This window comes from Dysidea avara, chromosome 6 (genome assembly GCF_963678975.1).
Source record: "Dysidea avara chromosome 6, odDysAvar1.4, whole genome shotgun sequence".
In the NCBI taxonomy this organism is placed as follows: Eukaryota; Metazoa; Porifera; class Demospongiae; order Dictyoceratida; family Dysideidae; genus Dysidea; species Dysidea avara.
Window position 1 is genome coordinate 10463957 of NC_089277.1, and position 72089 is coordinate 10536045.

Consider the following 72089-nt stretch of genomic DNA (forward strand, 5'->3'; position numbering starts at 1 on the left):
GCTCTCCTAGCAGAAACTCTGGGCAAGGTAATGCATAAGAACGTGTTAAACATAGTAAATTTTACAAAAAGCTCCTTTGAAAATGATAACTATATGCACCTTATGACCAGACTGGTATCTACAATTTTCATATGGAAAAATCCATAATGTGTGCATTCAGAGGAGGTTGGATACGCATTAAGCGCTACTTAAATATATTGCTCTTAATTGCATTCTTTGCACTAGTATTTCACGTGGTCCTCAATAGTCGCAATACTAAACTGAAAAACGATGGGGTTCATTAGATAATCAGATCATCCTTCAATTAGGCTTCAAGGCTATGTACGTTGTTTTCATAATACACTCGAGATTTTGGGTGAAATTAATAAATTGCAATTTAATTCATACAATTTTCACCAGACTTGTCACATACGTTTTTCTACAATGAAACAACGACCCTTTGCTGCATTACACTGAGGTCGCTGTATTACCCTGCTCATAAAAACAGATTTTGCATAATTCTTTATATTGGCACTTCAAACTTTGGCTTTGTTACCGGCCAAATTAGCAGGGTTCACTGGGGTTCACCATGCTGTTAGATTTAGGAATACATAAACTTTCAATTGCACTATAGTTTTAATACAAATTGTCTTGAAACGAAGGTTTTCCAATGAAAATGTACAGCTCACATGAACATGTCCAACCTCCTCTGGTGTGCATTCATTGTATACTGAGAACTGAGGGTGTGCTACACTAACTGACTTACATTAGTACTTTGGTATGTATTAGCACTGCTATGGTTGTTGCATGTAGGATGAGGGCTTGGTTCATTCCTATAAGGGACAATTTATAATTATCAAGTTCTGTTAACATTACCATACCTAGGTCCATTAGCTGTACTAACACATTCCAGCGTAGTGGTGTCACCACTAAATGCAGGACGAGAGCTTGGTTCATTCCTGTAAGGGACAATTTATAATGATCAAGTTCTGTTATATAACATTACCATACCTAGGTCCATTAGCTATATTAACACATTCCAGTGTAGTGATGTCACCACTAAATGCAGGACGAGAGCTTGGTTCATTCCTATAAGGGATAATTTATAATGATGAAGTTCTGTTAACATTACGATACCTAAGTCCATTAGCTGTACTAACACATTCCAGTGTAGTGATGTCACCACTAAATGCAGGACGAGAGCCTTGGTCATAGCCAGGTCCATTAGACACATCCATTATTTGTCTGGTAACTGTATAGTCTCCATTTTGTTCCCAATGCTGCACAATGTTTTCTATGTCTTCATATTTTTTTCTAAAGTCTGGCATACCACAAAGCGAAGCAGCTGTAGCTAATTTCTGGCACAAACTCATCATTTTCTTATACTTCTGGCTACGAGACAACGTACATGTAGCTAGTGCTTTTCTTGTAAACAAGGAAATCTTCACATCAGGTGCCTGGCTATTACTTTGCACATGGCTTTCTTCTTCAATAGACAATTGATACTGCTTTATCCAATGCTGTGGTACCATACTGAGTTGAAATAGTGGTAATTGTAGAAGACGCCTTGCAGCAAAGATATGACGGCATGGCATGAACATTGTTTTGTAGAAAGTACAAGTGCATGTGATATCATCACTAGGTTTGACAAAGTACACTGATTTGTTGGACTAGTGACTTCTACTATCCCTTCTCTTTGGGAAAAAACATATTTGACTGATGTAGCAAGCTTCATTTGCTCAGAGATTTTATTTGAAGCATACTGAGTGTATATCACTTCAACTTCTGAACAGCCTTCGATACTCTGGTGAGAAGACGATTTCATTATTTTAAATTCTTCATTGAATGTAGAGTGCTTGTATTCAGACTCACACATTTGAGCAAACAGGACAACGTTATTAAACATTTCAGAAAGAGTGGAGGTACGCGAGGTGACATCTTTAAGTTTTTGATTGTGAGACTCAAGCCGGTTGTTGGTTGTGTTCCCAAAATGCATGTACTGGTCTCTTTTAAACGTTGCCCACATTTCAACACAACTTTCCCAGTTCTCTAGGAAGTACTTCCTAAACTCAGCATTTGTGGCATCAAATAGTTGTTGCTTCTTGATGTTGTAATCCTCCTCATCTGTTGCATACATTACATTTCTAATAGCATTCCTAGCTACTTCACGTTGCGCTTTCTCTACGCCTGCATCGCTTAAATAAAACCTTCAGGACATACCACTGACAAAATAGCACAACAGCATTCGGGAACTCCTGTGTAAGCATTTTCCACTCAGCAAAATCTTTATCTATCACAACAACCTGTGTTGAAGAAAATTTTGGATTCCTTTCTTTGAAACAATCTTCCTGAGGTGCAAGGTGTCTTCTTCTGTAGTGGCAGCGTAGTACACAACTCGCCCATGCCCATACCCATCTTCCACCATGACGCAGTACAATGGCATTCCATGACCATTTACATTGTAGGTGCCATCGATGAACATGATTTCCGGGAACCTATCAAACAGTTTAGTCATGTGATTTGTCTGCAAATAACAAATTTCAAGGATATTTTCTCATCTACCACAATTCCTGCTTGGGCATCCTGGGTAGTGGTAATATTTTGGAGTGTACTGAGTAGCAGTTGTGGTTCCTCAAGACCTTTTCGGGTTTGCTCTTTTACCTTTGTCTTTAGGTTACTGATGTCTTTGAGGGTCACACATTTTCCAAACTTCTTCTTGGTATTGGGTTTCACAGTCAGCATCTCAGAAATTGTGGTTTCTTCTGCTGCAGTCAACCTTCTATTGACTAGATAATGTGCAAATATTGCAGGACCCACTCGATGAGTATGCTCAAGGTGACAATGACGTACGCACAACTTTTTTATAAAGACTGCAGTAATGATTACATAAATGACAGCATTGTGTGCAAATTAATGTAGTGCTTACCTGTCATAAGATAGTTATCTTTGTCTTGCAGTTCATAGCAAAAGTGTGCTGGTTAGGTCTAATGTTCTTTCCACGACTTCTTGGGTCTCCATAGTGTACACACACAACACTATATGTGTATTTTATTTTCTCAACATCTACAAGGTCAGTAATTATCTTCTTCTTTTTCCTCTGCTTGTTGTAATCTTCAGCACTCTGACTGTTATACACACGTAGCGGATGGTAGCCATTTTGCTTTAAATCGTCCAATGCCGTATGAAACTGTTCAAAAGTGTCGAATTGGGTGCCAACCTCCATTACAAGTTCTCAGTACAGCTCTGAAAAGTGTCCGATTGGGCGCCAAACACCATGACACGTGCGGAGCACTGCTGAAAAGTGTCAAATTGGGCGCCAATTGCCATGATGCGTGCAAATCGACACGTGGTGAGTCTGCGACACACATGGTTTAATCACGTGATCAAGTGACAGGCACAGGCCCATCAGCAGATGATCCTATGAGGCACCGGTGGAAATAGGATGTACGTGGCTCTAAGAATAACCGGTACACCGGTGGACATAGACACTCCTTAATATTATTATTCTTTCACAGGCATAGCGAAGTTTACAAGGAGAATCCTGGGATAAAAAGTAGCAAGGCTTGCTGAATGGATCATTGTGCGTGTCCATGACCTATTTTTGATTTCGTTTTCGGATGGAAACAGCCCAAACCGGGCCGTGCGAATTTTTTTTTTGGGCACACTTTCGACTTAGAAAATTTTCACGCATTATTTTTTCCGGATAATGTTGCGCATGTAACACCGGATACTAACTTCGTCAAGACTCAGAGTCCATCTCGGAGTCCAGAGACAGAGACTTAGTTCACAGGGCCTCAATGTCTTGTTCTCCGCCAGGTTTACAGCAGAAAAGAAGGGCGAAATGGTTTTAGGGAAAAGGTGGTTTTTCACAGCCTGATTTGCAATGACGTCTCGCATTTTAAGGCACAGTACAGAGCTACCCGGCAGTATCTGATTCAGCGAAACTGAATCTATAACTGAACAAGGGATAGTCACTACCTAACAGCATGGACCTGTAAAACCTTTTGTCACCGGGATCAAGATGTTTGATTAAGGCCAGGCAAACTTGATTAATTGTTTCTCATCCCTGCTTGCATCTCTTTTTATCCCACTGCATCTAATTTCATTATTGCTGTTATCAATCATGTGCATATTGGAATGAACATTCTAAATATGTTTCAGCTAAGGCTTCTAGATCATTAAACTTCCTTTGTCACCATCTCTACAACTCTTCAATATCAATTAAGTCCATTACTTACAAGTGTATTGTCCGGGCTGTCCTGGAATATGCCTGTCCAGTGTGGCATCTTTACTCCAATACCAATGTAAATCTTGGAATCCATACAATGTAGGGCTGCCCATTGGGCTTCCAATAGTAGGTGGAATCCATTATCATATTGCTGGAATAAATCTTCTGATGACTGTATGGAAGAGTTACACTGGCCTACCATCAAGCAGCATCACAAGTATTTCTCCATTTGCCATGTACATGATAGTCTGCACCACAGAAGCTCTTTACCTTTTCACAATCATTTTCAGTTACCCGAAACCACAACTAGATCTCATCCTTTATCGATCCGGCCAATCATATCTACTATTAATTCATACCGCTTCTCTTTTTTTGTAAACAGCCCTTTTCTTTGGAACACCATACCGCATTCCATCCTACAGATTAAGAAGTCAAATCTATTCCATGCGGCCCTTCGCCGATTTCTGTTCTAATAACTTTCTCTTTTTTGTCCTGTTGTGTATTGCTCTGTTATTAGCTATCTGCCTTGTCTTAGTTATTGTATTCGTGTGCATTTAATGTTACTGTATGTATGTTTAATTGTGGGGAGTACGTTTGCAGGCTTGTCCTTCTGTACAACCCTGTCATTTTGACAAAATTGATACTAATACTAATGCATACGTATTTTGATGCTAAGAAGGCTGGCTATCATTTTACAGCACAACAAATGTTACTTGCACCTCAGATACGGTGGTAAAATGTAGGTACTAGTTTTTAAAAGGCTTTAGCTAACCTTAAGCTTTACAGTAACAAACAGCTTGATTTGGAGTATTTTCTTTAATAATGAATAATGAAAAATGACCTCCCGCTCGCCCAAATTTTTGTGGATGATAAACAAATAATCAAGTTTGCCTGGCCTAATTGTAATATCATTTGAATATGGGCCTCGATCGCTTGACTTAGTAGTGTGAAAGCATATTGTTTTGGTGCTCTTTTGAGGACTTCTCCATTGCTTACAAACTAACCTCTTGATTGTTTGATTAAATTTTAATATTGTTTGCAGGTGGTTTTACAGCAGTTATTGGTGTAGTGACTATACCTGAACAAGCAGTTGTATTTGTGACTGTCTCTGGGAAAACCGTTTTTATCGCCCATTTAAAAGTATCAAGAAATGTCGGTTTTAAATATTCAGAGTGTTGTAGCTGGTCAGTGGTGGTAGCTACGCATACTTCACACGTTTTACAGAAATTTCTTACCTTCCAGATCATCCACTGAAGAAGTAGCCAACAGCTAAGTTTCCTGCCATTTTAGATGGTTTAAAGTTGTCTGTACCAGGCGGGTGGTAGGTGGGGGGCCTGGAAGGCAGGAAAGATGGTGTTCAAAAATTGAAAAGGAATGTGTTGGGATGAAGTAGGCCAAGTTATGGGCCATTCAGGGCTCAGAACTGGCTAAAATGAAAGGAAATTTAAAGCACAGGTAATTGTCCAACACCACAGAGCTGTATAGCCACACACAGCCATCTCCTGGTTGGCCAGGGCCCCATCAAGACTCCAGACCACTCGTATTGCTCGCCACTGTACTTTAAAAAAGCAGCCAGCAAATGCAGACCACTTTACTCTGATCGACTGTGACAGTGAAATTTGATAGTGTATTCATTAAGTTCTGTGTTTGTGTGAAAAAATCAAACTTCCTGTCTTGGGTGATAACGATTTTTGCAGATCCAGTCACATTTTTGATTGTGTGTTATCTTATTACTTGTTCAGAAAGAAATACAAAGGCATGATATGTGTTTGTTATTCTATTGTCATAAAAATTAACTTTAACTTCTTACAGACTGATACCTACTATATGGCAAGAAATTGTTGTGGTATTAAATTTTCATGGATTGCTAAAATGTGGTAAAATCAGTAATTTTCGTGGTTTAGACATCAAACGCCATACAATTTGTATAGGAACTACTTAATATTTAATTTTCGTGGATAAGACGCCCACGAAATCCACGAAATTTGTATTCCATGAAAATTTCTTGCCCTACAGTATTTCAATCATATCAGGGGTTAATTAAGGGGGCCTAGCCCTCCCTCCCCCGGGTTAGTTATTGTCTCCCTAGGTTTATACCTAAAGCCTTGAGAAATGGAAAGGTTTAGTTGATCCACAAATTTGTATAATCGAATGGTCAATAATATTCAATGGCATCACCAAAATTGAACATAATATTATGCACACCTAATTTTCAAAATTTTCCTTGGGGAGCATGCCCCCAGACCCCCCTAGAATCTGAAGTCCCCTCCCCCCCCCAGCTTAATATTCTGGGTTGAGCCCTGCATATGTAAATAGGAAGTAAAGTTCCCAGCATTTGCCGCATAGCCCTACAGAGATGGCAGCTGATTTTATGTTATAGGTATTACATTATTATTACTACATGTATGTAATGATGTGGTAATCACTTTGTGTGATGATCTGTGATCACATGTGTATTGAGTGTGGTGTTCTTAATTTGTAGGTGGATTCACTTCAAGATCTCAAAGCATTTTCACACAACCAAGATCTAAATAAGAGCGAGTCCATATAGCTGTATTCTCATAGTGATCACGTGCAGCTGAGATGACTTCAATAATTTTGAGACAGGAACAAAGATGATATTTATTCAGTAGTTTGACTTTACTAGGCTGTGAGTTAAGATGGCAACAATTGGTCTATTATGCAATTTTCTGTTTTCATCAAAAAATTCTAATTGTGGAGTGCAAGTGGGCAGATCACTACTACTATCCATTATCACACTACATGTCACAACAGCTAGGCTATGCCTAATTTTGAAAAGGATTCTGGTGTATTTCCAATGTGTAGTCTCAACTGATGGCATTTCCATCGTCTATTTGACACCTAGTTAGTTCAACTTCTTGCTTGTAAAATTCTGCAAGCATTACAACTATAGAGGGCTCACTGCACAAATCTAAGCAGTTTTTGACACTGTAGTGCATTGTGTACCTTTGTACAAACATGGCCATTTGAAAAACTGACCTGTGCATGTTCAATTTTTTATTCAGATAAAACAATGGTTAAATCTGCAATAACAGGTAATTTGTGGTAAAGTGAAAATTACCCACTAGTACAGCAAGTCATGTAGTGTGCAGGAATCATGTATGCATGTCTACAGAGGCACAGATGTAATTACACAAATTATTGACCTTTTAAACGGGTGACTAGGGGTTACTTTACAGGCTATCATAACAGCAAAAGTGAATAATAATAGAAAAATAATTCTACGTATATGACTCGATCATGGTGAAACTCCTCTAGATTATAGGCACCCTGTTTTTGGAGGACATTTGTCTAGGTCCTATATATATCAACAGCTGTAGTACAGTGAAACCTCACTTAGCAACTACCTCGTTACAGTGGGCCACATCCATGAAACCCAGATCTATTTCCTATAATATCTCATTGATTTATTTTTGTTAACATGGCCAGCAGCTACTTTCTATAGGACCAAACTGATGAAACTAATGTAAAATTCAAAGTGGCCAGTAATTGAGCAGGCATTATGTGAAAATGACTAAAATTTTACTTTCGCACATACTACACTTGATCAATAAAGGAAGCTTTCTTTATATTTGCTTGGCATGATACATAGTTGATCATGAGTGACTGTTCTTCTATTAGTTCTCAAACTTTTATGCAAAACCTGCTTACGAGTCAAGGTAAAATCTAGCTATCAAAGCTACACTTATTATTCGGGAATTGTACTTAACGCTTAATTTAGTGTATATATTCCACTTGTATCTCTGGTTTATGCCTAAACTGTATGTTTCATCTAGAGGTGGGTGATAGCAAATTTTCACAAGACAATCGATAGTAATGAATATATCACGATAACAATATGTATCACAATAGTATCTAAATGACAGATCAGTAGTTAGCTGCTTGTACAATTGAGAATTGTGTGAACAAACTTGCTAATTTATACATTGTTTACACCTAATCATTGCTCCTTTCTTGTGAAAAGGCAAGAATATGGTTCATGAATAGAACTACTTAGTAGTCGTTTAGAAGTGTTACATCCATCACAATAGTGTAGAGACTAAATATCACGATACAATTTGAAAATTAAAATCATGATACTTGATATTTTTTTTACTATTGCCCAGCTCTAGTTTCATCTCTACCCAGTAGCAGTGTATAACCATTATGATAGTATAAATCACAGTACTAAAGGCCACCTCATCAATAGGGTCACTTATTTACTTAGTACATCTTATACAAACAACAAAACAAATTCCTGATCTTAATGGGATTTCACTATAGACAAATATTTTTGCCTTTGTGCTGTTTCTTGCACAGGAGCAGTAATATTATACATGAGTCAAGCACGCTTGGAACTTTTAATGACTTAGTGCATGACTAGTATATGTATACCTTAACAAGTTGAACCTCTATGTAATGGACAATTTGAGACCACCTTTACTGATAGCTACAAGGAGGCTGTCCTTTAAATAGGAACAACAGAAATGTTTCATTGTAAGGTTAAATTTATAGTGGAGAGTGCAGGTTCTAAAGTACTTATGTTATATTCCATTTAGCACTTCTTTAGACGTATAATGTAATGTAAATGACAGTTGTAAATGGTTCAGTACTGCTGATCCAGTTGACCCACCAACCCAAATAGAATGGGCATCAAGAGCTATATAAGTCTTTTTGGCACAATGTCCACACTTCCAAGCTTTGTTAGTTAGTTCTACATTCATAGCATCATTATATTATAGGATATAACCTACAGAATTATCTGCAAGAGAAATAAATGAGTAGCTATAAATTCCTAATAATATTTTAACACTCATAGTCAATGATTGATAAGTGGGTGTGGCTCCACGAAAGTCTAACCCAGGCAGCTGCAAATCCCATTAGTGGCCATTGCATCCTTGCTTGACGTCATACAGACTAGTTGCCTACAATCCCCATAAGTGCGCAGCATGCAATGTGGGTGTAGCACCACACACATATCACTAAAGACCCCAAAACACATTCTTTAATGTGGGTGTGGTTCCACATTACAGTAAGTTTCTTGACAAGGTGACCTCCAAGGACAATACCAATAGATAACACCAGTAGCTCTACAAGTTCATACGTGCCTATAATGAAAAGGTGTACTTTGAAATTTCAAATGCCAAAATTAATGCTCGTAGACTATGGTATCTGAGAACTGATACCAATTGTGCATAGCCGTGATAGAGTAAACCTCATAACTTTCTTTTCTATCTCCCACATTGTTTTTGGGTACAATTAGTTGGACAACAAGAGATATATACGGTGACACCATAAAGCATCCACTATAACTGTCACAACAATGGACTATAATTAATAGAATTGAATGTGAATAACTTCCTTTATAGCCATCAAACACACAAAAGGACAAGACATTGTCAAAAAAAATACAATCATTTAAGTAACTAAAATACTGCTTATACAATTGCAAGTTCATTAAACAAGTTTACCACATTAATTAAATACTTGTAGCAAATAACTTGCTCTACACTTATATACTACACAGCCTTTAGGTGTGGATTTTTATATTCAGTCCAGGCACTAGCTATATGTCTTACCGTTGGTAGTAAGTAAAAGTTACTCAATTACATACTACTCATTCACCACTAGATAATGCAGGGATTGGAAATACTCTGTATCAACATTCTAAATTATGATTTTGTTGCATTAGATACAGACATAGACAAGGTGGGACAGAGCTAGCATAGTGTGCAATGAGGTGGGCATATGTACAACACAGCAAAAGTACAATTGGCTGCACTGGAGTAATAAGACTAAATCAACTTTTCAAACAGGGCAATACAATAAAAATTATATACAATAGACCATAGCCCATCAACAAATATTTGTGCTTTCCAATACATCACAACATACCAGTGTCATTATAGTATACATAAAATGTACTTTAATCATGTCTTATGCTGTATCTTTACACTTGAGTGTTTAGTCTAGTAAAGCCAAGCTATTGTCTTTGTTCCTGTCTCAAAGTCATCTCAGCTGCACATGATCACTGTGAGAATACAGCTATATGGACTCGCTCTCGTTTAGATGTTGGTCTTGTGAAGATGCTTTGCGATCTTGAAGTGGATCTATCTACAAATTAAGAACACCACACTCAATACACAGATCATCACACAAAGTGATTACCACATCATTACATACATGAAGTTTGTAAGCAATCAAGAAGTCCTCAAAAGAGCACCAAAACAATATGCTTCCACACTACCACCAAGTCATTAGCGATCGAGGCCCATATTGATACTACAATTAATCTCGGTGACAGAGGGTTTTACAGGTCCATACTGTTAGGTAGCGACTATCCCTTGTTCAGTTATAGATACTAAAAACCATATGGTTCAATTATCTAGTGCCAGAATTCATATTGAATGATCCCTGTTCAGTGAACCCCAGGCATCATTAATGAGACAAAATAGTACATTAATCTTCAGTCCATTTATTTAGCGAACTCACAAGCTGCTTCATACTCACATGTCAATCAGTTTCGCTGAATCAGATACTGCCGGGTAGCTCTGTACTGTGCCTTAAAATGCGAGACGCCATTGACAAATCAGTTCGAGACAGGCTGTGAAAAACCACCTTTCCCCTAAAACCATTTCGCCCTTCTTTTCTGCTGTCAACCTGGCGGAAAACAAGACATTGAGGCCCTGTGAACTAAGTCTCTGTCTATGGACTCCGAGATGGACTCTGTCTTGAAGAAGTTAGTATCCGGTGTTACATGCGCAACATTATTCGGAAAAAAATGATGCTTGAAAATTTTCTAAGTCGAAAGTTATGGAAGGTAATCCGTGCCAAAAATGAACTTAATAAATGAAAGCATATTGTAAAACCAGGAATGCGGCGCGAAGCGCCGCTTTACCGTTTCTCGACCATGTCCCAACCGGAGGCCGCTTAAATAAAATAAATCTGGATAATGCACTCCTTGTACTTTAGATGTGAAACCGGCTTACGATTCACGAATCCTAATTGAGTGGCCCAGCTAGTAGACTACTCAAGATGGCAAATTTAATGGCAGTGTTGGTTCTCAGAGCCCACTGTGAAAATCAAGAAGCCGCTGCTCGAGATGTATTCAGTTCGGCCGGTTTTAGAGTGTGAGTGATGACTGAGACATACAAGGACGCTCTTTGAAGGTCCCTAGAGTGAGCCCTACAGGGATATAGTTTATAAGTTAACTGAACTAATATCCAGTACAAAAATCGAGCCAAAAAAAATGTTGGATAGACCATTTAATATGCTCTCGGCTCTTTGGTGGAGAAAGGAGAAAAAACATTCATGACTGGACCTGGGCAGCCTCAAACCTGCAGCCACTGATCCGATTAACGCTCGAATGCTTACAGGAGTCTGCCAGGCGGTCAGCATGTTTTCTCCTTGTCAATTTCATGTATGTGTATCCAAGGAACTCTAGAGAGTGACTAGTATCCCATTTGGAACCAAATGGATATTAGTTTATTTAAGTACTGAAGGTCTGACACCTGGTCTTACAACCTAGTCTCGCATAGCCAGACCCTTTTCTTTCTTTTGTGTGGGGGCGGGAAAGGAAAGGGTCTGGTGAACCATAGATTATATAATCTATGGGTGAACATAGCATCGTCATTAGGCTATCCCCAGATTGTGGGGATTTTGCTGTACAGCTTCTGGATTGTTTGTGGGTGCAAATGACGTGATCTGCTGTATTTGCGTCCTGTTACCATAGATATTTCAGTAGTAGCTATGGTAACAGGATGCTAATGTTAGCAAATTACGTCATTCGTGCCAATCAACAATCCGGAAGCTGCGCAGTAGAATCCCTACAATCTTGGGATAGCCCAACGACACTGCTATACTATGTTCACCTGACCCTTTTCTTTCCCCACCCCCACACATAAGAAAGAAAAGGGTCTGGCTACGCGAGACTACCTACAGCCTGTTTAAAGTTTACAGAAAGTGTGTTTGAAAAGGTGGAAAAGGGAGAAAGAAAAATCCATGACTGGATTTGGGCAACTTCACACAACCACCCGATTAACGCTCTAACAGTCTGCCAGGCGGTATAGCCATCAGGGGAGTGGCACTGTGCATTTACAATCGTCTTCAGGCAGAGAGGCAAAAATAAGCTTTGACCTTTCACATCATCTAAAATCTGTAAAATACATAAGGCCAACATTTATTAATTCCTTGTCTCCTGTCCCGAAAGAACATTCAACTAGTGCTGGTGGGCGGTTATTATTAACTATAATTTTATTATTTTTGAAAACACTACAAAACAAGCATGAGATAGCCAGCTGGCTGCCTCAGTGAAGAGAAATGGACCATCCGTAGGGTCAAACCAAGAGTTCATAATGTAAGTAAGGGAGAGAGTATCCAGCTTCCAATATAACCTGTACAAAATCATTGTGTTAAGCTCAGTGAAGTTTACTTTTGATCAAATTAATACTTCTGGTAATACAGGACTGTTGATTGGTGCTTATTAGTGTTGATGGGTCAAGGCTTTATTCTGTGAACAAGCTGTGTTACTTGACTCTGGATGTAGATGCTCTCTCCCTTACTTGTATTATGAACTTTTGGTCAAACAACCTGTGAAATGATTGGCTTTGCTTGTGAAACTCCAATAAGTAATCATATTTGTGTGCTGAGGTATGCTAACTTCATAGACAAATGCTGGACGCATATATTTATTTATAAATGCCATAATAATTACCAATGCAGGTGACAGGAAACAAGGTATTAACAAATGCTGGCCTAACAATTGTGCATTTAGTGGTACCAAATTTGGTACAGATCACCTTACAAACAAATCTGGATATTGGGCCAATGCAGACCATGCCCCTTTTGATAAGGCTGTGGACGCAAAGTAATATAATATGTAATATTATTATAGTTACATTATTTTATGGGTAATATGTAACTGTAACTAAAATAGTTCAGTTGCAAGTAATATGTAACTGGTTACTTTTATAAAGTAACTTGCCCAACACTGCATATGATATACGATATAGAATTACAGTAATTTACCTATTTTGGTATAGCAGATGCAAAATGCACTCTGTGTGCAGCATTTATATTGAGAACATTCTTCCATGTATAACTTTGTATGAACGACTACAATATTAGACTCTCATCAGTTATAAACTCATTGATGTTTTATGCAATCATGTAGATACTCTCATTTACTTAATTTTAGAAGTGTTAAAGGTAGGGAAACATAGTAGGAAATATCTATTTAAACCATAATTGTTATCCCCTATATATATTATGTACATATGATCAAGGTAAACTTTACAGTAGTGTGTTAATTAGACTGTAAGAAAACAATTGCATGTATATTACATGCAGCGATAAACATAGCTATCTGGTTAATAAGGCCATTGGAAGCCCCACCCATTTTTAGATATACCACTAAAACTGTGAAAAAGCAAAACAAATAATATGATGAACCTTGTACATGAGTTCTATAGTTTACAATTACTTACATATAGATTCTGTAGTTTATATACTAATACCATGTACCATATCTGTTTCACTGCCATACAAGTCCCTGTAACAGTGACTACCCCATACGTAGCCTCCTTGACAAATAGCTCCCTCTGTTCTAAAGTAGCCTTGGTTGGTGAGATCTGCAGTTCCCATTGTAAATTGTTAATGTCTGCGCATTTACTAGTCCTGTCATACAGCAGGATGCATATGACAAACGTCTGAATAATGTGTGTACCATATTCCATTGGATCATTTGGTGTATGATACAATAGTAACAGTGCAGTTGTGAGCTCTGGCAGTGCATTTCAGGTATTCCATGCTGGCCACACCCAAAAAACCTGGAATCAGTGCCACAGTCTGAATTTGAACAGATAGGCAATGGATTGCAAGGTTGTGTCTTAACATTGGTCTTTAAGATTGAGACCTTCAAGTATCATGCTTACTAAGGCTAGCAGAAGTGGAAAAAGATTATTTCTGAAAACCCAATGGAAACTCCTTAAAAAGAGCTTTCCAAAATATATGGCCGGTTATGATCAATTTGAGATCATTGTTTTGGCTGGTAACTAGCTACATTTGATGCAAAACAGATATATCTGGCAAACATAATTTATGAAAGGAAATAAGTAAATTTATTAACATGTTGGTCCCTTATTCACTGTTTGAGTCTATGATCCTGAACTACCTACATCTTGTATCCCCTTGACTATTTGCCTTTAGAGAGACACACCCAAGATGTGAGGGAGTCTGAGGGCTTATCCAACTACACAATTTGTGTTTCACAGTTCTATAGGTTACCAAAACATGTTCCATGTTTGCAAATTTATATGCTAGCTATAAGGTGAACAAATTCAAATAAGCATTTTCCAGAGCAATAAAAAATAGCATACAAGTTTCACTGAGATTTTGATTTAGAATTTAAGAAGTTTGTCAAAAGGCCTGGTGAACACCCCTCCCTTTTTTAAAATGAAGTCCTGCTAGTATTACAGAAACCCCATTGTAGTTTAAATTGTTGATAGAACATGCAATCATGAGGTTTGTTTAGAGGAGGGCACATACGCCCATGCCACACCCCTGGATATCTCTCCACTTTTGGTTGCACATGTTATCTGCAGTACTCATGGTTAGCTACAAAATTGAATGGCAAACAAAGAATGTAGATGAAGGATGTAACTGTTTAGGTGGTTGGATTTATATAAATTTGCTGCTGGTAAAAATTACCATTGAATATGCTATGAACTTGTTGTTTCTTGGATAAAGATGTTCAATTTGGCACTTAGTTTGAACAAATTGAGTGTTGTATGGGTGATATATAGACAAAGGTCACACTATTTTGAGCATAAAATGGGTGAAACCAATATCAATTTTAAGACAACTTAACAAATGAATTAACAAATTATTCTTTAATGTGAAAAGGTCACAAAAGATCAAAGTTGGAGGTGGCTCCACTTCTAAAAATACTTGCTATATGATCCTACCAACTTTCATGTTTGTACGTAAAACCCATGATTTTTCACAAATCTGCCTAACTAAATTGAGGTAACTTGTAGTAAGAAGATCCCACACTATAATTATATATGCAAGTGTTTTGTGCAGCCGCAATGATTACCTCACCATGCCACAATTACTGGCTTTATGATGATTACTGATTGATTGATTATTAATTTAACCCCTCAACAACCAGCAAAGCCGTTCTTCCTAGTTGGAGTAACAAAAAGACATTTACAACAAAATTATACATACAGTTACAGAGACAATTAAGTGACAGCACAAAGCAAATACAAAAACAAGAACAACATTAATCATAATTATTTAAAGAATCAGTTCATTGATTGTAGTATGAATGTTTTAGCACCAATGTAGAAATTGTTTTTTTCCTTAAACTTAGATGGCAAAGAATTCCTCATTTGAATGGCTTTATATCTGAAAAATATTTGAGTGAACAACAAGTGACAACAGGTGGAATTCGCAAATACACTGGATTTCTGATGTCATAAGTGGTGTGATTTCCAAATATTATAGGGGAAGAAGTGGAATACCTCTAATAGAGGTGTACTGGCTGTACACAGATGCAGCAGAATTCAACTAGTTGGGAGAATTTCATCCACTGAAGGTAGACGTAGTACTCTGTAATATGGTCAAACTTGCAGAGATTAAAATTTAACATGATCCTGCAGCTGCTGAACATGTTGCATGTATCCGTGGCGTAATGATGTACCCCAAACTGGAAGGGCATAGTGTAAATGAGATAAAACCAGTAACTCCAAAAGGAGCTTAATAAGCTCTGCAGGAAGCACCCACCAGTTATAGTTTACCAGATGCAGATAATATGACATCTTTTTACAAACCTTAACAACATGTTCTTTCCAAGTCAAGTGGCAATCAAAAAATTTGCCTCAGATATTTTTGAGTGTCCGTATCTTTCAAAGTAATGTTGTTGATAGTTATATTGGGTAGTGAATGAGATAACTTCCCACATGCAGGGTGAACAAAACCACACAACACAAGACTTGCCTGCATTGAGCTGCATTCGGTTTAAGCCAAGTGTTTATTAGTTTTAGTTGCATGGTGTTTCTGCAGCAACCTGAGCAGAATTAGGCCCTGAGGTGGTATCATCAGTATATATATTGCAGTAAAACTCCTTCAGTAATGGTAGAAGGTAGCAAATTCATATACACCAGGAAAAGTGAAGGGCCCAGATCACTCCCTTGAGGAATTCTTCCTTTCATCAGACTCCATGATGAGAACTCACAACTATTTTTGACACAGGATGATTATTCAATGACTCAAGTTACAGAATGATTATTCTAGTGTTGAAATAGAAATCACCTGTTATGCATGGGATTAAGTGTATAGTTTTGCACCATGTATATATCCCAGCTGCCATTCAAAGGATCATACTGTATGCATGTATAGTAATTGTGCTTAACTTACACCAAATTTTTTTGTGAGTATATACATTATAATAAATAGCCTATTTTGCCACATACATGCAGTATACACTGGACCCATGCATTGTATTATAAATATAGCTATATAGGGTATATACTTGTCACATAATATAACTTCCAAGTACTAGTATTAGCTACATAATTATTATATAATGTATCTGTCTCAAAATGTCATGAGATGTGTCCCAAAGGGTCAAGTGTCCATCCAGGTCATTAGCTTGCCATGTTAAGAAGCACAGAGAGTCATGGTATGCATATATCAAGCCAAAAGATGTGCAATGTATTATTTCGATTGGATTGTGCCTGTACTTTAATACTGATTGAAATATTGGCTCCATTAGAAACGTTTAAAAACAGGTTATTTTATCACATTTTGCTGATTGCACCTGTAAATTTGAAATACAGCCATGCGATGCAAGCAAAAAATGAAGATTTTGAATGCACTTGCAGCTAGAAATAGGTTTATAACCTACGTAGTTTAAGTTTCAAAACATGCCCTAAGGCAATCATTTTGATGTGACACCATATCTCATATGATTTAGTTTACCTTACTCAACTTCCACAGAAAATTTGGTGTTTTTATCACAAAGTGAACAATTTCATCAAAATTTGTTGCTTAGCCACAAAACAAGAAAGATTAATATAATTAATTTACTGACAGAATTGCATGGCTAAAACTATTAACTAAATGTCATATTAAAATAACACTATTTACTGTACTTGTTATGGTGCCCCCTAGTGCAACATGGCTATGGTGTAATGGACTCTGTTACATGCACTATACTTAATTCTTTTGTGAGAGCACAATACAGTACAACACAGCAATATACAATGCATGCATAGTGTGTAGATAAGACATACACAGATGCAGTATATGGTATGACAATGTAATAGCAGCACAGCAGATAAAAGTATGAAATTCTCACATAGCTATATTACTTGCATGGTGAAATGTAATTTGAGATGTGAATTAAGCCATAGCATGTAACTTTAAATTGGTATCTTTTATATAAAAGTGGTATTTGTCTTTATAATATATGATAGTTTCTTAATATACATGATATATGGTTCACAGCTTGTGTAACCATGCAGTCTTGACATTCAAGCTAGCTTTCTACAAACTAACTTATTCTTTAAGTAGAATGTTTGATTGAACAATGTGAATGTTACATGGGTGATATATAGCTTCATTCCAATGTCATGACAAGCTGCGAACTCATATATGTATATTTAGAATCGTATTAATGATCAAATATAATATTGATGTTACCATCTAATATCTTAGCCACTGCATATATTAGTACTTATGAAATACCATTAATTTTTGTAAATAGATTACTGGTATTGGTAAAATGAGACTTACCTTTTATAAAGATACTGTACACACACATGTCCCTATAATATACAGGTTTATTTATACCAAACAGCATTAACTTAGCCATCCAGGCCACCTTTGGCTTGATATATGCATACCATGACTCTCTGTGCTTCTTAACATTGCAAGCTAATAACCTGGATGACACCTCCCTTGATCAGCTTTTGGATATGACCATCCCTTGTTCATCTATTCAAATGCAAAGTTTCAGTATATTTACTATTGAGCACGTTTATAGCTTCCCCAATACATTTTCTATTGATTTTACTTGTCAGATTCTTTGAGTGCAATATGATTTGTAATTTTAATGGCACTGTATCTAATATGAAATAGTATGAATTAAGCAAATGTTATACCAAGTTTGGTGCTTATATCAAAAAGTGAATGATATTTTTGCTTAGCCGCTCTACTAAGATTTAGTTATGGTTATATTCTCTTTGTTGTTTCAGTTTTAGCTATAGCTATTTTCTTTGTTTCTTTACTTAAACCTTTTAGTTTTAGTTATACTGTATAGCAATGTTTTGATTTTAGTTATGTTATAGTTTAGTCATCCTTTTTAGATTTAGCGATGGAAATTACTCTGTTTTTCTTCAGTTATATAATTTTTAGCTATAGTTTTAGGTAATTAAAACATACATACCTATATATGTTACTGAAAATACTTTTAGTTTATATTATACATGCATGGCAGCATGCACCATATGTCATACAGTGTGACATTGTGATACACAGGATACTATACCGCAGAATATAACAGGTGTCATCTGTAACACAAGTTACCATACAGCAGAATATAGTTGTGTCATATAGCTAGTGGGGCAGTGCAACACAAGCTACTATACAATGGAGTAGTACCCATCATATGCTGACACATATTACCAGGATTTCAGAATTATCCTTAAATATTGTGTAAAGAATACAAAGAATTACTTATTACAACATCACAAATAGAAGATGACATCATAAGCAATTATTTACTTATTTACATGCTTTTTAATGCAGGCAAAGGGCTGCAGTAAAGGTCTGTGGACATAATAATATCCACACAAAAACAGCCAAGCTGTGAAAAAATGGTGCAGCCTTAAAAAGCCTGGGTGAAAAGGTTGTGAAATCAAAGGTGGCAACCAAGAAATGGCTGTAACAATGTTGATACTAAAATTTATTAACAATGACTGTACATATTAAAGTTTTTTAGCATTAACATCATTGCAGCCATTTCTTGGCCGCCACCTTTGATTTCACAACTTTTTCACCCAGGCTTTTTAAGGCTGCACCATTTTTCACAACTTGACATGCTTATGGTGAAGATTGCAGTCAACAAATTGTAATAATTATGATACATAGGTTCAATGTCTATTTGTATAGCCAACCACTACACTAATTGTGCCTTGTTCGTTTGTAAAGCCTTGATAGGTGTATGACTTGACTCAATATCAGAAAACATTGTGCTTTATAAAGATTTTAAAATTGATGGTCAAAAGGGAAGCAACAAATTTCAAATTGGACAAGTGACATTCATTTCCTGTGAAGCGCATATCATGATTGATAGTTTATGAATTAGGCCACACCAAGTCATATCTTAGGTTCTGGTCACTTGCCTGCATGTATAATTTAGAGTTCCAATTTGTGTGGACTAGTATTATTATTTCAGGCATTAGCTTAAGTATATGTGACTTGGAAAAAGTTAAGGGCACTGAGTTGAAAAGATTGAAATACTTTAATAGAGCAGCCAAGAATTCTAATAGAGCAGCCACAGTACTCAATATATAATTTCCAGGTTTCTTTGTCTACTAAAAGTTTTCGTGCTGGCTTGATTACCATTTTTCCTTCTGTCACTAGTAACCAAAGTAACTCACTAGCCCTGTAGTATCAGGTTCAAATTCCCAACGTCTGACCACTTTTAAGTTTTAATGGATCTTCCTGCACCTTACAATTGCTTCCATGGCTAAACAGCTGGTATTAACAGGTTTGTATACAGTAAGTGGCAATAATTAAGTTTTAATCTTTAATTTATCAAGTATGGTATATTCACTATATATACAACATACACTGCATGGCTGCATACAACTGGCAGATACGGTTAGAGGTAGCTATAACCAACAGGTACTTTCAGGACTAATTTTCAAATAATCATACTACACATCATTCTGTAACCTATTTCACAGTGTAGCAGGCAGAACATGTGGCAATCAAGTAGTTAGATAACTTATGTATTGATTTTTGTTTGTTATGATAACCATAAATCTCTTGAAAAACCAAAGCATGAAAGAACTTTTTGCAATGTTTATAAACAGCTACAACTTTGTCACAGTGCTGTGTAAGCTATGCTTGTTTTACTGCAGTGCATAGCCATACCTATTTTTTTAATAACGCCTGTAGATTTAGACCGTTTGGATGAAGGAAATGGCATGGAAGCAGTCAAGCAGCAATAATATATAATCAGGTTATGTGGCACAAATCATGCTACAATAAATTCAGTGCAACAAAGCTAAAGAAAGCAGAAAAAATGCTCTATAGCAGATGAACCTGAGCTTGAGATTGTTCCTTGCAGAAAGTACACGCACCAAAGCATACTGATAGCAAAGGCATCTGCTTTTTTGCTTTAAAAGTAGATCTGAATCACTCCATAAAGCTACAACCTGGACTCATGTGTGCGAAAATATGCACACGATCTTCAAGATGAATGTCTTTCATCAGCTAAGTTGAGTGCTGGAGACATGATTGCATTGGAAGTTAAATATCATCCTAAATGTTTGGCGTCACTTTACAACAGGGCAGCTGCATTAGATGTTAAAGATAATTGTGATCAAAGTGATAATTTTAATCTTGGCATTGCCTTGGCAGAATTGGTGGCATACATTGATGATATAAGAGTGAGTGCTAATGTGGCTCCAGTTTTTAAGCTATCAAACTTTATTTGTCTAGATTAGAGCAACTTGGCGTTCAACTAAATAGTCACACTCACAGTGCTGACCTCAAAAATAGCATTTAGCTCAATTTCCAGAGCATGAAGCCAACAAGAAAAGACGAGATGTGTTCCTTACTTTTGATGATGACCTGGGTCCAGCTCTGCTTAAAGCATGTGAGTTGGACTTTGACAATGATGCTATATGTCTGGCAAGAGCAGCCAAGATTGTTCAAAGAAATATCTTAGAAATGCAAGCAAAGTTTACTGAATCAAGTCTATTTACTGACACTAGCACATATGATTCACAATAGCCCAACATTAAGTCCAACACAGTTGTCACATGCAATAATTATAACACTTCTGTTTGCAAAGAGTACGAGTATTTATCAGAGCAGGCTCCACTTCCAATTGAAGTGGGATTGTTTATGCATGCAAGAACACAGGAGTGTGATCTAACAGAGTCACTATTTGAACTGGGATTGTCCACTTCATTTGACCATGTAATGGGAAATATCAATAGCAATGAATGTGGGCAATATCATTCTGAAAATGTGGTGTGCTCCGTGTGCATGTACTATGAATTTACATGAAGGAGTCTCTATTACAGCAGCAATTGACAACATTGGTCACAACCCTAGTTCAAAGATTCTTTTCACTATTCCAACATGCTAACTTTGAAAATGAAACTTGTGTCCACAAACAGGGTTGTGTGATTGATTAGTCATCCAGAACAAAGACACCGTTGGAGCTCCCAGCATCATACACCAATGTTCAGCCATTGGTAGAATCGAAAATGGATGTTTCATTTCCCAAAGCTGACCACTTTTTTCAAAGTGATTTCAGTACCAAGATTCCAATCAGGCACTACAAAAGATTTGGGTGAAGTTATTACAATCAAAAGCTAACTGCATTAAAATGTTGTTTTTAATAAGAGGCTTAGTCAAGTCAAAGAAAATTTCTGAATATCAATCAAGATTCAGGATAGTAACATATCTTGGGCTGCATATCATGCAAGTCAACAATATCCATCAGGCTCTTTATACCCACTACTACAGCTATGGAATATATCAATGGTAGTGCCAGAACAATTGTGTGACAGGTTCAGAGGATCACCATATTTAAGAAAACAAAATGATTGCGCACGTAGGGTTCGTACATGTGAAGTTTACATATACACCCTATGCACAAAGTCTTCATAGTGCTTGTCTTCAAATTATGTAATGTTGCTGTAGTTGGTTATCAAGATGCACAATTAGCCATATGGCAAGCCACTACAAATAATATTAATATTGCAAACCTGTAGAAAATTGGCTGAAGTTAATGGTTTTGCAATGATGTTTAACTGAACAAGTTGCCCTCAACATTGCACAACTAACCACTATAAATTGTTAGGCAGATTTGTGCACAAATTTAGGGTTATGTACAAGCATGAAAGAATTACAGTGCTTCATTTAGTAAGTGTTTAGCAGTGAAGCCACCTCCATGCAACTTTAACTTTTGCACATTAATTAATTAATACAGTATGATGTTTAGAAATTGTAAACAATTGCAATCAGTGTGGGTATTGAATTGAAGGGCACACTACAAGGAGCAATTTAACATTTGGATTGGATCTGTATCTTGTTCTGTTCAAACGTTATGCTTACTGTTCCATGTTCAATTACCATACTAAACAAAATGGTACCATTCTACAAGTGATAACGTAGGTTATCATTGCAATCTCCACCACACTGGCACAGGGCAGCACATTGTAGAGCTGTTTTTATGCACTTGAACTGTCTTCTGCACCTTTTCTTGCATCCACAACTCAGTAGCTCCTTGGATGAACTGCTGACTACTGGAAAAGTTGTCCATAATGGCTAGATCGGTGACCATCTCGTAATGGCAAACTTTGTGAAGCATGCAACATCATGATGCAATGTCATGTACCTTTTCAATGCATATTTCAAATTCTGTAGTTATTCTTACCATCTCTGGACCAGCCGCCATCCAACATCTGAGAGCTCAGAATTTTATGTCAGACCAATAGCTCCACTGTCACACTTTGTACAGCAGCATTGTGTTGCTCGTGAGCCTGGTCAATTGCCAATGAAAATATATACTCACTTGGTTTTGTGGATTGCAATATAGCAGTTGCAGGATGCGTCATGTTGAGATTAACCATTCTTGAATATGAACATAGTTGGTAGCTATGTTTCAAACTGAAGAACCATGGTGTATGCAGCCATTATTCAATGAGGATTCCAAGTCAGTAGTGATGATAAGGCATTCCATGGATGTCATTCAACAAGCTGTACAGAGATTAAATTCTGCTCAAGTACCAGTAATTACTTTAGACCAATCATTATATGCAATTGCAAAGTTGATACAATGGAATTGGCCAGAGAAGATTATTTTGTTATAACTCTTGGTGGATTACGTAATTTATTAAGATGACTGTACTTAAGGTAATTGGAGACTGCATGGTTGGGTAGAATCTCTTGTTTAAGCCAAAGTGGCTTGTAACTGTGTTCAATACTAACAAATGTATGTATACATATAGATAATTTTATCTACACTGCGTGCCTATAAGATATTTTTAATGGCAAAACGTGACTGAAACATAAATGCTATGTATCTTGTGAAGGTATTTTTATCTTAGCACTGGTACCTGCCATAGCTGTACCTGCCATAGCTGTACGGTGCAGGACTGATATGTTGTGTAGAGTAATATATTGTGACTGGTATATGTGTCCATGCTTTATGTGAAAAACTTTCTATTGCTATATGGCTAATTACACTATTTCAGTATACTTATAACTTCGTAGAATGCTAAACTTTAAACTTGGCTCTGAAATGTCTAATACCCATTCAAAATGTATTCTATATACTGAAACAAAAGTCCATTGTACTGTCTACTGACACACTATGAGTACACGCACAGTATGTGTATTTTGAATTATACAGCACAAGTATTTTGCAACTATATTTTACAAAATTAAGTGTCCTAGTTAGATTATATCAGTAAAGCTACTGTTAGTACTTTACTTAAAGCACAGTATCTATAGACACATAGTTGCCAATAAAAATTACACTGTTAATTCATCATACTGTCGAACTCCATACATAATCAAGCATCAGTTTTTCAAAAAAAAAAGTTTCTATGTAATTTTGTGCCTGGAGGGTAACAATAATTATAGCGTTTTCCAAATATGCACATATATATAGCTGAATTCTTTTGCAGCCACAAGTAAAGAGCAGGTATCTGTTAAAGCAGCCATAAAGTGCTTTAATTGGTACAGGTTACATAGGGCTATAAGGTGATTTCAATAAACTTTATTTCTTATCTCCTACAGCAGAGAGCTACAGATTTCATTGTTACAATATAATATTATACAAATTGCTTAATAGCTACTCCAGCATGTACAAATGTATATTACGAACATCACATGCAGCAGAGAATTGGTTGACTTTATAATTAGATATTAGCACTTTAAAGTATCATGCTTGGCATGGCATAACATCAATAGTGTTTTTAACTTAATGATTTCAGAACAACCATGCAGTACACATAATACCTATAACTACACAATTTGGTACATTGTAACAAATTTTAGACTACAACAAGTTTGATACTGAAATTTGATTGGCTGAAAACGTGGTCTCTAAATCTCGTAGAGCCACGGTCATGTCCAATAGAGACCACGCTCTGAGGCGATACGAAACACGATAATTACGCGCCTGTAACATTGGCAACGCATGGGCATTTAAATGGCTAGTAACAGCCGTACTGAATTAGAAGGAGGTGTAATGGGCTTGTTTGTAGTAATCAACACTACATTACTTGCTTACAAGCAGCTGTCGAGGCACAACAACAGCAACAATGAGTTGTAGTCCACTCGCTGAGTCCAGTACTTCGATACATAGCACGCGCCTGTAACATTGGCAACGCATGGGCGTTTAAACGGGTAGCAACAGCCACGCTGAGGTCCCGCCATGTCGGGAGGTGTAGAGGGCTTGTTTCTAGTAATTAGCCATACATTTCCTATTTACAAGCAGCTGTCAACTCAAGGTACAATAACGAGTTGTAGTCTAAATAAGTTAGACGTCAAGAACCACTGGGTTCTACGGGATTTAGAAAACCCTCAGGCCCTTAGTAGCGCCCTCGCTGCGCTCAGGCGCTACAGCCCAGGGCCTTCGAGTTTTCTAAATCCCGTAGAACCCTGGTTCTTGACGTCTAACTATTATGTAGAACTCTGACATACATATCCTCAGCATACACCTCAGACTCAGCAAGTGGATTTATCAAGGAAAGTAACAGATAGTAGGCTTCATCAGATAGTGGGCAAGAAATACGGGGAACTTGTACTAAGTTTACATCATCATTGTCAAGCACATGAGGACTTTCCCAGTCTAAGACTATGCCATATTCCTCTTCATCCTGTGTAAAAATAATTGAACAATAATTATTTGGTGTACGATATACCTAATTTAGTTGTTGACTATTAAGCAAACTACATGACATACATACACACATAACACACACATGCACACAATTTTTGATCGTTATTGTAGACAGATATATTAGTAATCATGCCACAATTTGTACATGCCTAATTAGAAATTTTACTGAGGTTTAGACTACAACAAGTTTGATACTGAAATTTGATTGGCTGAAAACGTGGTCTCTAAATCTCGTAGAGCCACGGTCATGTCCAATAGAGACCACGCTCTGAGGCGATACGAAACACGATAATTACGCGCCTGTAACATTGGCAACGCATGGGCGTTTAAATGGCTAGTAACAGCCGTACTGAATTAGAGGGAGGTGTAATGGGCTTGTTTGTACTAATCAACACTACATTACTTGCTTACAAGCAGCTGTCGGGGCACAACAACAGCAACAATGAGTTGTAGTCCAGTCGCTGAGTCCAGTACTTCGATACATAGCACGCGCCTGTAACATTGGCAACGCATGGGCGTTTAAACGGGTGGCAACAGCCACGCTGAGGTCCCGCCATGTAGGGAGGTGTAGAGGGCTTGTTTCTAGTAATTAGCCATACATTTCCCATTTACAAGCAGCTGTCAACTCTGGTACAATAACGAGTTGTAGACTAAATAAGTTAGACGTCAAGAACCACTGGGTTCTACGGGATTTAGAAAACCCTCAGGCCCTTAGTAGCGCCCTCGCTGCGCTCGGGCGCTACAGCCCAGGGCCTTCGAGTTTTCTAAATCCCGTAGAACCCTGGTTCTTGACGTCTAACTATAATTTATACCAAGCGTCTTCAACATAGTGCTCTTTTGATCAGTTTGGAAATAGTGTCTGTTTACGTTTTGTAGCAGTTTGTATTCATGGAAGCCATAGTGACATACTAATACTATGTATGCATGTACATCCCTATAAGGAGGGAATTTGCTTACGCAGCTATATTTTAGTGGAAAAATTATATGTAGTAAACTCAATCAATAGACACACTCATAATGATGCAACCAAAAAGTAGCTTTATTACTGAGGTGCATGGTCTCATGAGGTTATGAAGCTCTCCTGTGACCTCTTTGACATGGTCACCATAAAAAGGTAGCCTTAATAATGAGGTCATGGAGCATCAGTGTTTAAAAGGATAGTATATACCGGTATAGGTCATGATCGAGATATGACATTTTAAAGTTTGCAGTTTTCCCATGGAAAGGGGTAACGGTTTTCCCTTTTGGGCAATCACATGGATAATGTATGAACAATTTTCAAAATGTCATATCTCATGATCTATATAGTCTAAAATTTGGAGAAGTTAATTGTGAGATTCACACCTACAAATAGCTAATGAGAAATGATATTAATTGAATTTGTTGTTTTCCCACACATTATTTATGTGATTGCCCCATCTCATAGACAATGTATGGAAAAACAACAAACTTTATAATGTTATATCTCATGACCTATATATATGCTATTCTTTTAAAATTCGGAGTTGTTACTATAGACATTTACCCCTAAACATCAGGTTGCTAGGGGCAACTTTTGTTATGAAATTCATCAATTAGTTGATTTGTTGTACAATTGTATTTATAGTTTTTGCTCTGTAATAATAAGTTACTTCTGAAAAAGAATTAGGGGTATGGTGTTATGATGTAATATATTCTATATACATATGCGTATTATAGTAGAGCATTTGACTATGTCCCACATTGTAGATTTAATAATCGTTAAACTTGGGTATTAGTGGAGACCTATCTTTATGGCTACCAAATTTTCTTACAAACTGTTTTCAAAGAGTGGTAGCCGATGGTTGTCTGTCTGATTGGATTGACATCAAGAGTGGAGTACCCCAAGCAGGGGCAGATCTAGGATTTTCCAAGGGGGGGTGCTAAGCTAGGGGCATTTATCTAAGAGGCCTTGGAGCATGCCCTAACAGGAATTTTTTTGCAAATTTAGCTTTTTGGGATTGAATTTGGCAATAATATTGACTGAACCTTATCAAATAAGCAATTGTGAGCCAAGTGACATCATTATTTTCTAGCAGTGGCAACTAGCTACCATATAAAGGGCACAACATAAATGCCGCAGTATAAGTTCAAAGTGCATGGGAGTTGGTCTTTTTGTTCTTAATGATGAATGTTCTATTAGAGTAGTTGACTGTTCTATTAGAGTATTTCAATGTTTGATTCCTAGAAGAGATTAGCTCTTCTTTTACTCTTTCCATGTTTTCATGCTTTAGATACAACTGCACCTGTATACTGTAGCTTCTACTATCTTTCTAGCTAGCACATGGTAAAATTTTGGAGGGGGCGCTTCAGCCCCCAAAGCACCCCCCCCCCCCCCCCCCTAAACGCAGTCAATGATATACCAGACCTTATTGAGAGCAACTTAAGTAGCCACCCTCTCAGGGGTGGATCTAGGATTTGTAAAAGGGGGGGCTAACTCAAGGTTGGGTAGAGGTGTGCAAAGCATGCTGGAACTAGGGGGGTCAGGGGGCATGCCCCCCCCAGGAAAATTTTGAAAAATAGATGCTAAAATATTGCAATTTGGAGACATTTCCACATAAAATTCATAATATTTTCTGCCTGCAGATATTTTATATACTGCCTTTAGATTATAGGTATGGCTCTCTAAAGCATTTTGCTAATGGAAAAGTTTGGTAGGTACAGACAACCAAGTACATGATGCACCCCTCTCACAATTGCACAATACTGAATAGGTGCATGTTAGAATTATTAAGAATGTTGAAAGTGGAAAATTTTGAAATTTGAACAATACAAGATTGAATCTGAGAGCATTTTCAATGGAAATTGTGTACCTGAATTAAGTATTGCCATACATATTAACTACACTAGTAGATGAAAGAAGCCCTTTAAACAGACCAATGCACTTCATTGTATGTATAGGTGCTGGCAGATTTGGAAAAATTCCATAACAGAACCAACTACATGTTTCCAGTGAATGTTCTATTAGAGTAGTTAGCTGACTGCTCTATTAGAGTATCTCGATCTTGTACACCTCCAATGCTGATCTGGGTCCTTGTTACATAAACTTTAGCATAAATCCACTGACAATACCTTGGAAAGTTGTTTATAAGGTAATTTTATGAGTATTTGTATTATTAGTGATCATACAATTATGCTAAGACAAAATTTCATTATAATACTCAGCATATTGATCAAGTAAAACCTAAATATGAAGGGGGGGGGCTTCAGCCCCCAAAGCCCCCCCCCCCCTGGATCCGCCCCTGCCTCTTGGATCCATGTTGTGGGCATGTGATTGTTTCGGTTAGCTACTACCTGCTTCATAAACAATTTCATAACCCCATCCTTGTAGTGGAGAAGTTAAGTGTTGGTAAGATCATCTGGTGGTTTCTTAAGAATGTACAAGCCTTCCAAATTAGCACATCAGCCACCAATTGTAATAATCAATTTCATTTATAAAAGGCCTAGCTTACTCACTATATCTTACACACCACAATGTATTCATCATCACAGTTATTGACGAACCACAATCAGTCACTCTATCATAATAGTATTATTCAATAAGAATGACAAAAGCATTACTCTGTACATGCACTTGCCATTGTACAAGCCTGAGTCTTTTAAGCCAGTACATCCTGTGTATAGGAAAGATAGGGAGTAGACCAACATGTAGACTCCTATGTTCCACACCAATAGCGACAGGCTGAATCTGCCAATGAAGTTTCACTTCAATTATGGAGGCTTGTCAATGCTTCATATACAGTAATCCTGATGTTATACAGAGTTTAAACCTTTATGAAACCAGAACAAGATGTTTCGGAACAACCTAATATGGGTGTAATGCATCTATCAAAGTTTTTCTCCATGCAGGAAAAAGGGGAATAATTAGGGGATTAGATAAAGATTCAGTTTATGCTCTGTGGAATTAATGTAACAAAGGATTGAGATACTGAATGGAGAAAGGAAGGATGAGTAGACCTACAATTTTGCCTCACTGTACAGGAATTAGACTTACAGTTGGGTCATATCCCCTTGTATTATCCCTCCTTGCCCGCATGGGAGTAGGTGCATGCATTTCTAATATGACATTCTATTTTTCTGATACACAACAATAAATTGAAACCAAAGAGTAACTGTATACATGTACACTAACTGTAGCTTTGCACTCTAGTTCTATTGGAAATGCTGAATCATCAGTCCCACTGCAATGAGTAGCTTCTCAGGCACTTGCCTAGACTGCAAGCCATCTATGTCTGTTCTGCACTACTGACTGATTCAACAGAGTTTTATTAGCTAACAAGTTTCTGACTCAATGGCAGCCGCTACACAAGGTTTCAGTAGCTTTCTTGCAGGACCCTAGTGTGATAACCAGTGAATAATAGAACAATAAAATGACAGCAATACCCACAGTTAAGCCAATACATGCCACATGGTTAAGCCTATGGGTACAGTTCAAGACAACTAGCGACACCTTGCTCTTGCACGTGTACAGAGACACATAAAACTCACAGATCATTATGAAATGATCAAATATGTCTAGAGCAGTGGCTGATATCCCACAATCAATTTGACGGGTTTACATTGGTGTGTCAGACGTGCATCTCGCCGCGACCCCCTTCGTTGTTCTCAAAGTAAACTAGGTTCACCAGCAAGCACTCAATGTATTAACAGCAAAAATACAGACAATATAGAGCTTACAGAGTACACTAATCGCACATTTCAACTTGGAGCTTTCTGGCTCACGTGCAACCCCTTCATGTATGTCTGCATTATGTATCACGTGACTAGAAGCTGACGTAACGTTGTCATGAATGTCACGAACAGCCAATCATATTGCTGCAAACCGCATTTGTTTGTTGTAATTTCTTTTACCGAGTCTTTTACAATTGGAAGAGTCCATCGTTCATAGTTCTAAGCTATATCATGAATTCCAGAGAGTCAGCGTCCGACCTACTGCGTAAAGCGTTATATGCACTGGAAGCTAGTGGCCATGGAGGCGACCCACGGTGTGACGCTCGAGGTGACGCTGAAGATGGCAACATAGATGGCAATCACTCGTTCTCGGATACAGCTGGTGCTTCTACCTCGGCTTCTACTGATTATCGTGGTTGGCCAATGCCGGAGGCATCCCCAGTGTCTCGTTACACAGTGACCCCAACATCCCTCCCTATAGCTAGTGCCACTACTGGTCACTACTTACCGCGTGCTTCAGTAGCAGGGGTGCGATCAGCCCCTGCGCAACTGATGGTATATGGGCAGCAGAGGCCACCTGGCAACGCTTATCTTGAGCAAAAAAGGTTATTCAGCGGCAGTCGCACTGCAGGATCTCGTACTGGCACCTCGGCTGGAGGTTACGTTCCTAGTGTGGCGGCTACTTATAACCCTGACCACTACGCGGCCAGTCGCCGCGGTACTAAAGGAAAAGGTTCTGCTAAAATGATTGCTAAAACCTTTGTGTGGAAGAAAGATACTATGGTCCTGCGAAAGATGGATGCAGCAAAAATACCTAGTTACGAGGAGTTGATGATGATGGGTGCTGTAGGCTTAATTTCGAAAGAAATTCTATTTGACATAGAAGGAGACGCGTTTTACATAGACAAAAAACTTAAGGAAACATTTCCGATTCTGGAACATACAGGCGGGTACACACTACTAAGACCAAGTAAAGTGGCACATGAGTTGGTGCTGATTGAGCCGCCCAGGAGTGGCTTCACAACTAGATACTTAAAAGATATACTCAAGTCTTCACGACTCTACATAAGACCTTTACAGTCAAATATTACCTCAGCTATTACTAATTCAATGGATAATAAGCAGCAGGTGATTATAATCTGTGTACACATATAGTTAGCTAACTATATACTCTTGTCACATAATTGTATACACAATGTTTTTGCTAAATGTTACAAAATACTCATGCTAGCTAAATGTGTGTGAAGACTGTCACAAGTAACTTAAAAGAACGTAAATAATTTATGCGAATCATTTGATGTGACTATAACAATCCTGTAATTGTTACCATGGCAAGGGCTGAGTATTGAAGTAATTCATTAATTTGAACATTAAATTTTCAGTTAGCTCAAGAAGACATTACCTATAAGCTTATGCTGTTTTCCATATACATTTAGAGCAACATTGAGCCATCAGAATATTGCAATAACTGTGATGAGTTGTTTCCTTTGACTCAACTCCCAAAGCATGTGGAATTATGGTATGTTCTGTGTTGTATATGTAAACTTTGTGGTGGTCCTTGTTTGTTTGTGTGTATAGCAACTGGTGGTGTTGATTGTCAACAGTCTCTGGCTTTCAACTATGCATGCATATGCTCTAATGGATACTGACATGAGCAGATAGCTAAATAAAAATTTCATATCATTTCGTATTCAAAACTTTTTAAAAGCTCAGATCAAATCAATTGGCTATCATAGCCCTTCATTATCAGTAAACAGCAGATGTTAAATTTTTATTTAGCTATCTGCCCATGCCAGTATCCATTAGTGCATGTGCATGCATGGTTGAAAGCCAGAGACTGCATGTTGACAGTCAATACCACCAGTTGCTGTACATGTAAACAAGGACCACCACAAAGATGTTAAGGTTGCTAGATCCCACCTCTTTCTTGTGGGCTATTTGGAGTGTGACAACCCACCTCCCATGCACTGGGTAGTTTTAGTAAACAACTTAATGTGCGATATGTAAGGAATTTTAAAATTGATGAATCTCTGGTATTGTGTGTTGTAGTGGAACCTGCTAATCAGGACATCTGCATAATCTGGACACTTGGTAATGGTCCCAAAATATCCCTTAGCATGTAAACTGATTTGGAAAACCAGGACACCTTGATAATCAGGATACTTTTGGTCGGTCCCAAGGTGTATATACAGGACTGGTGGACTCATGTTGGCAATGCCTGTTCTGTCTATATAGTAAATGGGTGTGATGTGTTGGTTGGTGGTTAGCCTTAGATCTCCTGGTCCTATAATCCCAAGAGCCAAAAACTAGACATCAAAGCATTTGGATGTTTTATAAAAGCAGCATCCCATTGTGCACTGCAAATACCCTCCCATGTGTATATAATTTTCTCTGTGTGGGCACTGCCTTTATACTCAATGGATAATATCAATTGGGACTTGTGGGGGGCATGGCCCCCACACTATTTTCAAAAGCATGTTTTGTCCCATCCCCACTTTTTGGACCAAGTACTAGTAGTCATTCAGCTGAAGTTATATATATACACAAAGAAATACATACCTCCATATGAGAAGCCATACAACCACCACACAAAAGCACCCTGGGGTGTGGCATCATCAGTCCACCATAGCTGTCAAGCCATTCAATGTACTGTACAAAAGTGCCTGTAATTTTACTTTTTTTTATGCTTGCATGTGATATCTGTTGTTTAAATATTTCCTGGATCCCGTGCAGTGAAAAGTTTAAACAGTAGAAAGAGTGCCACATCCAGCATTATATGATGTGGGAAAGATTTAACTCTAATTGAGGGTGGTAACAGATCTAAGTCTAAGAGGGCAGTCTCACTGTAGTGTGTGAGTGTATGAGAGTTGGTGACTACCGACGATTAAACCAGGACTTGGTGGTGAACATTTATCAAGAGAAACAAATAAGTATGCTGAAAATGAAAGTGGCCAACCGTGAACGCAGTGTGGTATTTATGTGATCTACACTCAGTTTGGGAACACCTGCTACAGCAGACATCCCAGCTTGTAGTTCCTTAAAGGCAACGATGTTTCAGTTTGCGGATAACAACTATCAATGCTGTAATCCTTGTAGTGTGAAGTATGTAAAGCTCACATAAAGAGAAGACCTTCACATGAACGTGATTTTTCACGTGATAAATACTGTATGTGCATCAGTAGGTGTAGAGGAGCATAGTAACCATTAGCAGGATAGGGAGTGAAGAGATAGCTATGCAGTATAGGCGTAGGGCTATTAGCCACATACTATGTATTAGGGGATCTGCGAATGGTATATAGGCCACCTACATGTTTTGTTTTTTTTAACACCAAGCAAATAACTGGTTAATTTTGTGCACTGCTATATATGTGACTATTTTGACACTAAAATCTAGACAATTTCAATGTAGCTATAGATCTGGAGTTGGAACTGGAGAAGAAAGAAGTGTGGAAGAGGTGCAGAATGTTATTTCAGGTACAGGATATTGCACTGTGTGAGTATGGAGTCTATACACCAGTTACAGGCAGTAGTGGGAATTCCACCTCCACAGCAAGATTGACTTCAGGTATGTCTCATTTAATTAATCTACTGGAGTCTGTATATTTTTGTATTGCATATAGTTACAGGTAGTAGTGGGAGCTCTACCTCCACGACAACAGTGAATCCAGGTATGGCTCACCTACTTATCTACTTGGTGAGTGTCTATGAATTTTCCTGTATTGCATGTAGTTTCAGGAAATGGTAGGAGTTCCACTTTCACGACAACAGTGAATACAGGTATAGCTTACCTACTTAATCTACTGGAGTCTATGCATATGGAAAAATCCCATACATTTTTGCGTCATCTGTCACAACTCTAATAGAGTAGTCGTGCGTTCTATTAATAGTACGCATGCGTAAAAATGCACGGCCTTCAAGTCTAGGCACTAAGCGCACACAACTGAGGACAAATAATTTATATAGAGGGCGTTTTAACTTGAGACGTAGATGTATGAATGGGAGAACCAGGAGCAGCTATCGCTAGTAAATCTTGTAAGTTCATCATATGATTAGGGCCTAGTTTTCATTAAAAGAATATTTTACCCTGGTTGTAAGCTTACGGTCTCATGTGACCCGACCGCGATGTTTTTCTAGTATCTGCTCTAGGCCAGTTTTTACCAGCTTAGGTTTATTGAGTATGCATAAGGACAGGAGACTGAGTATACATAAGGACAGGAGAAAGCAGTTCGGTCCCACGAGTCTATCATAGTTAGGTGAGTTTGTTTACAAATTGGGATGGGGAGCACAAAAACACCACACACAGAAGTACTGTTTGGAATCAAAGTGCAATATCATGGTTCAAACAGTGTGTTTTAAAATAAGAATAGGAATGTACATATGTATCCAGAAATAAACTGAGCACTAAATAACATGGAAATATAGCTAGTAAGCCGAGCAAAATTGATAGCACTAATTTCATGTGGTTTGTTTTGAAAGGGCGAAAAATACGAAAGTTTTTCCCAGTGAAACTTCCCCCATTTATGGTACGATGCAATCATGTGGTAAATCCCACCCACAGGCCTCCCACCAGGAACCAAACCAAGATAAAAACTGGATGAGATCCCCACAATGAGCTATGCAGGTATGAATGTGATGTGAATATACGAGTGATACAAACCAGCATGTGTGTAGAGCCTATAGATGTATATATGTGCGGTTGCATGCACATTTTATACATGTGCTTTTGTACTTTTAGGTAACAGAGGTCCAGTGAATATGAAGTTTTCCTGACAGGCAGAAGGTATGTGTGTATGTGCGTGCATACTGTATGAGCATGTGTGTGTGTGTGTGTGTGTGTGGGGGGGGGGGAGTACAGCCAAGTGGTTAGGGCATTGGCCTAGTAATTGAAAGGTTCCAGGCTTGATTCCCAGCTGGGGCCACTTTGGTGTTGTAATTGTTTCCTAGCAAGAAACTTTACTCACATTGCTCCAGTCTACCCAGCTGTATTGTGGGTGCCTGGTGGCATGGTGTCAACTGGGAAAGCACCCCACCCAGCTGTTAACATCAATGGGTACCTGGTGTTTAAATGGGGAAGCCAACACCCAACCGTTATTGTCTTGCTTAGCGGTGCTTGGGTAGTTGTGGAACTTCGGGTCCTGTGACCTCTTTCCATGGGACCTGGACAGTCCTCCTGCAGGTTTCTAGTCCTGCCCAAGGAAGATTTTCCTGCATAAGACTCAAGTGCCTAAGTGGTGTACAGGCATCCCAGTACTGGTTCGCTGGGCAGCAGCTCTGTGTTTCGCATGGTTGCTGTAGGCTTTGCTTTGAGTGTGTCAGTGTGTGTATGAGTGTGTGTCCTTGATGAGGTAAAATTAATTAACGGCGGTACAGGCAGGGATGAGAAACCAATACATGGCCTTGTATGTGCTTGCATCATGTAGTATATAGCTTACATTGTATGGTGAAACCGGCAACCCTGTAATCCAAAATACCCATACAATCCAACACTGTTTTATGTATCAAATGCTACCTTGATAATCTGACATCCTCACCAATCTGACACATTTTTTTTGTCCCTATGACCATCGGTTTATAGATATTTACACATTAAATTTTGCAAATCGATTTATATTACGACACCCCTCCTTTGGTTCATGCTGTTTGTTCTCTGTATGAATGTATAGTATATGATATCCTAGCCAGATGATGTCATCTTAGATACGTATTGGTGTATATGGTACACATACACACACACACGCACGCACACACGCACGCACGCACAGCTTATAGGCATCAGCTTATCAGTTATCAGCTTATAGGCATAAGATTGCTGCAAGTCACAACACCACAAGTAGAATGCAAGTAGTCAAGTAGGCTGGTGCCAATAATCCTGTGGCTATATTTCTTTGCATGGCTTCAGTTTGGGTTCTAGTCTGCAAGTGAGCTATGTACTGGAATTTTGTTTTGCATTCAACTTAACTTGTATTCCCTGCACACAGCATGTCAGTATATTATGACTGTTGAAAAGTCTTGAACAGCAAAGCCACAACAGGTATGCAGGTGTTTGAGTTGAGGCATACATGCATGTGTTATGTTACAAACTATATACTATAGTTGTGTACATTGCATCCGATCAATACCATAGCTACACATGCTATGCCAATTATGCCATGTAGCTTCAGTATTTCTTTAAGAAATCACCATTCATAATAATTCTAGTATGTTCAGTAAAATTGAGATTAAAGTACTAGCTGCATTGACATTACCATAAACTGCTAGTGAAATATGCCATACAGCATCAAAAACCTTGTGATGAATACAGAGAAATTACTGACCAGGTGGTGACCTGGTCCTGAAAAACCTTGTGGTCTATCAATCAACAATTAGCTAAAATAAAAATAAAATATGTAGTAGTTAATTACTTAGGCCATGAAGGGCCAGTCACATTGCAGTCTGCTAGTCTCCTGGATAATGATATCCACCTAATGCTCAATTGAATTATCAATTATCTTTTTTGGTCAAGAGGTAAGATAACCAAAGTGCCAGTCCCATGAATATGAGAACTTCACAGAGTCATAGTGTCCCATGCAAACTTGCAAAGTTGCCAGATTATACAGTGAAATGGGCAGTGATGACTAGGCACTTGTAAGCTCCTGCTTCAAGTTACCACTTTGTAACTTGTAGTACCATGCACTTAACCAGCTTTGTAGTAAAAATTGAATGGCTGTCAAAGCAAGTAACATTACAGAGAGTGCCAGGATATTGCATAAGCTAAATTCAAAAAAACCTATAGCAACAATTAAATGTGATGTGTGTGTGCTGTCTAAGTACACTATATCACCTTTTGGTAATGGTCTCCAAAATGTAGCTTAACGCTATACAGGTTGCTGACAATGTAAAATTCTACAAAGTTGGTCTACCAGAAGTGTACGTACTTATATATGTGGAATGTTGTCATCACAGTGACATGACAATCACGATAATGAAAACCCTGCAACATTATATAACTGTAGCTATATATAAGAGCAACTGCAAGTATATAATGGCATTGCAAAGGCAGTACTTATTTAAGTGAACTTCCCAGTGGCAAGAACCAATCAAATGAAATGAACATCAAATATATACAGCTTATTAAATTATGCATATCTAAGTTATACACAGTCTTGAACATTTACAAAAATTCTTAACATTTCTAAGTGAACCACTGGCTTTGCCCTGTACTTATTTCCTGCTAACTTACAAAAAATACCTTTCTTACTGTTACCTAAATATGGATGAGTTAAAATGGGATACAATACTTTACTTCCACTATAAATAGTCCTAACTACCCCTACATTTTGTTCATATGCATTATCCCATCCTGCTGAAAAAAGGTGTTGGCTAAAGTCCCGTGCATGAAGTTCTGTCTTGCCCCCAAATAATTTACGATAAATTGCATGATCAAATATTATTCTAATGTACTTACTACTACTTCTACTAGTTAGCTTTGTCACTATTGCATGCTTAAATCTATCTACGTGCTGATATAAATGCATTGCTTCCATCTCTTCAATGGTAGGATGATAGTAACTTCTATTGTGGTGTAAAATATAATATATAAATTGATGAAATGCTTTATAATGTTATGTGTATACCTTAAAACTTCTGCGTTGACATCTCTTTCTGGTACCCAGCTTGCTTCATGTTCTGGGTACCCCTTCCATTTAACCAGGAAGTGTCTCTGTGTATCGCTAACCTGAATATGACATATATAACAGTATTGCCAAATATACTGCGTGAAAATACCTTTTTCTCACTAACAATAACCCTTTCAATCTCATAATATTGATGTTCTCTGGATGTTACATTGGCTGTTCTCGTGATTGGTCTCCTTGCTGATTTCCTGGCTGTGCTGCCTGATGCAGTACGGCCAGTTGATTCAACATTTGACACTGCGTTACAGTGATTCTAAATAATATCAGTAACACATGCAGGCTAATTAACTGAGACAATTGTAGTACTCCATGCATATATACACAGGCTATAGTTTACATGCATGCAGTTATGTACATGATATACTGCATCAGGTGCTGCTAGAAAGCCGTACAGCTATAGTCACAATATAAGGCAGGTATGGATGTAGCCTTTCTAGGTATATAGTTACCAAGGGAATCGTCAACTACATGCATTACCACTGGATATGCAATGGTTATGCAGCTAATACAATTTAGCTATTATATGCATGGCTATATACACTTACTTATAATGCTATTTCAAAGTTAAGTGAGTATAGCTAAGTGGAGAATTGTCTACTGTAGCTATAGCTACTAAACTGTAGCTTAGCGGAGATAGAGCAGGGTTTCAGCTAATTAGCTAGCACATGCACTCACATTTTCACTGCAATCAGGATGGCCTCCCACATGATGGTGACTTTCATCCTCACTATCATCATAACGACTTCGCTATAAAAGAAGCTAACATAATATAGCTACCTATATTAGCTAATATATTGTGTATCCTATAAATTCTAAACTCCAATTTATAGCTCATACATGTAATACATTATATAGTTATTACCTTTGATCTGATATCAATTTTTCCTTGTAATAGCGCTACTGCGCTTACTCTCTTTCCTCGAGTCTCCATGCATCCGAATAGGTAGTATTATTACGTATACTTGCATATACACATGCAACACAAAATGGGACATCAGGCTGGTATATACCCTTTATGGATAAACATGCAAAGCTAGATGTGATCACTTCCGTCAATGCTATATAATTAAGTTGTAGCTATATAGTGCTAGTATATAGAGCGCAGTTATAGCTGTAGGAACCAGCGCTAAGAGAATGTATAGTTACTTTATTCATGCGCTAGTAACTAGAGTTTGCTGCATGGACTGAATGCATTAGGGGCAAACGATCCTGGGGACTATCATGGATGATGGAAGACAATACGCTGTCATGGCAGTCCTGCGTTGAAAAAGGGCGCGATTTTAACCAGCACTGTAAGGTTGTAAGAAATGGCGGGAATGTACATGTATAAATTCAGTGATAGTATCAGATTTCAAGAGTGTTTGTAGTCGTCCTCGTCCGAACGATAGAGCCTGCAGAGCTGTAGCTAGCATGTCTTCTGCTTCAGAGCAGCTTGAGTTACAAGTTAAACTGAGACTTTTAGATGAGCAAATCAAGGACAAGATTGTGCCCGATGATCCAACTGTCCATAGACAGTTCAAGTCTGAGAAGAACAAGAATCCAGTAGCTAGCTTGGAAATACCTAATTCCATGTACTACAAGTGGGATGAAAAGATCAACATCCAGAGAAAATTAGGCAGACCAGTACCTAATTATGCAGATCTCTTAAACTTTAGCCTTTGTCAATCAAGCTTATTTGCATCAGTAAATAGGACAATCGAAGGGAGGCTAAAGAAACTGGCGTCCTCCGTTAAGTACGATTACAGGGATTTGTTTGGTTCGAAGAAAAGCAAGTTCAAGCGTTTATCTAGAAAGCTTCTACTGTTTAAAACAGAAGTGGAAATGGAGCAATGCCCTATTGAGATACCAGGTAGGCTGGGCTGGACACTAGCTTATTAGTCTTGCGCCGCCCGTATAGCGGCAAGAATTTTAGAGGGAATAACTTTCGCGAAACTTTTACCGAGAATTTTTAAAAAGTGTATACGAAGCATTCAAGAATACATGCATTGCTTAGCTAAAGTTAAATAGCTATATATAAAGTCAAGATTATTTTCTTTATAGGGATTGTCATTATTCTAGCCAATCGAGTGACTCGCGAAAGTTTCTTCTCGCGACTTTATATTATATAATGCACTCATGTGCATGAGTGCAATATCAAATCATTGAAAAGAATCAATTGTTGCTATTACAGAATAAATTGTGAAGCTAGCTATACATTCAGAGCAGAGTAGCTGTAGAGTCGAGGGAATTACCCATGCATGAATAAAAATTACAGTATAGTGCTTGAACATATATACTATTAATGCCATACTTGTACCATGAGGCCAAAGCTCTTAAAATTTCCAACTATATTATTCATCATAGTATAAATTACACAAGGATGCATGCCATACACTGCAGCATACATGGTTTATTATCCTGCAGGTCATCCATACCATCAAGTGAAAAAACGACAAAAACAACGAAAGCTATCTTTGATTACAAAGAAAACAAAGGCATACCTAAAAGGCCTAAAGAGAGCTGGTTTGGAACCTGTGTCATTAATAGTAAGGACAGCGGAGGGAAAGGATCTAGATCTAAATCTTTCAAGTGAGAATAAACGCCACATCATAACACCAGCCAGAAGCAAAGTAAATGATGACACAAAGAAGGCGCTCCTTCACACGCTGATGAGATTCAATATCTCAGTGCAATCATACCATGAAATAGCATCGCTATTTCCTAACAGCCTACCTAGGGCACATGAAGTAAGCAGTAGCTATATATATATATATATATGTAATATATAAACCATGGCTACGAGGTGTATTGCACTTATATACACCCCGACTCTGAAGTCAGAGGAAGTTTACTGTTGATAAACGCTGAATATATATATATATTACTTCATGCATTTATCACAAGTGTATATGAAACTATCAAATATTCAATAGTATGCACTATATGTTAATTTGTATGGCTTTGCACAAGAATGTCTACAATATTTTTTCAGATTCAAAATCTCAAGAAAAGTCTAGAAATTATTCCAGTTAATAGCACAGACTGTAGTGTTGAAGGAGCGGAATGTGATTTTGTAAAATTGCTGTCTGAAACAATTCGTAAATTGGTAAGTTTCGATGTGCATGCATACTTGACTACTTGCATTCAGTCATTCATTACTATAATTACAGCTAAACAAAGATCCCACCAGATTTACTACCAACAAAGTAAAAGTGAAGATTTCACTAGATGGAGCTAAGTATAGCCGTACATCAAACTTTTGCATTTTATCTTTCACGGTGCTTTGCGGAGGACGGGAGTTCAACCAATCAAGTATGCAGTATACATATCTACACTGTCACATTTGTTTAAGTTATAATTAAGCTATACATTCATTTTACTTTACCAATGTAATGTTCTATATGCAGAATACTTGCATTGTATACATGCATGATACTTTCATGCATTATTGGCAAAAAAAACTAAATGACAAGTCAACATGACATGATCTTACTATAATTATGCAGATGTTATTATTATTTATTATTTATTGTTAATCAGCAGGACCCTCCAGGGGTATAATGCTGATGTGCAATTACATGTGTACAATTTCAATTAGTTACTTAACTATATAAGTATGTACAATTACGACAAGTTACTTAATTATATGCATATGTACAATTACAATATTAAAAAGATGTGCAAGTGGTCTCGGTGATAAAAGCTGAGGAGACATATGAAAATATTGCTGAAGGGATGAGGATTTCACTGCAGCAGATAAACGCTTTAATTGCTAAACCAAACATAGTAATCTATGATGAGGTCTATGATCTGGAATTTTTTCTTTGCAGTGATTATAAGGCGTGCAAGTTATAATATCTTATTGCATATTTATACTCTGGTTTTTAGATGATTTTGATGTTAATGGGATTAAAACAGGCATCGTGCAAATATGCATGTGTTTGGTGCAAGGTGGAGGATAGCAACAGGTGAGTGTCTAAACTGGTTTTGCATATTATTATAGGCTTGCACAATTGCAGATGGGACACAGATGTGAATGACAGCATGTATCTAGTAAAGAAGCGAAGAACACTTAAGTCCTTGTACAATGATTACGAAAAGAAACAATACTGTTGTAAACGACTGCCGTTACTTCAAATTGAACTGGACCATGTAATTCCAGATGAGCTACATTTACTTCTACGAATTACAGACGTCTTACTTCGCAATTTAATTTCAACAGCGGTTGCACATGACAAATGTGAAATGAGGAGTAAGTGGAAGTTAAATAAGGGACCAATGATTAATTCTATCCTAAAGAACATTCGGAGGTGTGGCATTCCATTTAATATTTGGAATAATAATGAGGAAAACAAATCAGCCTTCACTTTTACATCCTTACCTGGATATAGAAAAAAGAATCTTTTAAAGTTTTTTCCATCAAGGATCCCATTGTGTCAGCCACAGTCAACTCCAGATCAGCCAGGAGCTGATAAGGTTAAGAAGCTCTGGGAGGTAACCATTTTTGTGTAACACTGCATAAATTACCTGATCTTTTATTTTAAAGGATTTCAAAGATACCTATGACATCATTTCCTCAAAAAACCCTCTCATTGACTATAACAGATTACATGAAAAGGTAACCAATATAATAGTAGTCAGTGAAATATTTCCAAATGTTCATCCTAGATTTCTTTAGATAGCTATATACACAAATTGTATGATTAGCTGCAGCTTATAAAAATGATTCTTGAATTACGTACAATGTTCAACAAAACTTTGACTGCATGTATATGTTCCATGTATATAAGGTTTATAATGGGCAAGGTTATAGCAGAGGAGTAAAGAAACCTTAGCTGACTGTTCTGTTAGTGTAGGTGGCTGTTCTATTAGAATGTGTTAATATCAAGTTATGGAATTACAGTATGAATTCTGGATTTTCACATTCTACACCCCAAGTTATTCAGGCATATATAATTCCCTATGGCATGCATATACTATTATAGCAATTAAACATGAACTTGGGACACATCACATATGCATATATACTACATGATGTACGCTATGCACCTAGAAATGCTATGGTAGCACCTCAAAGTACTAAATTTTGACTGCTTCAGTCAAAAAATAGCACCTAGAGGTGCTATCATAACACTTCATTTTTAACAGTGTATGTGTATTTAGGCAAAGAAATGGGTGGATGATTTTACAAAGCTGAGATCATTAAATGCTGGCTACCGGCCAAAGTATATCACTCCTTACATGCATGTGATGATGTACCATGCACCCCATTTTATACGGATGTACGGAAATCTAAAGCAATTTACTTGTCAAGGTATGTTAGCTATATCGATCAGAAGACTGAATTTATAGTTCAGTATACTTGCAGCTATCGAGAGAAAAAATGATGTTTGTAAATCTATATACTTTAAGTCATCAAATAAATTAAACCCAACTGTGGACATTGTAAAGCATGAACTTAGGATTAAGAAAGTCATGGAATATGCAAGAAGAAAAAGATCTTATGCGTATGTTGATTTTGCCATTGTATATTAATGCCATTAACTTAAGTTACATTGCAGACAGAGAAGTACAGAACAAAAGAATGGTAGCAAAATGTCACAAAGCAGAGCCAAAAGACGCAGAACTGAGTAACTCATTTAACTTTATTTTGAGAGGTCCGGGTTGGGCCGTTCAATGTAACTATCTAGCGAGGCAGTCCCGGCGCCCGCTTTATTGCATTCAGTATGTATGTGTTCGTAAACTGTAGAAGCTGAGTAGCTACTAAATTTATAGTATAATAAACCTTTGTTATGTTATGACTGTATTTGCAGCTTCTACTATTCGACTAGAGCTACAAACATTATTGCTCCGCTACAGTTCGCTAGCATAGTCGTCACTTCAACCCAACTTCAGTATATTCTCCGTATATTCGTCTTAAATTGTTTTTAGGTCTCACTACTCACTAAGAGTTATTATTATGTGCTCTTGGTCTCATCCTGACAACATACACTATCACTCACAGTCAAATATAGCCCCGTCCCCTAGACCCTTCCTCAAGCGCGCTTATCGATTTTAGATTATAAGTGCGCATTCCGATGCGCGCTTACAATATAAAATCCATAAGCGCGTTTGTGAAATTCCCCGTTGAAATCAGGGTAGTGAATCTTGTCAATGCCTGTATATGCGGAACCTCTACTGAGACCTAGCCCCAAAGAGTAAAACAAGCAGACATAGAGGTGGGCAGTTTGGAAAAATACGACAACGGAAAGCTTATACTATCAACAGGTCAGTGAAGTGTACCCATACTTGTGGTAGCTAGCCTTGAACGAGATTTCTCTTCCAAATACAAAAGGGAAAGCAGGGCTGGATCTAGCACTCCAAAAAATTGGGGTACTGGAATGCCTACTATAGTGAGGTTAGATGCACTCCAAGTTAAATTTATTGCCCTAATCGTATCCTTTTGTTTGAAATTTCATGTGACAATGGGGTGACATACAGGCACTCAGATCTGTGACCGCCGTCAAAGTCTAAGTAAAAAGTCAAGGCCACCGAATTCATGCCAAGTAGGTAAAAATTTCCAACCCACAATCGAAAAGTACTGAAACATTGTTGCTTAGTCACAGGTCAAAGTGAAATTTCCGCCAGTCAAGGCTTTGAGTTCACAGATCTACCTACGGTGCGTACCTACTCCTTGTGTGACCCTTATTAACAGTCCCAATACAAAACTATGAAACGATGGGATTTGCTGGTAGGTATTCAGATTATGTTTCACGTAAGCTTCAAGGTAAGGCCAAACCAAGTTGTTTCCTAAATTCCCATTTTTGCTTGCATGCTTTAGTGGAAGTGCCCAAAAAATCCCCATTATATGGCTTTTACCATCTCATGGAATTTCAAATATTCATATAATTTTCGTTATTGTATTAGTGGGTTAGTTTTAGTGTTTTTTTTTTTAAAAATTCAAAGTTTTAGCAATAATAAATAATGGCTGCCTGCCCGCATTTGTTTAGAAAATGCTTGAAATGGGAATTTAGGTTGGTCTGGCCTGATGTACTTGAATTTGGGAGTGAAACTGAAAAGTTTTGGTTTGGTTGTATAACTCCTTCAGAATTTCATGTACATAACAGAACAATGATACTTCACAGGATTAGACTGAAATCGACATACTCTAAAACAAGTTTGCATATTTTGTTTTGCGGGCACTTTAAAGCATGTACAACCTCCTCTGACAGTGAGATATGCCTATAATCACATAAGACTGTAACAGTGTGTATAGTTCTGATAGTATTTTGTGCTGGTTCAAGGGTAGTCACTATCATAAAGCTAGGGCTCGCAAACTGGATGAAGAATTGGATTATCAACCATTCACCTTGATTTTGTTCCTTGATAAATGCTCTTTCAAGGAACTCACAAAGTATGTAATGAAAACACAGCAATTACTGCAACTTCCACATAGCAAAACTGTGTTAAACTACCTGTAAATGGCATGTCTTCTACAAGTGGGTTGCTACTAACTTAATTTTCCAGTGTGTAAATACAGTGGGACCTCTCTTTTGTTATCATCAAAGTGTCAAACCACTTTTGTCCATGTAAATTATTGCTAATAAATCAGCTACAATATAAATTACATCTATGAAATTAAACTTTTTGACCAAATTCAGCTAAATACAGTGTTGGTGTACTAATGATTTTTTTGCTTGCTGAAGAAAGACTGGCATATCAAACAGTAGCTGAACTACAGTACATGTACATCCCTAAACGCAATGTCACTACGTGAGTACATGCAAATAAAGACCACTTTTCATCCCTCCACTGCACTCGCATGTAGCAACTTTGCGTTTGGCATGTATCCTGATTGTTATATTGCAAAACATAAAAATTTACTTGTGTGTGATAGACTAAAAATGTAGCTTACAAAAATTTCTTGGCATTACCTCTACTTGCAGGTGAGCACATGACAAATGTATATATATTGTAAAAGGTGAGGAGGTGAGGAGGGACTCAACATTCTGTTTAAATGGCCCAGCAAATATACTCCAATGTCTCTCATTCTTGCTCCTTACATTTTAGAGACACTTTTTGAGGCAATGTTAACTCATGCTCCAATCACATCAATAGATTTCTGCCATGCAAGATGAAGTGATCATGCAGCCAATGTGACATAAGCATCATTTCTAATCAGTTGAAGATCACAGAGATTCTAAATGATTGCCCTTACTACCAGTTCAGTGAAGTCCAAAAGGTAAGATCATCTGAGGTATGCCCTGTGGCACTTTCATGAAGTACTGTAGCAATTACAAGGTAATATAGTTGTTAGAAGTGTTCTTCAATATTACTATATAGGAAAATTCAGCCAGCAACCACACGATGATGTGGTCTTGTGGCAATTCCACACAGTATACGAGGAGACCTTGTGGCAATTCCATGAAAGGTGATACTTGTTAAAGTGTGATTGTGATTATCGTGTTCCTCTCAAACTTCAGCCAGCAAGCCACAAGCCTTGACACTGGAAAGACAATGTGGCCATATGACACTTTCACAAAGTAGCATAGCAATGAAGTTTTAAGGGAGAACTCAGAGCCAGGATTTATAACCACAAACAAAATTTGCAAAGGTTTCCATTTAGGTCTGTAAATTAATTACCACCTGTGAATAGATATTGTGTAAATATATACCTAAATTATTTCCTACAGAGGTTATTGTACACATGTGTGATAGATAATATATGTGTCAATCATTTCAAGATATATAAATGCACAAACAGTTATATAATTGAATGTATGTAGTATGTACATGTATGCAGCATATCTTTTCAGTCCTTACTTATCCCATACGATAAGCTATGAGGAAATAGTAGCAAATGTGATACAATGTGTGCAAATAGCTGCATATACCAATGAAAAAAAATTCACTAGCTTCATTTCCTTGTCCTTGTACCAAAAAATTCAGAGCTTTTGGTTACAACTGCAATCAGCAATATCCTTTGTGCCTGTGTACATAAGTGTACAGTGTTGTGTGACAAATATTCACTTGTATTTTTTGAAACCCAGACATACCATTCCATTTCTATGACGATATTGATTCTGCTCAACACAGACAGAAGATCATTGACAGATGTATGCCAGATTTGTCCATCACAGTGGGAAGATAAAAGCAAACTGTGACTTTAAAAAACAATATTAACAATCAAAGTAACTGATATGTGGTTTTGAACACTGTATTTTTATAATTTGTGGATGTACATGGGGTGTAGTTTTGATACAACTAGTATAGAAACCAGCAACAAGATTGTACACATAGTACTACATTGCACACATACATACTTAGTTAACACATTGATGTTACCATGCACAGCTGGGTGGGTTGCTTTCCATTTTACACATGGTCACTACTAAACAACTGGCTAGACTGGGGCAATGTGAGTAAAGTTTCTTGTCCAAGGAAACAATAACAACAGATACTGGGTATTAAATTTAAAACCTTTTGATTACCAGGTCAGGGCTCTGGCTATTCTACTTGTGCATATGCATGCACGCATGCACACACAGTAAGCAAAGCAAAGCCTTGGCAGCCGTGTGAATCACATACAGCTATTGCTGCCCAGCAAACCAGTGCTGGGATCAAAGCTGGACTCAAATCTTATGTAGACAAATCCTAGCACCATGTCTCACAGCTAGGTGAGACTGGGCACCTCAGTTGCATGGTCCCACTTGGGCACTATGCAAGACGTGGAACAGTTGATATTTGTTTTCCCAGTTTACACCAGACCACCATGTCCCCAGCTGAATCGTGGAACCTTCAGGCTAATGCTGTAGCCACCTGACTATGCCACCTCGCAACAAATATACACAGACAACAATAACCACTGCTACACACATAAAAACAGAAATATGTGAGCACGATGCTGCTCACAAACCCAAATCTCATACTTACAAACATAATTATGTACTACTACACACAACTCAGTACTGTGTTGTCCACAACATTTATCATAACTAGTAGATAGCGTAACATCAGAGCTGCACTAGGGTACATATGTAGGAAGATGTCTGCACATCAGTCAGACTACAATGGAGAACACAAAGTAACCAAACAATTAGGATATACCCCAAAATTTACAAGGGTAGGACTAGGAGAATGTCTCAGTGATAATCAACTACGTAAGAAACACATTAGTTTATATAAGTATTAACAATGAGCTAAATAACACTCCAACACCACAATAAATGAGTTTATCCAGGCCCTGGTAGTGCCATACAGCCCTGTTATATGACACAGTACATTGAGCACAATACAGCCTGCACAGATACCCTGTATACAGTGGTGTATTAGCACCCACCAGGCCACTTAAAATAACTATAGCATTATGCTTACCATTTGATCCGGAGTGATTGCTGGGAACACTGGGTGAACTATATTGAATTGCTTGTGTGACAACTCACTCATTCTTCATTTGTAGGGCCATAAGACATATACCCTATATTCCACATGAGCAACATGACCAAATTGATTCTACTAACCACTGTCTCCTCTTTTTGCCTTTTTTTTTTTTTGTTTGTTTGGAAAATTGACCACTGATATTGCTGCGAGGTCCAAATTTTTGGCTCAAGCATAACTTTATGTGATTGTGAAATTTGCAAGACACTCTTCAGATACTATGACAGACTTGCAAATATGTAAGAATACTGAAGGTTTAGGTAAAATTATTGCTCACTTGAAAATATAATAAATTCAGTTGCTTGGTCCTCATAAACAATTGGAATAGTTTGCCTAATTATGTTGTAAATAGTTCTTCGATTAACACTTTTAAATCATTATTAGATAGTCATTTAATTGATTCAAGATTTATTTTTGTATAAGTCATTTAATTGATTCAAGAGTTATTTTTGTATAATTACTGCATTGATCGGGTATGCAGGCTGTGCCTTTACCCGTATTTAATCATAATCATAATCATAAAATACACCTTAGCTATGTTTGGGACTTCCTCGACATGGTCACTATAATGAGACGGTTTTATTAATGAGGTCATGAACTACACCTATGCTGTGTTTGGGACCTACTTGACACAGTCACTATAATGAGGTGACCATGTATACCTTAGCTATGTTTAAAACATACTTTTACTTTAAAGACGGTAAAGATGCAAAGTTTTATAATATACTATTTAGATGCTGTCATTAACTAAGGTAAGTAGCATAAAAATTTCTATACTTGCAAGCAAACTGCAGTGGATTTTGCCCATCCTTAAAGTTATCAAGGCTAAACTTTTTGTAGCTATGATTTCTCTGCATTTGTCCCTTCCGTTTTTAGTTTTGTATCTTCTAGGGAAACACCGACTCTGCCTTTTGGTGTCACCCTGTCTTGACACTGGATCAGATAAATAATAATAATAATCAAACAAGGCGAAGAAGGCCCTTCCTGAAATAAAACAATTTCAAGGTCACGTGCCTGGCAAGTATGGTGTCTACTTTGCCCCCTCTTAGCGAATATCGTGATTCGCTGTGCTGGTCAGCCGTAGATGAATATAATTAATTTGTCTTTTTAATTGAGTGTATATGTAATGCCGTTTTTGTTTTTTTGTTACCCTTGCCATGCCCACTTGTGGAGCTTATATTGCCCTATTTGTGGTAGCATGTGTCCGAGGATACAATTGTACTGTTACTGTGTTTTCATCAATAAAACGGATGGTTTTCTCTCTTTCTTAAATAGGACAACTACCCGTGCAATTATACAATTATACCCGTGCACATATATAAGTTATAAACATATGGCAAATACGTAGAGACCAGGAGAAATACAATAATCACGCATAGTAAACCAGTTGTATGCATCACAGTACGCTAATGCTAACCTGTAGAGATGGAGAAGACACGATTATACCTCGGATTATATAAGCTGGTTAGATCTTGACTGAGCAGTACGGGGACCAGTAGCAGACAGAGAAAATTATTGATTAGGCGCTTTTCAATAAAGCCCGCTTATGCTCGTAATTTGTCGTAGTTCATAAAGATTATATGTGCTAATTTTTTTTTAAATTATTTGTACTATGAAAACCGTTGGATAAAGAGTTAGTCGTTGGTGAAGGGTTAAATGAAGAACTAGTCTACCATATGGGAACCTGGAAACGCAGAAAAACTTTATGCTTGGATTGTTAGCGTAAGTCAATAGTGCATTCACTAATAGTCTTGCGTGTATTTCTCAAAAGCGTATTTTGTACTATGAAAACCGCCGTATATAGCTTTCATCTTTTAATGGTAGATATATTTCATGTTGGTTATTGCTACTATAACCTGGAAGGTGGTTAAACATTACTTGACACTGCATGCCAAAGCGCTAAAAGGCTTGCTCCTATATAGGCGCGTACATCTTGAAAGTTAAAAAATTTTTTCCTCGAGTCGTTCAATTTCCGGATATGGGACATTTGTGTATTGCATAGTTACAGGCAGTAGTGAGAGCTACACCTCCACGACAACAGTGAATCCAGGTATGGTTCTCCTACTTGATCTACTTGGAGTCTATGGATTTTTCTGTATTGCATGTAGCTACAGAAAGTGGTGGGAGTTTCACCTTTACAACAAGAATAACTCCAGGTATGGCTTACCTACTTAAACTATGCATATGCGTGCATAATGTATCAGAAGTTAAAAATCAAATCTCCAAGTGCTACATGAAGTCAGTGACGTAGCTACCATTGAGGCAGCTGCCTCGGTAGAAAATGTTCAATTCAGGCTCAGAAGGCCTGAGCTCCCTCCTCATACCCGAGATACTCACACAAACACATACTGGTGTGCAGCTGCAGGCGCGGCTACTAGTTCATTTAATTTAACAAACACTACATACACTAATTACAAAACTTAAAATAATGTTATAAACACTAACTATACATATTAACTTAAAAAACTCCCTACTTGTGCCTAACCAGGGTGGGGGCCTACGCAGTGCAATTAATTTAAGACCCACTGTGCCCAAGTGAGCCTAAGGGAAAAAACCGATAGGGGCTTTTTTTTTTTTTTTTTTTTTTTTTTTTTTAATTTTGGCTGCCCCTAACCGGAAAAAACCAAGCGTATCCACCCTATTAAATACAATGCGTGCTGTGTGCGAAAAGTCCAGGGTTAGCAGCAAATCTTCACCATTATCTAAATCTGTTAAGGATATACACCAGACACAACTGGGAGGGGGGTGGGCCAGCCAACACTGTCGCACCTGTCAGCCTAGAGTGAACATGCGTTCACACTTTAGCTATATAAATACTCACACATGAATCACGTGCACTAACACACATGCGCAATGTATTACGGCGGGAGATTATTTTCTGTCTAATTCGCAAGCTCAACCGACATAAAATACATTTTTCAGTGGCACCCTGAATTTTCTACTCAAACGTTACAGCAACAGCATTCAGTACTGTATCACACATAATAGAATCTATATGGATGTAGTACTAAGCAGGGCCAGAGCCCATTGTAGTATCTGGACACGTGCACGCACTATGATGTAATACATTATGCTGTAATGTATGCGTGCATGTACATATGTAGTTGTAGAGCCTCTGTGTGTTTTAGTTGTTATTGTAGTTGCTAGATTGTAGTTGTGTGTTGTAGTGCTATTATTATTGATTCTAATGATAAACCACTTGTCACTATTTTTCATCCTCAGAAAGGTATCCCAGAGATGACAGCCAGCCGTTTACAGAGATGGGCCATTATCCTCTCAGCCTATGACTACGAAGTTAGGTACCAACCATCTGCCCAGCATGGCAATGCTGATGGGTTGTCTCGCCTGCCATTACAAGAGGTACAGCCTCCACAAGCTGACGAAGCCGAAATTGTTTGTGCTCTGGAAGAACAACAGTTTCAGGCACTTCCAATTCGTGAGACTGACGTTAAGGCAGCTACAGCGAGGGACCCAGTGCTATCACAAGTCTACAGTTTTTGTGCTAGAGGATGGCCAACCACTTCACACTCTTTGGACAAGAAGCTAATTCCATTTTTCAACAAACGTTTACAGCTCACAACTCACAATGGTTGTCTACTTTGGGGCCTTCGAGTGGTAATTCCTTCACGACATCAGAGGTCAATCCTAGAATTGTTACATGAGGGCCATCCAGGGATGTCTAGAATGAAGTCACTTGCTCGACTACATGTTTGGTGGCCATCCTTGGACACTGATATTGAGTCCCATGTCAAGTCTTGTGTGAATTGTGCTGAGACAGCTAAAGATCCCACAAAAGTACCATTACATCAATGGGATTTTCCAGCCAAACCATGGCAACGTCTACACATTGATTTTGCGGGGCCATATAGAACAAGATGTGGATGTTACTGATTGACGCTTACAGTAAGTGGCCAGAAGTACATGTGATGGAATCCACTACAACAGAAACTGTTACCAAACACTTACAGCAGATCTTTGCCACACATGGAATTCCTCACCAGATTGTGTTAGATAATGGTCCCCAGTTCACGGCAGAAAAATTTAAGCAGTTTTGTTTGTCTCGTGGAATTCACCACACAACGACAGCTCCATATCACCCCCGCTCGAATGGCAAGGCTGAAAGACTGGTACAGACTTTTAAACAGAGTGTAGATAAGGCAAATCCGCAAACCACTTCAGAACTGCTGGATTGTGTGACCAACTTCTTAGCTTACTACAGAGCCACCCCACATTCTGTGACAGATCAAACTCCTTCTGAAATGTTAAATAACAGACGGATGCGTACAAGGTTGGATTTGTTACACCCATGCCAGTTGAAGGTTCAGAAATCTCTAGAACTTCAGAAGCAGTCATATGATGCCCATACTCATCCTAGACACTTCCTGATTGGTGATCCAGTGTGGGCTCGTAATTTCAGACCTGGCAAACGGTGGCTCCCAGGCACTGTCAAAGATAGGAGGGGGAAAGTAATGTATAAAGTTTTGATTGATGGCCAAACAGCAGTTCACTGCCGTCATGCAAATCAACTTCGTACACGACTTGTTTCTTTACCTACAAATGACAGTTCCATATCATCTGACATTCCTAATCATACCTCCCCGACACAGAACAGTGATAATCCTCCTGTGTTGAGACGCTCTTCAAGAATTCGAAAGATCAGAAGGCCATGGAGTCCTTCGAACTAAAAGGGAGGAACTGTAGTATCTGGACACGTGCACGCACTATGATGTAATACATTATGCTGTAATGTATGCGTGCATGTACATATGTAGTTGTAGAGCCTCTGTGTGCTTTAGTTGTTATTGTAGTTGCTAGATTGTAGTTGTGTGTTGTAGTGCTATTATTATTGATTCTAATGATCTAATAATCCCGACACTACACCCATGGTGACAAGGTCTGGCAAAGGCTGGACCCACTTTTCAGCTACTTGAATTTGTATCAAAAAGGTTGAGATACTTTTAATAGAGCAGTCATCATAATCAAGACACACGGTAGTGTGTCGTGCGGCCCAAGAAGCCGGCGCGCAACACCCGTGAGTATATTGACAGGAAGGAAGAAAACGCAATTTTCGCACCTCCGTAGCTCTGTGCTGCCTTGATGAAACAAGACGATTTTTGCTGTGGACATTCCCTCCACCTTCAGTACTCCACATTCCAAATTTGAGCGAAATCGCTTCAAGCGTTCCCGAGATATGCGACTTCAAAAATTGGCTTAGTTTCTTCGTTTTTTTTTCTTATTTTTCTTCCTCTTTTCGCACACTTACAAAAACTGCTATAAAACGCGAACGCCATATCCGATCGCCTTGAAATTTGGCACACAGAAGGGGGGTATAACGGCGCATCTCTGTACCAACTTTGGTTGGAATACGATACACAGGAAAAGAGTTATGAGCGATTATTCACGAAAAATAACACCAATATGTTGTCACGCCTACAGGGTAAACCGCGTATGGGAAGAAGCTGAAAATCGGTGGGTGAATAGGTTAACTATTGAACCTCAAACCTTTTGTGGTTTGAAAGAAATCGAGCTAAAAACCAGGAAGATACAACGAAAAAACCAACAGTGTGTAACAATTACGCAATCGAGATTAGCTAATAAAAAACTATTACTTGCCACGCCTACCAGATAAGCCGCTTGGGGTAATGCTTTGAAAATCGCTGTATAGATGGAGTAATCATCTTAGAAAAGCTCTTCAATGGTGTAGAAGAATCAGACTTAAAGCCACGGAGTTATAACACGAAATCCAACTTGGTGCAGCAAGTGCGAGATCGAGATACTCTAATAGAGCAGTCATCCTAATAGAGCAGTCACCCTGAAGAGAATTCAAGAGATCAGCTAGAAACAGGTAACCTGTATAGAGATCAGCTACAAACAATTCACCCTGTAGAGTGATCAGCTACAAACAATTCACCCTGTAGACAGATCAGCTAGAAGAAGTTACCTTGTAGGGAGTTCATGCAACTATGGAAAGAGATAGTTCAACTAGAAGAAATCACCTTGTAGAGTTCAGCTGAAAAGAAACTACCATGTAGAGAGTTCAACTACAAACAAATCGCCCTGTAGAGAGATCAATAGAAGAAGCTACCTTGTTATTATTTATTATTATTATTATTAATACTTTACAGAACTGTACAGATCAATAAACAAAATTAAACAATATTTAAGAGCTTATAACAATTAAATTACAGAACTGAAGGTCTACCAGTGTCTTGCACTGGTAGCCATAATTAATTACTTACAAATTACAATAAGCTATATAACTACAAATAATAATTACAAGGGGTAGCTATAAAGAGTACAAGTTAAAGAATAAAATAGTTTGTAGGAGCTGGAATGTTTAAACATTTGGAACAGGGGCAACGGAAATAAAAAGTACATAGGTTATTACTGTCAAAAATGTTAACAAAATAATTCCTTGTAGATAGTTCAGCTACAAAGAAACCATCATGTAGAGAAATCAGCTACAAAAAAATCACCTGTAGAGAGTTCAATTACAAACAAATCTCCCTGTAGAGAGATCAGCTAGAAGAAATTATCTTGTAGAGAGTTCATCTACAAACAAATCACCCTGTAGAAAGATCAGCTAGAAGGAGTCACCTAGTTCAGTTACAAAGAAACCATCATGTAGAGAGTTTAGCTGCAAACAAATCTCCCTGTAGAGAGATCAGCTACAAACAAATCACCCTGTAGAAAGATCAGCTAGAAGAAGTCACCTTGTAGAGAGTTCAGCTACAAAGAACCATCATGTAGAGAGTTCAGCTGCAAAGAAATCACCTGTAGAGAGTTCAGCTACAAACAAATCTCCCTGTAGAGAGATCAGCTAGAAGAAGTTTCCTTGTAGAGAGTTCAGTTACAAAGAAACCATCATGTAGAGAGTTCAGCTACAAACAAATCTCCCTGTAGAAAGATCAGCTAGAAGAAGTCACCTTGTAGAGAGTTCAGCTACAAAGAAAGCATCATGTAGAGAGTTCAGCTGCAAAGAAACCATCATGTAGAGAGTTCAACTACAAACAAATCTCCCTCTTGAAAGATCAGCTAGAAGAAGTCACCTTGTAGAGAGTTCAGTTACAAAGAAACGATCATGTAGAGAGTTCAGCTGCAAACAAATCACCTGTAGAGAGTTCAGCTACAAACAAATCTCCCTGTAGAGAGATCAGCCAGAATAAGTTTCCTTGTAGAGAGTTCAGCTACAAACAAATCACCCTTTAGAAAGATCAGCTAGAAGAAGTTACCTTGTGGAGAGTTCAGCTATAAAGAAACCATCATGTAGAGAGTTCAGCTGCAAACAAATTACCTGTAGAGAGTTCAGCTACAAACAAATCTCCCTGTAGACAGATCAGCTAGAAGAAATTACCTTGTAGAGAGTTCAGTTACAAAGAAACCATCATGTAGAGAGTTCAGCTGCAAACAAATCTCCCTGTAGAGAGATCAGCTACAAACAAATCACCCTGTAGAAAGATCAGCTAGAAGAAGTCACCTTGTAGAGAGTTCAGCTACAAAGAATCATCATGAAGAGAGTTCAGCTGCAAAGAAATCACCTGTAGAGAGTTCAGCTACAAACAAATCTCCCTGTAGAGAGATCAGCTAGAAGAAGTTTCCTTGTATAGAGTTCAGCTACAAACAAATAACCCTGTAGAAAGATCAGCTAGAAGAAGTTACCTTGTGGAGAGTTCAGCTACAAAGAAACTATCATGTAGAGAGTTCAGCTGCAAACAAATCACCTGTAGAGAGTTCAGCTACAAACAAATCTCCCTGTAGACAGATCAGCTAGAAGAAATTACCTTGTAGAGAGTTCAGTTACAAAGAAACCATCATGTAGAGAGTTCAGCTGCAAACAAATCTCCCTGTAGAGAGATCAGCTACAAACAAATCACCCTGTAGAAAGATCAGCTAGAAGAAGTCACCTTGTAGAGAGTTCAGCTACAAAGAATCATCATGAAGAGAGTTCAGCTGCAAACAAATCACCTGTAGAGAGTTTAGCTACAAACAAATCTCCCTGTAGAGAGATCAGCTAGAAGAAGTTTCCTTGTATAGAGTTCAGCTACAAACAAATAACCCTGTAGAAAGATCAGCTAGAAGAAGTTACCTTGTGGAGAGTTCAGCTACAAAGAAACTATCATGTAGAGAGTTCAGCTGCAAACAAATCACCTGTAGAGAGTTCAGCTACAAACAAATCTCCCTGTAGAGAGATCAGCTAGAAGAAATTACCTTGTAGAGAGTTCAGTTACAAAGAAACCATCATGTAGAGAGTTCAGCTACAAACAAATCTCCCTGTAGAAAGATCAGCTAGAAGAAGTCACCTTGTAAGGAGTTCAGCTACAAAGAAAGCATCATGTAGAGAGTTCAGCTGCAAAGAAACCACCTGTAGAGAGTTCAGCTACAAACAAATCTCCCTGTAGAGAGATCAGCTAGAAGAAATTTCCTTGTAGAGAGTTCAGCTACAAACAAATCACCCTGTAGAAAGATCAGCTAGAAGAAGTCACCTTGTAGAGAGTTCAGTTACAAAGAGACGATCATGTAGAGAGTTCAGCTGCAAACAAATCACCTGTAGAGAGTTCAGCTACAAACACATCTCCCTGTAGAGAGATCAGCCAGAATAAGTTTCCTTGTAGAGAGTTCAGCTACAAACAAATCACCCTTTAGAAAGATCAGCTAGAAGAAGTTACCTTGTGGAGAGTTCAGCTATAAAGAAACCATCATGTAGAGAGTTCAGCTGCAAACAAATTACCTGTGGAGAGTTCAGCTACAAACAAATCTCCCTGTAGACAGATCAGCTAGAAGAAATTACCTTGTAGAGAGTTCAGTTACAAAGAAACCATCATGTAGAGAGTTCAGCTGCAAACAAATCTCCCTGTAGAGAGATCAGCTACAAACAAATCACCCTGTAGAAAGATCAGCTAGAAGAAGTCACCTTGTAGAGAGTTCAGCTACAAAGAACCATCATATAGAGAGTTCAGCTGCAAAGAAATCACCTGTAGAGAGTTCAGCTACAAATAAATCTCCCTGTAGAGAGATCAGCTAGAAGAAGTTTCCTTGTATAGAGTTCAGCTCAAACAAATACCCTGTAGAAAGATCAGCTAGAAGAAGTTACCTTGTGGAGAGTTCAGCTACAAAGAAACCATCATGTAGAGAGTTCAGCTGCAAACAAATCACCTGTAGAGAGTTCAGCTACAAACAAATCTCCTTGTAGAGAGATCAGCTAGAAGAAATTACCTTGTAGAGAGTTCAGTTACAAAGAAACCATCATGTAGAGAGTTCAGCTACAAACAAATCTCCCTGTAGAAAGATCAGCTAGAAGAAGTCACCTTGTAAGGAGTTCAGCTACAAAGAAAGCATCATGTAGAGAGTTCAGCTGCAAAGAAACCACCTGTAGAGAGTTCAGCTACAAACAAATCTCCCTGTAGAGAGATCAGCTAGAAGAAATTTCCTTGTAGAGAGTTCAGCTACAAACAAATCACCCTGTAGAAAGATCAGCTAGAAGAAGTCACCTTGTAGAGAGTTCAGTTACAAAGAGACGATCATGTAGAGAGTTCAGCTGCAAACAAATCACCTGTAGAGAGTTCAGCTACAAACACATCTCCCTGTAGAGAGATCAGCCAGAATAAGTTTCCTTGTAGAGAGTTCAGCTACAAACAAATCACCCTTTAGAAAGATCAGCTAGAAGAAGTTACCTTGTGGAGAGTTCAGCTATAAAGAAACCATCATGTAGAGAGTTCAGCTGCAAACAAATTACCTGTGGAGAGTTCAGCTACAAACAAATCTCCCTGTAGACAGATCAGCTAGAAGAAATTACCTTGTAGAGAGTTCAGTTACAAAGAAACCATCATGTAGAGAGTTCAGCTGCAAACAAATCTCCCTGTAGAGAGATCAGCTACAAACAAATCACCCTGTAGAAAGATCAGCTAGAAGAAGTCACCTTGTAGAGAGTTCAGCTACAAAGAACCATCATATAGAGAGTTCAGCTGCAAAGAAATCACCTGTAGAGAGTTCAGCTACAAATAAATCTCCCTGTAGAGAGATCAGCTAGAAGAAGTTTCCTTGTATAGAGTTCAGCTCAAACAAATACCCTGTAGAAAGATCAGCTAGAAGAAGTTACCTTGTGGAGAGTTCAGCTACAAAGAAACCATCATGTAGAGAGTTCAGCTGCAAACAAATCACCTGTAGAGAGTTCAGCTACAAACAAATCTCCTTGTAGAGAGATCAGCTAGAAGAAATTACCTTGTAGAGAGTTCAGTTACAAAGAAACCATCATGTAGAGAGTTCAGCTACAAACAAATCTCCCTGTAGAAAGATCAGCTAGAAGAAGTCACCTTGTAGAGAGTTCAGCTACAAAGAAAGCATCATGTATAGTATGTTCACGTTGAGCTGAATCCTCAAAAACATTTAATAACTCATGGATGCAATTACACATGATCTTGAAATTTGGCTCATTTGTAGTACTGCTTGATCCGCTAAAAATATTTTGAAATCTTTTTGTTCAAATGTTTGACATAATATTTACAGCAAATCAAAATTTTCACAATACATTTCCTATGGGGAAGCCATATAAGTACAGTGTCCATTACAGCCCTTTCCCAAACTTGTAATGGAGCCAAACTGTACGTGTCTGTTGTTGACACCTTTGCTGTTACCAATAATCATCTGGTTGGCTGAAATGTTAACTCTGTTGAGAAAAAAATCCACTTTTAATTTTTAGCTGTTTTTCAGGATTCAGCTCAACGTGAACATACTATAGCAGGGGCGGATCCAGAGTTTCGAAAGAGGGGGGGCACCTTTCTGAAAAACAGTTGAAGACCAAAAAAACTTGCTGAAAACCAGTTGAAGACCAAAAAAAAAAGGTCACAACAATAATAGCTAGTTATCCTTACCTACTATATCACATCTGTTATGTAAAATAAAATCCTATTTGTAGCTTCATAGGTAAGCTACACTGCCTCATGAACATTGTGACTGCTTTATTAGAGTAATTGACTGCTCTATTAGAGTATATCGATCTTGTATGCAATTTCTTGAAGGGGGGAGGGGGGGGGGGGCATTTGCCCCAAATGCCCCATCCTGGATCCGCCACTGTGTAGAGAGTTCAGCTGCAAACAAATCACCTGTAGAGAGTTCAGCTACAAACAAATCTCCCTGTAGAGAGATCAGCCAGAATAAGTTTCCTTGTAGAGAGTTCAGCTACAAACAAATCACCCTTTAGAAAGTTCAGCTAGAAGAAGTTACCTTGTGGAGAGTTCAGCTATAAAGAAACCATCATGTAGAGAGTTCAGCTGCAAACAAATTACCTGTAGAGAGTTCAGCTACAAACAAATCTCCCTGTAGAGAGATCAGCTAGAAGAAATTACCTTGTAGAGAGTTCAGTTACAAAGAAACCACCATGTAGAGAGTTCAGCTGCAAAGTAATCACCCTGTAGAAAATTCAGCCACAAACAAATTGCCCTGTAGAAAGATCAGTTATAAGAAGTTACCTTGTAGAGAGTTCAGATACAAAGAAACCATTCTGTAAAGAACTCAGCTGCAAACAAATCTCCTGCACAGAATTCAGCTACAAACAAATCTCCCTGTAGAGAGATCAGCTAAAAGAAGTTACCTTGTAGATAGTTCAGCTACAAATAAATCACCCTGTAGATAGATCAGCTAGAAGAAGTTACCTTGTAGATTGTTCAGCTACAAACATTCACCCTGCAGAGAGAGCAGCAAGAAGAAGTCACCTTGTAGAGTGTTCAGTTACAAAGAAACCACCATGGAGAGTTCTATGATAAATATATGTATTATATATATAATTTGTACATTTACTGATAAAATCAGAAATATTTAAAGTACATCTGCTTCACATTCTCTTCTTCCTGTAGTAAAGAAAAAAAGACAGGTTAAAAAAGTCCCAAAGCTGGCCATAGGCCGGCTTTGGGGTATACAAATACAAAAAGAAATGAAATCTAATCCAAAACAGCCAAGCTGTAAAAAAAGTGTGCGGCCCTCAAAAAGGCTATGGTGAAAAAAGATGTGAAATCCAAGGTGGCGGCCAAGAAATGGCTGTGATGGTAGGTTAATGGTAAAAGTTTTAATAACGGCAATTTAGGTGAATTTTTTTGCCAAGACCAAGTGGCACAAAAATTCACTTGAATTGTCGTTATTAAAATTTTTACCATTAACCTACCATCACAGCCATTTCTTGGCCGCCACCTTGGATTTCACATCTTTTTTCACCATAGCCTTTTTGAGGGCCGCACACTTTTTTTACAGCTTGGCTGTTTTGGATTAGATATATATTTCAAAAATTTTCTTGAGGAAGCATACCCCCATATTCCCTAGCTTGATGTGCAGTTGAGCATCACATGAAAGAGATAATCTTTGACTTAAATATCAATAAAAGTATAGTGTGCATGACTATGACCTCCTTTGTAGTACATGGATGGCCGGACCACTCAAAATATCTCTGGAGTAAGTCACATTTTGTGTTGAGTTAGTCTAATAATTGAAGCATGGTATACTGTAACATTAACTAAGCTGGAGCATTCAGTACTTTTGACATGTAGAAAAAATGCTCTGAAATAGTTCTTTTTCCATCCAACCAGAGAATCAACCTACAAATGCTGTACCACCCAAACTTGGCTGTTGAACATACCTGAAACTTGAAAGTGTTTGTGAATCAGATGAGTCAGAAGCTGACTCTCTCAATTATGCCAATGTACAAACTTTGCCTCGGTAAATGTTTTTCCTGGCTACGCCACAGGAAGTCCCTTAGTTACAGAATTATTCATTTGCATTGTGTAAAATTATTAACTGTTTATTTTAATGCATCAATAATTCTGCAGATTTGATCACAAGTGACCTTGATCAACTTATAGCTGCAGCCCCAGAATTTAACCCAGAATATGTAACATCCATCTATGAGCTTTCTAACATGAATTTTGCTACAAGCTTTAATTGTTTAATTGACAATCATGGAACCTTACATGCTGTATTGGAAATGATGAAAACAATGATGGAGTTTGATGACACAGGGTATTTGCCTAAAATTTACGTGAACAACACAATCGAAGATAATGTATCTGCGGCATTGCAGTTTTATAAAAGCCCCAGGCTTAATATTAGGAAAGGAATCGTCATAGAAATGTTAGCTGCTCCAGGCATTGATGTTGGAGGCATTAGAAGAGATTTTTTCTCTCGCGTGTACCAGAAGTTGTCAAGTGGATACATGGATTTCTTTGAGGGTGATGGTTCCCGTGTAAGACCAGTGTATACAGTGTCCTCCTTATCCTCTGGAATTTTAAAAACTATTGGAACTATGATTGGCCACAGTATAATAATGAGCAACATAGGCTTTCCTTTGTCACGTGTAATGTACTATTACATGTGTGGAGATCTAAATACAGCCATTATAAATTTGGAATTGGATGATGCTTCTGAAAAAGTATCGTATTATGTAAAAGAGGTGCGTGTAACTTGCACTACATATGTGTTACACTTCAGTGGATCTTCCATGTGCTAACCAAGCCTTAATTAAGCTAGTAATCAGCCTATATTTGAAAGAAAAATAAATCTGCCTGGTGTTAACACAGCATAAAATTATTTGCCAATGTGTACTGCAAAGTTGATGATTTGTAGAGGTGGCCTTTTTTTGGTAAAAATTAGCACAAACCAGTTCCACTGTGGTGTTATTAGGTAACTATGTACAAGCATTCATTTGTTCCTTCACTGATTACTATTATATTTGTACAGATAAGTAGTTCTAATAAGGAATTAAATCAACTCGTTGATTCTCAAGAGATGGAAGACTACCTGATAGAAAGTGGAGGAAGAGATATCCCTTTTAGAGTAAGTCTCATAGTCTAGCATTTGTACCACTAGTTATAATTCCATGTTTTAGTTAAGCTACAAAGAAGAAATCTGCGAAATCATGCTGATATACGATGGATTAGTTAAAAGAAAAGCTTACTTAGATGCCATAATGGAAGGTTTGGACTCCTTCAAGATGAAGCGTGTAATGTGTTCCAACCCCAAAGTATTTGAACCTTTGTTTGTTGGTGAGCCAGTGTCATCAGCAAGGGTAAAGGAAGCAATAAAAACATTGACTCCACCTGGAGAAGATTCCATTAAACAAAGAATATTACATACAATCGGCATCTATTTGGATAGCTGTGATGAAAAAGGTATGCATATTATGTGAATACACAAATAAATGGATTGAAGTTATTGAGTTTAGGCTAATTATTTTTAAGGAAAACCAAAAACTTTCAGGGATTATTTTTTGAGTGAAGCAATGTTAGGGATAGTCCACAATTTTCAGCCTTTTTGCAAGTGTACAAAGAGTACTCTTTTTCTAACCCCCCCCCCCCCCCTCCCCCCTCCCAAAGTGTACTGTATAAATGTTGACACACAGATGTAGTATATAACAGAACTAACACACGGATACTTTTTAATATTGCAAAATTCATGTATGGTGTTTGTTTTGTCTTTTAGGCATCTTATCATTTTGATGCTTTTGCATGTACTGCATTCAGTAAATGTCTGGTGGCCGACCATTATAATCTACTCTGTTCAAATGAAATAAGCAAAGTTTGAATTTTTAAAGAAGCATACTTGCGATTCTACTGTGACCCCCTTCCCTCCTAGCGTACGGTTTGTACGCTCACGGAATGGCTGAAAATTGTTGGCCATCCCTTAGCATTTGAGTTCTTACAACATTTGTTACAAACATGAGGAATGAGTTGGACTCACTCAATTTGTTAAATATGGAAGAAGTCATTCCTGCACATTTCTATGAATCCATCCTTGGTAGTCTCCTTCATAAAATACAGCCTCATCACTGATAGTGCTTTCTAGCCTCTAAAATATAGGAGATAGGTAACCTACACCCCTCTTAAATACCCTTAAACCAAAACTGAATCAGAAAGGTAAAAAATATGTGTGCCTTAAACAAACCACTGTAATTTTCAAACTATGGCTATACAATTTACATTCTACTTGTGATGTAATAAGGATTATAATGGTATATTTACCCTTACAGTAAACCATGAGCAAAAATTTAAGTTACCTAAACACATACTCCCCAAAAGTTAGTGTGGGTTTAAGAGTTAAATTAAGCACTGTTGAAGGTATATTTCACTATAACATTTCATTCCTTGCTAGGATTGCTGAATTTTCTACTCTATTGTACGGGGAGCATGAGTTTAGATGAGGATAACACTATTTACATAGAGTTTACTGATAACCCTGACAAGGCGAGTGTCTCAGTGAACACGTGCAACAGGATTCTAACAGTGTCAACTCACATAAATCCAATTATTCTACTGAAAGAGGAATTGAATATACTAGTGAACGACAAGTCTAACACTCGGTTTACAATCACGTAACACATTGTTGTAAAACTAGTCGAACTACTATAATACCTACTGCTGTGAAACTACTCAAAATATTGTTGTTAAAGTATCTTAATCATTTTAAAACCCGTTAAACTACTGTTGTCTATATTGTTGTAACTGTTGTGTATTCCATTGTTGTAACAACTATTGTGTATCTTCGTTGTAAAATAACTAAAAAATAGTGTGAAAGTATGAAACAGTGTAATGTGTATAGTTGTTGGTTGAAGCTAGCAATGAAAATTAGCAAATCTCACCACATGGCAAAAAATATATATTTTTTTACAGGTGTTGAGAGTGTTTTGATCCATTTAGATCCTCAAGGGTGCAGAGCAGACAGGCTGGTTGTGATAATCCCTATAACAAGGGATTATGCAATCAATTGCAAGTATATTGTGAGAGGTAGTGAGTGAGGTTTAGATAAAAGTAATGCAATGTTTACAAGGGTTCTGGGACACATTTGTCTTGTATATAATATTATGTACATGAATCACAACAGTGAGATGAAATGTGCATACTGTTCATTAAAGCTGTAAAACTAATTTCTACTTGTAACCTCGAACTCTCAATAGCATAGCCATGATTGAAGTAGACTTAACTACAGAAGTTCTGTTTCAAAATCTAAAGCAAAGCATATACAAATTAGAGCTGTACCGATAATCGGATTGGCCAAAATATCGGCCACCGATATGGCATTTTTTTACCAATATCGGTATCGGTACAGAACAGTAGGAGGACCGATATCGCTACCGATATTTATACAGCAATAGTTTGTACATAAACGGATTATATATTGGTTTTCTACGTTATCCATGTGGCTGTTTAGTGGCAGTGGCTTATTGCTCACTGTACAACAAACGCTACGCTATGATAAGCCATACAAATATACGCGATTCTAGTCTTTGTTAAGCTGGAAATTAAAGCTTATCAGTCTTAAATGAAGCAGTTATATAGTACCTTTGTAATATAAAAGAACAGTCACAGGATAACCAAGGAAGCCTACTGTACCAGAGTTCACACAAGCCAATAAAATGCGGAGTAATGCAGAAATATCCGTTTAAGGCTTCATGGGAGTATGCATAAAAATGTTTTGTGGGTGCCTAATTGTCTGGATTGCACAACAGAAACCCAAGCCACTATCACCACAGGCATAGAGTGAGCAATGAATATATCCACATGCTGTTGTAGAGTAGGTAAATGCATAGATTATCTATGACTTTTGTTTGTAATGCAAATATCGGATCGACTATCGGTTATCGGCTTCTTTTGGTGGTATCCATATCGGATATCGGTACATGCCAAAAACCCATATCGGTACAGCTCTAATACAAATTATGGCAAACTTTACAATCTAAAATTGATTATGTTCCATTTTAGATTTTCTATTTCTTAAAGATAGAAAATGGAAAATCTATTTCTGTGTTTTATCAATGACATTCTTGAAGGCATTACCAACCTGTATGTTGACGACATATGCATGCATCTTATCCTATCCATAGGCTGTGGAAAAACCCTCTTGGAATGATATGCCGAAAGTATCCTCCTTTGAGTGGGGCTAAAAACCGTGATAAAGATCAAGATACTCCAATAGAGCAGTCACTCTAATAAAGTAGTCACACTATCAGAGTAGTGAGCTATGTGAGGATTTTTATGTAGTTTGTTAGCTATAAACGTGTAGCTGGTGAGGTGGGCAGTTATTGTCAGCTGGTTGTGACATTACCAAACCAGAGACAATGTATGTAGTCCATCAGTTCATTTATTCGCCCATGGTCAGCCCCCCCCCCGCCCTCATATCAACTACTTCTCTGCCACTGATCCGATCTGCTTTAGTTATTTAGTTATGTGGAATCTCACTTTAAAAAACTGATATATGATTAAATACCTTGGTGCTCATATTGACAATTAGCAATAGTAAACGTTGTTCAGTCTACCAAATGCTAATTACACCTATTGTCAGTAGTCTGGTCTCCATATACATCAGCACTGGTAAACAAGATTGAAATATATATAGTGTAGCATCAATCAGCCTTCATGGTTCATCTGTAATCACTACAGTAGAGTAGTGTTAGTGAGATGTTAAGGATCTTAATCTACCAACACTTGAAGCGAAGAGGGAGTATAAATGAATTGTTCTAAAATAGTGAGCACACCAGTTGAGCCACCCATATTTGGACATAACCAAAGGTTTCTTCAATTACAAGTTAGAATTACTTACCAGGATTTATTATTTTTGAATACTCTCCCGGCATGTACTGTAATGAGTTGGATTTAAACTACAACTATCCCACTAACAATCTCATTAGCAAATTCTTTTTAAAAAGTGACCAAGTATTATCTGGACCACATATGCCTTCAATGGTTGAACAATCTGTAAAAGATCAACAACTCCATTTAGCATGACAGAAGTTTCAGAAATGTCCAGGTATGTCAAGAATCAGTGACTTGCTCAGGTGTTTAGAAGCATGTACAACTGATAGTAAAGTTTGAGCCATACTTTACAGCAGTTCATTGTATTACAAAATTTGTAGCTATCCATGAGAAATTCTTTGCAATGATACTTAGAGCTTGTACTCGCTATGATCATGGGTACAGTAATTCAATTGAAAAGCATTCAGAAAACCCATTTCACATTTATACTCTTGTTTAGCACAGACTCACTGAAGTTGAGATTTGTGCATATTGTGGACATGGGATAGAAAATCCTTGTTGAGTTTTAGTGTCACCATAGTATGACAGATTCGTACAACACAAATTCAGTTACAAAAATCAAGTTATTGTTTGTTTCTAGGACCCAGGTCACATACAACCAAGTACATATACCAATGTGACAACCTACCCATAGGGTATGTATAAACAATGTCATAGCCAGCAGTGAGTGTGCTTGCAGAAATGATACGCATGCATACATAGGAAAGAGTTTAACTAACGTCAGAAAATCACAGTACTAAAATGTAGCTTGCACAACAAAAAAAAAACGAGAAAACTATAGGGGCATTAACTGATTTGTTTATATAGTAGGTGTGAGATGTCTCTGAAGATGAGTCAGCAATGAAGTGACACAACAAGGTGGTGAAGGCAAATGATCCCAATCAAGCCAATATGGCACAATAGACTCTTGTAACTAGAGGCCATTCCACATGTGATGTGCCAGTAAATCTGGTGTGGCTTGCCACTAGTTGGCATAGTGATCACAGCTAGTCTACAATATTATGCATACACTTACAGGAGATAGTTACACGTACGTATATGCAGCAATGCATCTTGTTGATTGCACATTATGTACCTCATTCACAATGATGTCACAGCCATAAAATGGTTGTGGGACTGTATAAAATTTGTATGGATAACTGTGGGAAGAACTGCCTTAAAACTGGAAGGAGGTTCCACATGTATCTTGTTCATGTATTTTTGGCATTCTGCGGTAGCTATGGCATCAATTCAGGTAGATCATGTCAAGTATGTTCATGCAATATCAGTGCAGTGCATTTTTAGTCAAGCAGTCTGCAGTCTCTTAACCAATTTCAATGATAATCAAGGTAAGTAGATGGTGGCCTTATACTCCTGTTAGTGGTCTGGGTGTATTCTATTTAATGCACAGTGTTGCTCACACCATTTTCAATTGCTTATTCATAAAATAGGGTCTAGTACATGAAAGCTACCAGAAGATACAGTTTTTCTCCTAAGATACATTACAATTAGACATTGAGCATAAACACGTTATTATGATTTAAACTGTGCACATAGGCCAACCTTTGTAATGCTTGAATGGTAATTAAGGGAATTATTCACATTTGTTGTAAAAAAGCTGGTCTACGTGTGTTCATCAACTGAATTTTTAGTGATACTTTATAATACTTATACCTTCATGTTTATTAAATATTCATTTTACTAGAATATACGACTACATAAGGTGTGATAGTGTTAGAATAAAATGTCAAACTTGTTATATAATGTGTAGAATAAATAAAACTGTAAATTCAAATATGAAATACAAAAATATGTACATGTAACAAAACTACAATGTTTACCATAGTAACCAGTTCAAGTGGTGTCTTCACATCATTAGCTGGAACCATGTGTTCAACTTGACTACAATACTTCTGATTGCTGCCTCCTTGTCTGGTGATCTGTGGGAAATTCCTGCATAACACCAAGGGATCATGCAACACCTTATTGGATGAATTGGCTGCTGTGGCTGTGAAGTGGGACCAGACTGTGTACTAAGGTGGTAGGCAGTATTAATATCATCTAGTGACACTTGTACTTCGTTGTGGATGTGAGATACTGACACGTCACTGAAGTCACAGGTTGTCAAGGTTACCATCTCCTAATAGTCCTGGATATTGTCGAAACTGTTACCATGGAAATCATTTAAGCCATTACCATGGTGACACTCCAAGCTGTTCTATTGTGACTGTCCAAGCTACTACTGAACAGTATTGGATATGGACCCTAGTGAGAGGGGTGCCATCTTCAGTGTGGTTTACATTATGGAGTGATGTAATGGTTTATCATGGTGTGCAGTAATTTGAGTATTTGTTTGACACATTGTTGTTATTCAATGGAGTACGTCGTAGATAGGTCTTGTTTGATGCTGCCAACCTGTAGGAAATGACAACAGTACTATAATATGCCAGTTACAAGGAATATGTAACTATTCACAAATACATTTTATAAAATTAATTATCCCATTTGGCATGTAACCACTGTATGGTAGTTGTCACTGGATTGTCTGCAGTCAGGTGGTATAGTTAGAAGGTAGAAATGTAGCTCCTCCTAAGTGGGATGGGTAGGAGAATGAATGCTACTGAAGATCATGTGATCACAGACAGACTCAGCCACCTCAGCATGTACGATTGCCATAATCGCTGAAAGATGAGTTCAGTACATAACTCCATGTAAATGGTGTAGCTAACTTACAGTCCTATTCTTGAGGGATACTGTCCTCAACCAGGAAGTCTTACTGAAAGACTTTTCATCCTTATTATTTTAAGTGGCAGGACTCATCAGCTGGTAACCACTTTAATAACATATATTTATTTATTTATTAAGGCTTTACAGTACTAGTGCTGAAAGTCTGTAGGACACCTGGTCTTACAGCCTGTTTAAAGTTGTTACACAAAGTGTGTTTGAAAAGATGGAGAAAGGAGAAAAAAATCCATTACTGGACCTAGGCAGCCTCGAACCTGCAGCCATCCGATTAACGCACATAAACCTACACTACACACACATACACATTACATTGCATTACACCTCACACGTGCACACGTACACTAGATAGAGCAGTAAACTACACAGAGCATTACACTAAAACACGGGCACTAAATAAAATACACCTAAAACCTGTGTACTACACAATACCAGAGGTAACGTAAATGTCTGGTGCCTAAGTATGTAAACATGAACATGAGGAGACCTGCTATCATACTGTACGTATCACACTACACTTACTGTACGTATCACACTACATTACACTTACTGTACATATCACACTACACTACACTTACTGTACGTATCACACTACACTACACTTACTGTACGTATCACACTACACTACACTTACTGTACGTATCACACTACACTACACTTACTGTACGTATCACACTACACTACACTTACTGTACGTATCACACTACACTACACTTACTGTACATATCACACTACATTACACTTACTGTACGTATCACACTACACTACACTTACTGTACATATCACACTACATTACACTTACTGTACGTATCACACTACACTACACTTACTGTACGTATCACACTACATTACACTTACTGTACGTATCACACTACACTACACTTACTGTACATATCACACTACACTACACTTACTGTACATATCACACTACATTACACTTACTGTACATATCACACTACACTACACTTACTGTACATATCACACTACACTACACTTACTGTACATATCACACTACATTACACTTACTGTACATATCACACTACACTACACTTACTGTACATATCACACTACATTACACTTACTGTACGTATCACACTACACTACACTTACTGTACATATCACACTACACTACACTTACTGTACATATCACACTACATTACACTTACTGTACATATCACACTACACTACACTTACTGTACATATCACACTACACTACACTTACTGTACATATCACACTACACTACACTTACTGTACATATCACACTACACTATACTTACTGCACAGATCACACTACAATAGGAGTTACACATTGCTATAGATTAGCTGTTGTTATCTAACACCTAACATTTGGTAACAATGGGTAAAACATAACAAGCAATAAAGACTTCAGTGACTGGTCTCCCCCTTGAAGGGAAGACCTTTTCCAAAAATTGAACAAAACGATCAGATCACCAGGTGTAACAGAAAAGGGGCAAAAGTATTGCACGTTCAATATCTGCTCGTATCCTCAGTCCCATGCGGATCAGTTACATCATGTTTGCAGGCTATGTGCTGACTGATGACAGCTGGCAAACTAACAACGCTGTATAGATGGCAGTATTTTCTACTCCCCTTGGAGAGAAGTTTGAAGGATTCTATGTCAACGTGATCAGTCAAACCACGTTTATGTAGGCATTGTCTCTCATGATTACCCACTCCACACTGCTCCAGGAAGTCTTGCACCACACTACACTACACTTACTGTACATACCTGAAGCAAAATTCCAACCACTGCGATTCATTCAACTGTGTTAATAGTCCACATCACAGATCCCATTCCACTCCCAAATCATACCCTAGGCTGATTCCATTTTAATGAGTTTACAGTCGGTTTCCCTCGTGTCACATTGTATCTTAATAAATTCGGGTGCTAATAGAGGACTCTGTATTGGCATTATCAACATCCATTCAATGTACGCCACTGTTACAAGCTCTTTTAAATGCAGCAATCTTGAGTAGAGCCGTCCAATGCATGCAGTGACAATCACTGCAATCTGTTTAGCACTGTAATCAGTCAAAATTTGCAGTTCATGCACTTTTTACTAACCAATCACATGTTCAGTTAAAAAAAACAACAAACAAACAAGAAGCATGTAGCTGCATACCCACATCATTTCAGTATTATTACTGGACAGAGAGAATAACTGATATGTTCAGGGGACCAGCCTGGATTGCTACACATTTACTTAACTTACTGTAATACGCTAGTGGAGCACCCAAATCTCAGTGCATACCTCAGAATTTTTTAACGATCATACCTTAGTCAAGAAAGAAGATATCAGGCTCTAACCCTCAGGCATGGATGGATATAATACATTACAATAAATACGTAGAAGCAATTTTTGGGTGGTTTTCAAACTAATGTTAGACTGTTATTCACTCAGTTACCTTACAACCATACCTGCAGGTTAGAGCTCGATATCTTCTATCTTGGCTGAGATATCATTGTTCAAAAATCCTCCCATACAAATTTTACGAAAGTCCCACAACTATCATGGCCATTTTTACATGTCTGACATCATTGCGGATAAGGTCCAATGGCAACAGACTATATTATTAGTAACTAAAGGTGGAAAAAATTCCAGCTAGCAAGCCAGGTGAAGAATGAAGATGTACAATAAAAGTAAAACATTGAAACATGGCTACTCTTTACCTTGTTGTTCATGAGCAAGCTGGTATCAGCTGGTTGTTCTGGCAATGACGCCTGGGGCGCATATGCTGGACTTAAAAATACAAACATTAAAACATACTTGTAATATTGTTGTTTATGTGTAAGGTGGCCTCTGGCTCTCCTGCAATCACTCAGATGTTTGCAAATTCTGAAATTAAAGCATGGGACATTATATAGAATTACATGTACATTAAAGTCATCAGCATGAACAGGCATAATTATTATATGGTTGTGCCTTCATTCACAGATGAATCTATCCCCGGTTAGTTTATGTCTCCAGGCCTCATAGTTTTCTCAAACATTACATTATTATTTATGACATAATCTCGACTGCATTTCTTATTATTCTTAGTACTTGGTTGTATAAGTACTGTGGAGAAATCACAAATGATTATAATGCACAGATATAATAATCACTTAAGTTATTACAAAAACTATCCAGGGAAGGAGAATTAACTATGTAGGGAGGGGGTTCCAAAGTTTAATCACTGAGGGGAAATTTCTTTGAGTCAATTTTTGTCATCAGTTGCTTGTAGTATCCTTTTCTTAATCGTGAATCATTAGGGATAAAGTAATCTTTGGGAATATCAACAAGATCAATAATAATTTTATACATTATTATAAGTTTAGATCTCTCTCTTCTTTGTTGTAAAGGAGGTAAGTTGAGTGTGCTTAGCATGCTAGTAACACTAGAGTGACTTGAAAAATCATTATCGTCGATGGTGACCTCTAGATATCTTGCAGATGTAACTTCCTTAATGGGAGAACTTTCAATATAATATGTGTGCAAGATCATGTACTGAATTGATTTACAATGCACGCCACATACATGAATGCTGGGCCAGGACACTATTAATTTTGTTAATGTGGAGAACATAGGGCAGGTACCAATATATTTACACAACAGACCTTATGTCAGCATGTATGCAAACAAAACAAAACCCATCCCCCCCCCCATAAAAA

The 72089-nt window shown here is 37.8% G+C and overlaps 2 protein-coding genes and 4 long non-coding RNA genes across 11 annotated transcripts in view; 3 read left to right on the forward strand and 3 right to left on the reverse strand.

Annotated features, from left to right (window-relative positions):
• LOC136258929 (uncharacterized) overlaps positions 1–7637 on the forward strand; it is a 15906-nt gene extending 8269 nt beyond the window's left edge. For both annotated transcript variants that reach the window (XR_010703124.1, XR_010703123.1), the window contains one exon: positions 6690–7637. This is a non-coding gene — a long non-coding RNA (uncharacterized lncRNA). The remainder of the gene's footprint in view (positions 1–6689) is intronic.
• Positions 7638–34007: 26370 nt separating this feature from the next.
• On the forward strand, positions 34008–46923 carry LOC136258017 (uncharacterized). 3 transcript variants are annotated; one of them, XM_066051316.1, is made up of 18 exons: positions 34013–34091; positions 34221–34312; positions 34618–34680; positions 34795–34839; positions 40136–40458; positions 40704–40817; positions 40882–41023; positions 41388–41551; positions 41600–41679; positions 41731–42205; positions 42258–42329; positions 42875–43025; positions 43080–43218; positions 43273–43435; positions 45809–45932; positions 46034–46121; positions 46174–46316; positions 46741–46923. In XM_066051316.1, exons 5-14 carry the CDS (start codon positions 40381–40383, stop codon positions 43343–43345), a joined length of 1488 nt encoding a protein of 495 aa, XP_065907388.1. In that variant the 5' UTR covers positions 34013–34091; positions 34221–34312; positions 34618–34680; positions 34795–34839; positions 40136–40380; the 3' UTR covers positions 43346–43435; positions 45809–45932; positions 46034–46121; positions 46174–46316; positions 46741–46923. The 3 variants fall into 3 exon arrangements, with proteins under 3 accessions (XP_065907387.1, XP_065907389.1, XP_065907388.1); XM_066051315.1 differs by lacking the exon at positions 34221–34312 and having other exon boundaries at positions 34008–34091; XM_066051317.1 differs by lacking the exons at positions 34221–34312; positions 46174–46316 and having other exon boundaries at positions 34008–34091.
• Positions 37201–37979, reverse strand: LOC136259484 (uncharacterized). The gene is made up of 3 exons (XR_010703256.1): positions 37824–37979; positions 37673–37773; positions 37201–37610 (listed from the first exon to the last, which is right to left on the reverse strand). It is a non-coding gene; the product is annotated as an uncharacterized lncRNA (long non-coding RNA).
• On the reverse strand, positions 46403–49667 carry LOC136258018 (uncharacterized). 3 transcript variants are annotated; one of them, XR_010702512.1, is made up of 4 exons: positions 49545–49667; positions 47660–47755; positions 46747–46854; positions 46403–46679 (listed from the first exon to the last, which is right to left on the reverse strand). It is a non-coding gene; the product is annotated as an uncharacterized lncRNA (long non-coding RNA). The 3 variants fall into 3 exon arrangements; XR_010702513.1 differs by having other exon boundaries at positions 47624–47755; XR_010702511.1 differs by lacking the exons at positions 47660–47755; positions 49545–49667 and having other exon boundaries at positions 46747–47614.
• An 11282-nt stretch (positions 49668–60949) lies between these two features.
• LOC136258504 (uncharacterized) lies at positions 60950–63727 on the forward strand. The gene is made up of 4 exons (XM_066051821.1): positions 60950–61559; positions 61847–61942; positions 61995–62277; positions 63257–63727. The coding sequence occupies exons 1-4, from the start codon at positions 61029–61031 to the stop codon at positions 63478–63480; spliced, it is 1134 nt and encodes a 377-aa protein (XP_065907893.1). The 5' UTR covers positions 60950–61028; the 3' UTR covers positions 63481–63727.
• Positions 63728–67328: 3601 nt separating this feature from the next.
• Positions 67329–72089, reverse strand: part of LOC136258085 (uncharacterized) — a 4999-nt gene continuing 238 nt past the window's right edge. Inside the window, exons 2-4 of the long non-coding RNA XR_010702568.1 lie at positions 71206–71274; positions 71109–71159; positions 67329–68088 (exon numbers count right to left, since the gene is read on the reverse strand). This is a non-coding gene — a long non-coding RNA (uncharacterized lncRNA). The remainder of the gene's footprint in view (positions 68089–71108; positions 71160–71205; positions 71275–72089) is intronic.

Bases quoted from the DNA above. Each gene is read 5' to 3' on its own strand.
- LOC136258017 (XM_066051315.1), top strand. From the start codon at position 40,381: ATGAGATTCAATATCTCAGTGCAATCATACCATGAAATAGCATCGCTA. The intron at 40,818-40,881 runs GTAAGTTTCGAT...CTATAATTACAG, and splicing joins CTGAAACAATTCGTAAATTG to CTAAACAAAGATCCCACCAG. The intron at 43,026-43,079 runs GTATGTTAGCTA...GTATACTTGCAG, and splicing joins AAAGCAATTTACTTGTCAAG to CTATCGAGAGAAAAAATGAT.
- LOC136258504 (XM_066051821.1), top strand. From the start codon at position 61,029: ATGAATTTTGCTACAAGCTTTAATTGTTTAATTGACAATCATGGAACC. The intron at 61,560-61,846 runs GTGCGTGTAACT...ATATTTGTACAG, and splicing joins TATCGTATTATGTAAAAGAG to ATAAGTAGTTCTAATAAGGA. The intron at 62,278-63,256 runs GTATGCATATTA...ATTCCTTGCTAG, and splicing joins GGATAGCTGTGATGAAAAAG to GATTGCTGAATTTTCTACTC.